Raw genomic sequence first — 72,089 nt, forward strand, 5'->3', positions numbered from 1 at the left:
AATTAAAAAAAAAACTCCAATTTAAAGTTTATAACTTTAAAGAGGCATTTTTATATAAAATTACCCAAATTCAGCTACTTATAAATCAAAAGCTAAAAACGAAAGCTGATGCTGTTGTTTGGCCACCTCCAAGTCCCTCGCAGAACCGAATCAACTATGGCTGAGGATTACCTGCACAGTTAAGAGGAGAGGGTGAGTTTACAAAAACTCAGTGTGTAATCCCTTATCAAACAGTCGGCATACAGAACAGAATCAGTCTAGGTCAGGGCCCTTTAATAGTAACAATACAGTGTGGGCCTTAGCCCAACACAGAAACAGTGTGGGCCTAAGTCCGATATAGTATCAGTATGGTGCAAGTATGCAAACCCATCCCAATCCAGCCAACACACCACCTGTACCAACCCAACACACCATGTGGGGATAGAGTCGACCTACCCAACCCTCACACCAATATCTAAGCATAGCTGCCAGTAGTAATAATGCAGCAACGCTGCCAGTAGTCAGAATGGCTAAGAGCCGTAAATAGGATAGCTATAAGATATAAACAGAATGGCTGCAAGCCATAAGTACAGTAATTTGATTGGCACAATGCCATTAGTAGCAGTGATATGATCGGCACACGGCTATCAGTAACGGTAACATGATCGGCACAAAGCCATCAGTAGCAATGATATGATTGGCGCACATCCATCAGTAATAGTGAAATGATCGGTACATAGCCATTGGTAACGGTAATATGATCGGCACAAAGCCATCAGTAGCAGTACTATGATTGGCACAAAGCCATCAGTAGCATTGCAGCAAAGCTGCCAACAACAGTATCGTAGCAAAGCTGCCAGTAATAGTATATGTGGCCAAGCCACCAATAATAGTGATTGTGGTAGAGCTACCAGTACAATACTTCCTCCATAACAGTATCCCAACCCCATGCAGTATGTCGTGTATGCAGAATGCCATGCTCAGAATCAGTCATTCAAATCACAGAAAAATCAGTTATACCAAACACAAACAAATTAGTCATTTAATCACAGACAAAATAATCATTTGACCTCAAAGGGCAAAAATAGTCATTTACCCACCAGGGTATTATGGTCATTTTACCCTACAAGGGTATTACAGTCATTTTACCATATAGGGGTATTAGGATCATTTTACCCTACAGGAGCATTACTGTCATTTTACCCTATAGGGGCGTTACGATCATTTTACCTTACATGGGCATTACGGTCATTTTACCTGTACAAGGGTATTACGATCATTATACCCTACAAGGGCATTACAGTCATTTTACCCTACAGGGGTATTGCGATCATTTTACCCTATAGGGGCATTACAGTCATTTTACCTTATAGGGGTATTACGATCATTTTACCCTACAGAGGTATTACAATCATTTTATCCTAGGGGGTATTATGGTTATTTTACCCTATGGGGGTATTTCGGTATTCTACCCTACGAGGGTATTTCGATAATTTTACCCTATGGGGGCATTTCAATCATTTTACCCATCGAGGGTATTTCGGTCATTTTACCCATCAATGGTATTTCGATCAGTTTACCTATCGAGGGTATTTTGGCCATTTTAGCCTTCGGGGGTATTTCGGTCTAAATATCGACCTCTCGAAAGGTCCGCAGTCGCCTCGAGCGACTCAGGTAACCTAATTGGTCATAACAGTGTAAATGAGCCCAAGGCCCATTACTCAGCCCAAGTGGGCCCACATGCTCGTGTGGCCTATTCAGCCTAGATTTCACCACGGCTATGAGATCTGCATAGCCCAGTCTAGTATTTGTCACAAATAATGGGTTTCATCTATGTGGGGCCCACAAGCCAATTGAGCCCACACAGCCCAACGTGGCCCATTACGGCCTAAGCCCATGAAAATGCTCATGGAGGCATCCACATTTTATCGCCCATGATTCGAAGGTTTTGGCTTTCCACACGAGCGATCGCACGCTCGTGTGGTCTCAAACGTCGTATTTCAGCCTCACCGATCTCTCCCATTTAGAACAAATAACAAATGAGATGTGATTTATAGCTCTCCACGACAACAACCTCCCCAAATCCTAATATTCTCTCTTCAAAATCTCTCCAAATATCCCTCTTTGATATCCTCCATAACAACCTCCAAGTCCCATTCAAACTCTCACCCAACAGAGTTCGAAACCACCTCAAACTCCTGTCGCCTCATGCTAGCAAAATAAATATCCTTTTTTGTTTGCAATGGGATTTGAACCCAAGCCCCTCCCCCCAGTAGCTCAACATGCCACTTTCCTCCTTGTCACAAGCTCTTTTGTGTCACATTTTGTCTTCAATTAACTAAATGGTCTAAAGGCAAAAGTCCAGGTTCTTTTAAAAGAAAAACCAAAATAAATTGCAAGAGCCAAAACTTGAACCCAGGCTCCCTTGTAACCTTAATGACACCACAACCACTAGACCACATGCTTCCTTATGACATTTTTTAACATAATAATTTAAAAGGCCTACATCCAAGCATCCAGGGTTTTATCCACTTAAAACCAAAATTTTTGCTAAAGCCCAGGTTTGAACCCAAGACTTTTCCAACTCCTCTCAAGACCCTTAACCACTAAAGCAAACATACTTTTCTACACAGTTTCCAAATCGTTCCCTTGCTCAAGGCCCAATACTTTTAGGCCCAAATTCTGGGGCGTTACACCCAACCACTTTTCGCCACCCTATCCACCATGTTGACCACCACCACCACCATATCATATCTTGCTTCATTACTCACCCAAATGTAGCATGGTCATGTAAACAAAAAAAAACCCCAAGATTTAAAAGAAAAAGGGTTTCCCCTCTTTCACATAATCAATTTATTTTAAAAAAAAGGTTTTTTTCTTTTTAAATTTTTAGGTTTCTATTTTTAAATTTTTGGTTTTTTGGGTGTCTGTTTGACAATGACCAAGGAAGTTGATGGAAATGGGTCGAGTTTAGTTGCTAAACGGACATTTGATTTTTATTCAATGACCAAGGAAGTTGATAGGAATGGTGAATATCAGAAAAAAGAGATGGGAATTAGGTATTTGGAATAGAAGTCAGACAAGAAAGGACTTAGTTTTGATGAAATAAGGAGTAAAGAAATGAAAAAGAAAAAAGAGAGCGAAATGAGTCGAAAATTGAGATATCTTCATGTTACCTGAAAGAAGAACAACGAAGTTACAAATAAATACTCTTCAAATCTTTCCTTGAAATTAGGAGTTAATGTTTTTTGGTCTCCTTCTTAGACTGTCTGATTGCCTTGGTTCAGAGGCATGGTGTTTTTCATAGTATTGGTGCCAAACCCACAGTTCGAATTTTGAAGGAGACCACTGGAGGCTCTGGTTCTATAAGATGTGTTTCCTTTTATGTGTTTTATTTTCTCTTAATGATTTTTCTCTGCTTTTTTTTCTTGTCTCTTAATGATTTGGGTTGTAGGGGCTTTTGGTGTGGTTATTCAAGGGTACACAGTGGTGTTGATGGGTTTATGTTTAGGTTGGTTTATGGTGGTTGTTATCAGAAACGAAAATCGAGGCTCAAGGATGGATTTTAAGGTTTTCAAAGAAACAATAAGGAAGAAGAAATTGTGGAAAGAAGAAACAATGTGGAAGAAGATCGGAGACGACGATAATGATGGTGAGCGATGGAAAGAAACTGTGGGGAAGAAGAAACTGTGGAAATTAGAAATTATATACATTTAATAATTTTATATTTCAAAAAAATAACATAATAATTTTATATTTCAAAAAAATAATTTTAATAATTTTAAAATTTTTTACTGACGTGGCATATAAGACAAAATAGTGTCACGTCAGTATTTAATTACATTTGGACTGCCACATCAGCGGTTAATGTTGATTGTTAGTCAACTAATGGCCACGTCAACATATATATTAAAAATAGACCAATTTGACAACAAAAAGGTTAAGGGTTAAAGTGCTACAAAAAATATAAAAGGCCAATGTGACCAAACAGCCAAACGTTAGGGGTTATCCTTGGCATTATGGCTTTTTAAAGAACTTCTATTTTCTGTTTTTTTATTCATTTATTTTATTTCTACTTTTTAATATTACTTTTATTTGAGTTTAGTTGTTTTTCCACAGCAGGTGTAGATACCATGAAGTGACAGAATCGAAAAATCGAATAAGCTAGGAACTGGGCTCAATGTCCCGACATTGCATCCTGATATTGTGATATTCATAATAGAATGCCATATCACAATATTGAAGGGCCAAGTTCATCTGAAGTTCTTGATTCAGACATTTTTTCCATTATCAACACTTCTTTTTTTTCTTATTAATTTTCCCCTTTTATCTTATATTTCATATTTCATGTCATATTATTTTATTATAGGTACTTTTTCATCTGTTTGGAACACACGGAGTTTGAGACTATCACGAAAAAAAGGAATCGACCCTTTAGGGAAGTTTCTTTTTTATGCTTATGTTTTTTTTTACATCAGGGATAATGTATGTTCTAAAGTGTGGGGGAAGGGACCCACTAACTTCCATTCACTAAGCTCCATCCAATAAGTAGTTGTTCTACACCTTCTACCATACAAAAGTTCAAATGGAAACATTTTCAAAGTAGCATGCAAATTGTTATTATATGCACACTCAACCAAAGGAACATGCCTTTCCCAATTCAATCCAAAATCAATTATAAATCTTCTCAACATATCTTCCAAAACCTGAATAACTCTTTCAAACTTACCATTAGCTTGAGGATGAATGAAGTACTAAATTGTAGCTTAGTTCCCAAAGATCTCTGTAACTGATTCCAAAACCTTAAGGTAAACCTTGGATCTCTATCAGACACTATGGAAGAAGGAATTCCATAAAGGCAAACTATCTTAGCAATATAAAGTTCAGCTAACTTTTCCATTGAATAAGTAGTATTCACAGATAGAAAATGAGCTAAATTAGTACGTCGATTACTATTACCCATAAAGAATTCTTCTTAGAAGGACTGTGAGGCAAACCTGATACGAAATCCATAGTAATCTTATCTCATTTCCATTATGGAATTTTTAAAGGATACAACTTACCTGAAGGAACCTGATGTTTAGTTTTGACTCTCCAACAAGCTAAAAAAGTTGAAACATGCTCTGCAATTTCTCTTTTTATATCAAGCCACCAATATGAGCTTTTTAGATCTTTATAAATTTTGATTCTTCCAAGATGAACTGAAAAGGGCTTCTGATGAGCTTCTCATAACATCTCATCTATTAACCCATTCCCAACTGGTACAAACATTGTATTCATGAATCTTAACTCACCATCATTTTTTAGACTGAATTTTGCTGCTTTGCCAGATATCATTCTCTATTTAAACACTTCACATTAAACATCTTTCACCTCCTCTTCTAATATCTAAGAAAGAAAGGTTGGCTTTACCACTAACTCTATTAGCAAAGATCTATTATCAGACATACTCATTTTTTCTTGAAGAGACAATAAGGTTGCCACAGTTTTTCTACTCAAAGCATCTGCTGCTACATTTGCCTTCCTTGGATGGTATTCAATGGTCAAATCATACTCTTTCAATAGCTCTAACCATCTTCTTTGGCGTAAATTCAGATCCTTCTAAGTCATCAAGTACTTTAAACTTTTGTGATCAGACAATATATGACACTTCTCTCCGTACAAATAATGTCTCCAGATCTTTAATGCTAACACCACTACTATCAATTTCAAATCATGAGTTGGGTAGTTTCTCTCATGAGGTTTAAGCTAACATGATGAATAAGCTCTAACATTTCCTTTCTACAAGAGCACAAATCCTAACCCTCTCAAAAATGCATCAGTGAAAATTGTTTACTCTATCCCAGACTCTGGTTGTGCAAACACTAGAGCTTCAGTCAAAATTGTCTTTAATTTTCTCAAAACTCTGTTGACATTCATCAATCCACTCAAGCTTTTCTTTTTTTCAATAATCGAGTCAAAGGTGATGCTATCATAGAAAAACCCTTCACAAATCTTCTGTAATAACCAACTAACCCAAGAAAACTACAAATTTTAGATACATTTTTGGGTGCATTCCATTCAAGAACTGTCTTTACCTTGGCGGGGTCAACTTTAATACCATCAGCAAAAATAACATGCCCCAGAAAATATACATTTCGAATCCAAAACTTGCGTTTACTGAACTTAGCATACAATTGATTATCATATAGAGTTCTCAACACAATTCTCAACTGTTTCTTATTATCAGTCTCATTCTTAGAGTAAACTACTATGTCACCAATAAAAACCACTACGAACTTATCTAAATACGGCTAACATACACTATTCATCAAATCCATAAATATAGCGGGCACATTTGTCAACCCAAAAGGCATTACCAAAAATTCATAGTGACCATATATTGATCGAAAAGTTGTTTTAGGAACATCATCACCCTTAATCTTTACTTGGTAATATCAAAACATCAAATCAATTTTGGAGAAAATAGTAGCCCCACTTAACTGATCAAATAAATCTTCAATCATTGGTAGATGATACTTATTCTTTATTGTGACTTTATTCAACTAGTGGTAACCTATACATTGGCGCATAGTTCCATCTTTCTTCTTCACAAATAGAATTGGTGCACCCCACAGTGACACACTTGGTCTAATAAAACCCTTATTCAACAGATTTTGCAACTTCTCTTTTAACTCTTTAAGCTCCAATGGTACCACCATGTATGGAATACAACAAATAGGTATTGCTCCAGTTCAATTGAAAACTCTACCTCTCTTTTAGGAGGCATTCCAAGAAGTTCCCCAAGAAACACATCTACAAATTCTCTTATTGTAGGGACTTGGCTAACTTTTTTTCTTGATTTAGATGAATCCATGATATAAGCCAAATAACCATCTACACCCTGAATAATTAGTTTTTTGGTGGACAATGAAGTAATTATCCTATTCGCCAATCCAGTTTGTAAACCAAGCATCATCACTTTTTTACCCTCAGTATTTCTCAAGCATACAGTTTTAGTTCAACAATCAACCATAGCATTTTGTCTTGTCAACTAATCTAACCCCAAGACTACATCAAGGTCATGAAAAATTAACAACAAATCTGCTAGAAACATATGCTTGCCAAAAACTAATAGATAATTTTTAATCAACTTATTCACCATAGTACTCTAACCCAAGGGACTTGTTACTCGCACATTCGTTTCAGAGTATCCTACCTCAAGATTAAGACCCTCTATAACCTTAGTATAGATATACAATGAGTAGACCATGGATCAATCAAAGCATAAATATTGTTTCCAAGAAAAAAAATTACCAGTTATTACTTCAGGCATTTCAGCATCCTCCTTAGCTTCATCACATAAGCTCTTGCTGATACTCCAAAACTTGGCTTACTAAAATTTTTCCTCTATGTTCCTTGTACTGAACCAGATTTCGTTGCCATTCCAAATCTACTCTCATGCTGAATCTTTTGAGGACTTTTGACTGATTGTTCAGTGCTTACTTCAATCTTAGATGGGCAACCCTTAACCATATAATCTCTAGACTCATATCCAAAACATGCCCCTAAATGCTTCTTACATTCACCACCACGATTCCTACCACAATATTCACAATCACTTTTCACCATTCTACAATCACCAGAACATGTCATATAAGCAATTGGTCTATTGAATCCTTCACGTTTGAAACTTATGATCTGTGAATCTTTTCTCAAAGCTAAAAAGGTTTGATCTTTAGGCTTCTTAAAACCCGCTGGTGATGGAAGACTTGACCTACCTTTCTTCATTCTTTCCCATTCAAAAATCATTACTTTTATCTCTAATGGTCGATTCCATCTTATGGGCTTTTACTGTCATTGCTGTAAGAGTTTTACATTCAGCCTTTGCTACCAATGCATGAATTTTATCCCTTAGTCCCCATTCGAATTTATCACACATTTCTTTTTCAGATTGAAACATATTTTTTGCATAGCGACTAAGTTTGAGAAATTCCCTCTCATATTCCATAATTTTCATTCTCCTTTGCCTCAAATACAGAAAATCCTTATTCATCTATTCAACATACATCTAATTAACATATCTTTCTCTAAACTTTTCCAGAAGAAGTCTCAACCAATTATTAGCTCAGGAGTCACACTAACCAAGGTTTCCCACCATTGGTAAGTTTTTTCTTATAACAATGATATAGCACATCGAAGACTATCCTCAAAAGTATATTTCAGTTATTTGTTACCGTACACAAACAAGATAACCACTGCTTAACCACAGTGGGACCATCACCTTTAACACCAAGGAACTTATTGGCACCTTTTTTCTAGATTTCTCTTGCAAGGTCAACCTTAGGTGGAGTTATAATAGGTACTAAAGGTGCAGGGTGTGCTAGACAAACCACCTCAGACTGTGGTTACGGTAGTTATTATTGTTAAGGCTTTTGATTGTTTCCCATAAACTGATCGAATAAGTGTGTCATCATAGTGAAAAACACATTCCTAAATATATTCTCTACAATTCCCATATTATTATTAGTAGTAGCTTGTTCTTGCGTAGGCATATGACTTTCCATTTCCTCACTCATGTCTTCTCTAGAACCATTAGACATTTTCTTATTGTACTACAAAAGAAATTTTAACTCGATTTAAAACACTAAAGACTAAACCAGCGGCGTACTATGCATTATTGGGTGTGACATAGCCATCAATTTTCCAAGAATCAGCTAAACATTGGCTTTAATACCAACTTGTAACATGGTAAACCCGATCACTTAGAAGTATCCAAGTAAGACGTGTCACTACAAAGAAATCATCCAACTTCACAACTGAATCTGGCGTAAACTTTTTAAAACTTTAATGTTTAAAATAAACCTTTAATAAAATATGGAAAATAGAGTATAAGCCAAATGGCGTATAGAATTTCAGTAAGGTATTTTATAAACCCAAAATAATATATTTTAAAATCATTCCATAAACTTTAATGAAACTTCATTAAATCATAATTCTTCAACATGAGTCTTAAGTACAATTTCTTTCAAAATACAATCAAACATCACCCTCATCATCATGCATAATACAAATAAACAGCCACAATAGTTGATGCCCTCTCGCATAGTCCTTCAGAAAGACTTCCCTCAATAGTAGGCCTAAGAAGGAAAAAGGAAACGAGGTAAGTTCAAAAGAACTTAGTGAGTTCCAGAAGAAAGTGTACCAATAGTTACTAATACTTTAAGCAGGTCCTTTCAAAGATTCAAACACAATCACACAATTCACCGGATAGCAAATACTATACACAGACAGACTATATGCCGATTTACTTTTACTTTGGCATATACAATACACCCATATGACTATTCAGACAAACCTTCTTCATGTTAGCCACATACCCAGATCCACAGTCAAATTCACATCATTCATTCCATTAATTTTCCCTTGGTTTGTATCTTTGTCGTGATTTGCCAATCTAGTATGCAACATACATTTGCCCTACCAAAGGATACACAACCATTTTCATGTATCGCGATATGCCAGTTTAATGTACATTCCACCGAAGGTAGCACCATGAATATATTTCTTTAACATCATTTCCAGGAAACAGTCCATACCATTCTTGTTAAAAGAAGAAGGTTGTGGCTTAAGCATTAAGAATGGTTCTTACACTTTAACACTGACATAACAGACTCAAACTGACAACTCTTAAACACCCTTTTTCATATACGTATTACACCTTTACAGAGTATGAGTACTTACCTTACACGAAATATAAAATAAGAATATTATACATATGGAAGTAAGAAGGAACTCACCAGAAATACAACAAATTCTATATGGCATGACCTTTGCCTTTGTCACTCGGATCTTCTATAACGTCTTAAGCTAAAATATGAATAATTAAGCTTAATAGATCGTTACACTATTAAATCCAATCATGAATGCAAAAAGCATTAACACATAAACCAGAATCAAGAAGTTTCCTTCCTTACATAAAAATCTAACACTTATGCATGCAGAACTAACAATACGTATATAACTATGAAAATAACCTAGGGTTCATCAATATTTACAAGGGAGTTAAAAACTAACGTGAGAGTTGGCTGAGTACAGCGAACCCAACTTCAAAAAGATTTTTGGCCTTAATCTTTTTAAACAGAGTGCAGAGAAAATCAAGAAGAAGATGAATACAAAGAAAACTCAAAGTTTACCAGTAAAGACACCGATACCCTTACATACTCAAGCATAGAGACACGGTTTAGTGGAAGAAACAAATTATTCCACTAACACCCTTGATTCTCGTGATTAAGTGCGCTTATCATAATTTATGTATTATCAACTACAGTATCATAGTTCCATTCTAGCTAGTTCTTACTAGACTAACTAAAAAGTCTTTCTAAAATAATAAACAAATCTATTAAACTATGAATTTAATGACTTCACCAAAACATCTGGGGTGGCGTATACCCAACAAAAGAATCTACCAATCCACATATCCTGCCAAAACGTAAAATTCACCCACCGGCTTTTTATAATTTCAGTAGAAGTTAGCCACGATGTGCTGGATGCAGTAAATGGATCTTCATGGCACACAAGAACGTCTAATGATGGTAATTAATTCTTTCCCTCTATCAAAGATGATGCAAATATCATCGTTACTAATAACATACCTCTGCAGGTTCGTAAAGAAGAATTCTCATGACTCCATGTTCTCATTATTTAATATGGTAAACGCTATAGGGAGCACGTGCTTGTTCCCGCCTTGAGTAACTGCAAGAAGTAGGATTTGTGTATATTTTTTGTATAATTAGGTCCCATCTACTTGTAAAACCGGCTTACAGTAAGGAAATGTGCGCATGCATGGATCAAAAGTCTAGAACATCTGTTGGAAAAAAAAAATTTCGATTGCAGTTGGTCATTCGGGCCGTAATAAGGTCGTGTCTGCAACTCAATGACAGTCTCCGGTACGTACTCCGGCATAGCAGCTATCCATCATTGTAGCTCATTGTACAACACATCAAAATCTTTGTACAATTGCTCCATTTCCATCTATTTAGCTATCCATGCCTTCTGGTATGATACTCGATACTGGAATTGTGATTGCATTACGGTAATTAGTACTGGAACTTTAATGGTTGGCATGTCCTTCACCATTAGCATGATGCACATACAGATAGTTTTGGAATCAAGTTTTCGATAATCTTCTGTCATACATATTGAATTGCATATGTGAGTCCCAACAAATTTTCGTATCTCCCACATCTGTGACTTCTAGATAAATGCGGCTCGTACCTGCCAATTGCAGCCTTCCACTTACCTCCAACACTCCTCAATATATAATGTCAATTTAGACACGGTGACTTTGTAGCCCACTGATATATTCATGTTATACCGCTTAATGGAAAATACGCACTCTTCCTTACTTTCTAATCTCTGACCCACGAAAAACTCCTCAAGATCATCATCTACGGTCAGCCAATGAGCAGGTAATATTTTAGGGTACTCCAAAAACTCGGTTGCGTGCGCCGCATCAGGGTATATCTGCGACATGTGTGCCCCAGGATTATTGTGTATCACAATACAACGAATCTAGTTCTCGACTGAAGACGCGTTAACGTTTCCATTGTCATTCACGCCTTCGTCGTCAATATCATCCGGGACCTTGTCCACATTGAGATCATTATCACTATCAACCTCATGATCAGAAGGATCACTACTATTGTATACATCACCAACAACCACATCAGTCTTATGTGCAATATTAATATCGATGTCGATCCAGCGTACAATTGATTGACTATCAATGTACGATATTGGAACCACCATACATGGCTCTTGAGCTCCATGTTCTTCACCTAATGGAGTGAGATCTTCAGTTGGCTCCACACCAGCTAACTCAGCAAATAATTGAATCGGTGCATTTTGGTTGCTCCAATTCCCACAATAAAGAGCGACCATTGTCTCCACGTATTCATCATCTACAAGTTCCATTTCGGTGAATTTTATGAGATCTGTCGAAACTGGAAACTTGTAGAAAAGTTTCAAGATCCTTCTCCCACAACGTCTATCAATTTTTGCACTAATCATTTCATTCATATCATCAAATGAGACATTTCTATTAAATATCATTACAATTTGTTGGCGACATTCAAATATACAGCAAAAAAAAATACTTACATAAAAATTTTAATGAATAAAAAGTGACCAAAATTATAACAATATGCAAAAATTTTCATTCATAAGCTCAGACTTTTTCAGTTCTCATTTCATACATGTACAACCATATTTACTCATTTTTTTCACATTCTCTACTCTCTAACATTTATTCTTACATTTAACCACTTAAACTCATTTCTAACAAAATAATTTATTCTCATCATAATCCATTCTATTTAAAAAAAACAAAAATACATTATCATTCTTTTTCTTCTCTTTTTCTTTCTTTCTTTCTTCTCCATATCTTATTCCTTCTCTTCTGCTAATTTTTTAAAAACTCTCCTTCTAATCTCATCTTCACAGGACGATTAAATAGGTCAAAAATTGACCACTGGTGCCGCCTATCAGATAGGCATCACTCCTATTATACCATTTTAGTATTTGTACACGGGCCTTGTACCAGACTCAAAAAAATTATACAAAGTGGTGTCGCCTATGTACATGGCACCACTATTAAAATATTAATTTTTTTAAAAAAAATTAATGATGCCGCCTATGAGAAAGGAACCATCCCTCTAAACATGTAAATTTCATAAATAATTATTCTGAGAGTAAATAATATTTTATATATATTATTAAGGTAAATTAGCCGAAGTTGGGATATTGTAGTTTATGGGGTGGGTGGGGGTGATTTGAGACAAAGATTATACAGGTTGTGTCGTGGATGAGGATTTGAGCTCACGTGAAAGACAGCCATCTGCTACTTTTACAATTACCAATGCCAATTGCAGGGAGCAATAACGGTGGTCATATCCAAAACTGTAATCCCACTCACTTATTAATTATTAAAGCAATCGATCGGCGTTAATCGTTTCAACATATTATATTCGTTTGATAGGCAGCCACGAAAGAAACAGGGAAAGGGTGACGGGGATGGTGCTGATTGTTGCTGGGACATGTGGGAGTGGTGGGCAGGCAGTGGCGCTGCAGCACCAGGTGGAGGCGCAGGCCGCTGGTGAGGGTGGAGTACAGTAGCCATGGCATCTATGCCGTCAACAGCCACGATCAATGTGAAGCTTTCTTTCGGTCCAAATGGCAAAAGAGAGAGAAATAAAAATCATGTCCTAACTGCAAATCCGATCTTTAAATGTACAATCTACTGCTATGTAATGAATAACATAATTATTTAGAACTTGAGTTTAACATTCTCTTTAATATGATATTTATGTGTGTGTTTTTAATGTAATATTTGAATTTGATAAAAGTTATATATTTTTATATTTAAAAGTAATGATGTTTATTTTTATCATTTAATTTAGATTTTAGGGTTAATTTTATGAAAATTCATAATAATTTAATAATGTTAGTAATTAACTTTCATCCAATCAATCATAAAACTCGAAAAAACACAATTTTTAGATTCCATTTAACAAATTAAACAAATTCATGATTAACACTAAATTTATTATTTAACAAAAATCATAAAATTTAATCCTAATAATATTATAAATTAACTTTTATCAAATCAACTCTAAAACTTGAATTAAACACTAAAAATTAATGTCATTAACTTTGGGTATCAAAATGTAGAACTTTTACCAAATATATGTACCACATTAAACAAAACATGCATGTACCACATTACAAAAAGTTTCTCAAATTGAGGTACCAAATGATATATTAAACCATGAATGAATAAGGGTTAAAATATGTTTCAAATTCTTATAATTTTGTATACCAAGAATTCGGTTCTCTTTTATTTTTAAGAATTTTGTCCTCGATTTTGGATTTAAAATATAAATCCAATTTTTATCGTGATTAAAGTTATTTTGTTAAATTCAAATGCATTACTTTGGTTACATAGCTAAAAAGTTTTTTTTAATTTTAAAAGTCACACTTGCGAATTCAAAGAAAAATTTCAATAGTGTTAATAATTAAAATAAAAATATAAAATATAAAAAAATAAAGAGACTAATATCCTAAATATATAAATAAAATAATTAAATTTCAAATGTAGAAAGACTACAAAAGTTAAAGCATATAATAAATTTAAACTAATGAATTCAATCCTTTTAAACTTGCGACCAATTGTTGATTAAATCATTTAGTTTTTCACACTGTTACCATATGATAATCTTCATTCATATACATATTAAATCGTTGTCAACTATGATACCATCTTTAATGGTTTCATCCTCATTCGACTTAAAATAATCTCCATCATTGAATTGAAGGAAGTAAACCTAAGCCATTAAATATGCTAACTCAACTTTATTTATACCCCTATTTAGTTAATTGGTGACAAATACCTAAAATCTATCTTTTATATTGGAAAGTGAATTTTTTATATGTAAACTCAATCATTGAATATATATAAAATATAATCATGGGAGGGGACCTTAACCATGGACTTACCTTTCCCTTTTTTTTTCTTTTCAATCGGTGCCCTATTTTTCTTCTTTGTTTCTTTCCTTCTCAAATAGTTCTTTTTTTTGCAAACTTGTAATCAAATTGTTTGTCTCTTTGTTTATTTACCTATACCAATATATTTAATTTTTACACATCAATACTCTAATATCATATACTTTTCATTTCACATCTATTATTATTTATTATTTATTATTTCATAAAATTTTAAGAATATTATAATAAATGCTTAATGATAAATTTAGCTACTAACGTATGCATGTTTTGTTAAAATGGCCGTAATTATATTTTTAGTCTTTTTGTCATCAATTTTTGTTCTTTTTTCAATCTGCTTTTTCTAATAGATTTAATGAATAACTTCAATTTTTCAATTTTTCTTTTCTTTCAAAAGGTTTCAATCTTTCAGTTTGTTTATTGAGAAATTTTTCTCTGAATTAATTCTTTTTAGATAATTACGTTTATTTTCTTTAAATTAAGATTTATCTTTTAATTTAATGTATTATTTTCACATGTAATTATCTTATTGGGTTATCTAAGCAATAAATTACATCTCATTGAAAATATTTCGCATATAAAACTCCACATCATCCCCATTAAGTTTTTAATGGTACTTTCATTAAATCTGTTAGAAAAGGCATATTGAAAAAAGAACAAAAGTTTATGCCCAAAAATGCTCAAAATACAATTAGGATCATTTTGACAAAACATGCAAATGTTAGTCGCCAAATTTGTCATTAAACCTATAATAAATTAAAATAAACTATTAAAGCCGGTTTTTATTTTCTTTTCAAATGAAATGATAATTGAAATTGTTTTAATTGAATAAATTAATGTAAAATTAACTATGTATAAGTAATTTTAAGAGTATTAATTAATTTATAAATGTAATTGAGTGAATTATATAATTGATGTAAAATCATTATTGAATCGGTTAATATATGAATATAATGATAGTGTGAAGGTGTACAAGTAATTTTAAGAATATTTAATTCAAGGTTGTTGGAATTAGATCAGACCGGCCAATTAGATTGAGAATTGTTGGGGCTTTGGTTCGAGAGAATGGTTAGAACAGTTCGGGTATGAATCAAGTTAAAAAACCAATTGAATCGATGGTTGAATCAGTTTTCTCTAATTTCAAACATATTTTTATTTTTTTTAATTTTCATGAATTTTTAATAATTAATTTAATTAAACCAAGCGAACCGATTGAACCGAAAACTAGTGACCAGGTTGATTTGACCATCGATTTTGAAAACTTTTGTATTTATCAATTGTACATTTCTCTAATTATGAATGAAATTTTTTAAATTTCTCTAAATACAAATTGAATCAAATAACTAAATTGATTAAATTATAGAACCAATCAATTATTTATTTGTTTATTTAAATTGGTCTATGTAGAAATAAAAACAAATAAACACGTACACACGTCTCTAATTACAAACATAATCAATTAAATTATCCATTTTTCAATTAATTATTGATGTAATTGTATAGATTTATGTACAAATGTAAGCCCAGTAACTCTTATGTTTCTAATGAGGTCCTAATTTGGGGTTTAGGGGAATTTAAGAACCGAAGTGAAAAGGGTATATTTTAGGGATAAAACAATGCATTAAGCCTAAACAAAATACTTGGCACATAGCTAAGTAGGTTCAGGTTTACTGATTGAAATACACTTTGATCTAATCAATACTCTTAATATTATTTATATATAATTCATTCAGTTAGATCAATGCAATGATTGCAGGATTAATGTTATAATTCATTTGATTTATTATCAATTAGAGGAATGTAGAATTGGTTAATACTCTTAAAATTATTTTTACACCATGATATCATTACAATCCTATATAATCTGATCCAATCGAATTAAAGATTATAAGATTAATTGTATAATTCATTGGGTTAGGTTCATAATTAGGAAAAGGGTATGTACATAATGTCACTATACTAGTACATAAACAATTCAATTGGATTAATGTATCTACAACTAATTATATAATTTATTCGATTATTTTCGTATAGTTAATAATTGTATGATTAACAGTATCCATACATAATTCTATTCAGTTGGATCAATGATTATATGATTAATAGTAAATTTAATTCGATTACGTTCATACTTAGGTAAATACAAATGCATGTAATGTCATTTCACTTGTATAAAAACAATTTAATAGGATCATTAAATGTAAGATTAATTATAATTCAATTAAGTTCGTATAATTCATGATTGTATGATTAATAGTACAGGTGGCAATCGGACAAGTTTGAGTGAGTTCAAGTTGGGTTGTTTCGGGTTCATGTTATTTTGAGTTTAGTCTTGAGTTCAGTTTATTTTATATTCGATGTAATTATATATAAACTATTATAAAATAAAGAGAGGTGGAGAGAATAAAGAACAAAGAAAATATGAAAGCAATAGAGGATGTTCTTTATTGATCAAAAGGGGTGATTACAATACTTCATCAGAGTCTCTATTTATAGGCATAAGAAGTATAAAAGAAGTAGAGATCTAATTCTAATAACTATTAGAATTTAAAGTACATTAAAACTTTATATTGATCATGATGGACATCCACTTAATAAGATATTTATAACACTCCCCCTTGGATGTCCATTGGTAGAGAATGTGTCCCGTTAAAACCTTATTAATAAAAACCCTGTGGGATAAAAATCTAATGAAGGAAAAAGAGTACACAATCTATAATACGCATAATATGCTGCCTCATTAAAAACCTTACCAAGAAAACCCAATGGGACAAAACCTTGGTTAAGGGAAAAAGAGTGCAACGTGTATTTACTCCCCCTCATGAAAACATCACATATTTTCTCATATTCTACGTATTCAATCTTGAATACTAGTTTTTCAAATGACTATTTTAATGTATTTACTAAGCATTCATATTACTAGTCTTTTAAAAGTCATGAGTGAGGGAAATTTGGGGAAATATATTTTGATCTCTTCAGGAGATTCAACAATAATCATAACAAGCTTTAATTGTGATTCTTTTATAAAAACACAAATAGGTATTTTGGATCATTTTATAATCCTCCTTCAACTACTATTCAAGAAGTCAAATTTACCACATATGTTCAAATGATTTCAATTCATATAAATGAATAATTTCGAGAATTTCAATATGCTTCTAGCATCCTAAATCCTTCAAGGATTTTAATATAAACTTTATCAGTATAGTGATTCATAAAAGATTATAACAATAACCATTAAACGCAAGTTAAATCTTTTATGAATTGTCAATTTAATAATATATCTAAAGGTTATTACATTCACCACAACAAAATATTATATATTTTCATATCAATGCCAGGACTTAGCGAAAAACTTCATATTTTTATTCCGCTTTTGCAAAACTACTTCAATTGCAACCTCGCTGGCTTTATACCTTTAGATATTTGGACTACTGGTCCAAAAAATCCACGAATTTAATTGAACTTGAGTTGCGTCTTCCTATTTTGATCAATTTATTCCATATCTATACTTCTCAATAGATTTATTCAAGATCCTCCTTTTATTTCATTATTTCAATAATAATATTGCATGCAAAATCTTTGTCGACCACTTTTATTATTCGGTTTCATATTTTCTAGAATTGACATAACTTATCGAGATCTCTTATTTTTCATTATTTTAAAATTCAGTATCAGGTACCTGAATCTCTTCTGGAGTTTTACTTATTAGTTATGTCTTGAGTCTCTTTTGGAGCACACGCCTCCACTATATGACCTTCTAAAAGAATTTTCATCTTTGGAACCGTTCAATCTATTATTTATTCTAACTTATTGTCCTACTGGGACTTTGTTTCAAATTAAAATATTAGATGATATATAACACTTGGTTATTCTCATTAAGTCTATAAATACATCTAACAGTTACCTTATAATGAGTTATCCTTATTGAACTTCTGATTCAAATTACTCTCCCCCTAGCTCATTACAAGTTATTATTTCTCTCTCCCCTAATGTCGAAAAAACTATCAAATCAAAATTGTAATCACAAATCATGTCATAATTGAATCTTGAATACATTCAAAACATCTAATAACATAAAGAAGCTTGTAATTAATATATATTCTCAACTTTCTTTGAGGATTCACTCATCTTTGTGCGTTGTGGTGGAGCAATTGGAACATATAAGCACATACAAAAATTCAAAGATGAGAAAATTTTAGCTCTTGATCAAAAACCAATTGTAATGGGGAGTATCTATAACTTATTGGCTTGATGCGTACAACACATAAATCAACATAATCTCCTGTTGAAATAGGAAGTTTAGTCCTCATAAGTAATTGTTTAAACATTAATTAGAGGTATTTAATCCATAATTTCTCTAGACCATTATACGCAAACTTTTATAAAAGTTTTTCAAACTTAATCAATAAAAGATTAAGATATAAACTTATCAGTATTAGCAAGATGAATTATCTTAATTGCATGATCTGAAATTAGTTATTTAAACAAGCAATCTTGCAAACGACAGATTGCAAACTGATAACACATATATGATTATTTTGTAGATGCATCTACCAAAATCATATAATATCAAAATCATTCACATGGTGGATGAATGGGTCCATATTCATTTCAGAAATGCAAGACAGTAAATCTCAACTTTAACTAGTGAGTTTCTAATAATCAATTTTCATTGAAAACAAATAACAAATGAGAATTTTTTTAATTAAAGAATCTTCTAGGTCTTTAATAAATTTCCATATAAATTCTCAATTAATTTTTGCATCATATTTAATCCAATATGGTCTAATTGGTCACGCTAAGTAGTAAACGCATTTGTATCAAGAAACTTTTGGTTTACTTTAACATGCATTTCAATTGTACTAAATTGTAACAAATTGATAATTTTACTATCATTCCTTTTACTTTGTATCCACATATAAGTACTATTGTGACATTTACTACTGGAGATGTCTAAATCAATGTGAAGTCTATAATGCCACTAAGTCAATATAATTTTCAAATAATTATATGTAATATTCACTTCAGAAATATGCCAAAATCTTCAAATATTAAAAATAATATTTTTCTTCATTCACAATCTCAATATGAGATCCATTATAAATATCTTTTAAAACCAGTGGATTAACCATAACAAGATAATATTACATTAACTTTTCTAGAGTTTTCGACTAATTTTGTACTACCAAATATTGGAATAATATTGATTTATATTTTATTTTGTGTTCACTTCGGGGAATGCAATAGATTTACTAAGACGGACTTATAAACGTTCCAATAAATTTTTTATTTCATAATCACCATCGCAAAAACATGCGTGGATTTCAAATCAAAATCTATCTATTCATGTTGTCATGATTAGTCTCCAATCACATCCTCAATTATAACAACAATCATGATCTCTATATTTTCATTTTTCATAATTATTATATCTGCTACATTCACTTCAAGGAATGAAGCAAAACTAGTAGAAAGAATTTCATAGTTTTTCATTAGTAACATATTATTTTGCTTAGCCACTAGAAAGTATGAGATCGTTCGTCATTTTCACAATATTGTTCTGCAGGAGCACATTAGATATTTCAATCATATAGTGTAATGTATTCCTTTGGGGAATATATATAATACAAATACATGAGTATCTCATGTTATTTATATATATGGTTTTAATGTAAAACACATGAATGTTATATTCAACATATATCTTCTTGATCTGAAAAGTAATATTATATTTTACAAAATTTTGCATCACAAGGAGCTAAAATATAAGCTTTAAAGAGCTTTTTACAGTTTGATGCAATATTAGCTCTTCAGAGCATATAATCATTTTATTGTATAACCTTAATGAATGCTTAATTTATTTTAAATAAAATTTTATTTATTCATATAAAATAAAATGAATAAGTATAAATAAAACATATATTAAACGTAACAAATAATAAATTTATGTCACTAATAAATCATTGTGGTTAGATAATATATATTTTATATATCATACCACAACAAAATACAAAATATTATAATGTCAAATTAAAATAAATTTACAACTATAAAAGTTTAAACATAAATATTTTCTAACCTCCACCTCTTATGACATAATTTCATTTGAATTTTACAATGATATGAAATTATCACAGATAAGGTGAATATCCCAAAGGTCATGACAAGTAAGTATTTTTACTCATATTCTACAATAATCATATATCTTAATCAAAATCAAAATTAAACCAATCAATTCTATTAAAAATGAAAAAATATTTATCTCCACATAAAAATCCTAATAACTAAATACGTAAAGGGTTTTATAAATTCATAGAGATACGGATAGTGAATTATATAAATTGAACTTTTAATAGAAATCAAGTCAAATTTCAAAAGAAATTGATTAGATTGACTTACGTTACCATGGATGAGAAGTAGTGATTATGAACATCCTTTGTAATGAAGAAAATAGATCATCCCAAGCAAATATTAAAAACAAACTTTAAAAGTGAATCTTACTTCTCAATTTCATATAGATAACGGTAACAAATCTTTCACCATCCTTAAGAACATAAAGTAAAATAAGTTAATCAAAACAATAATAATGTATAATGAGAAAAGAATGAAAAATAATAATCAGATATGAAATATTAAATAAAAAAAACTTCCTGTAAAAACTTTGCATCTTGTCGTAAAAAAATATTGAAAATCATGAAGGACAAATTTGATCGTCGATAAAAGGAACTATCACTTTGAGCAAGATCGTGCTCATAACGTGTTATAAAATAAAGAGAGGTGGAGAGAATAAAGAACAAAGAAAATATGAAAGTAATAGAAGATGTACTTTATTGATCAAAAGGGGTAATTACAATGTTTTATCAAAGTCTCTATTTATAGACAAAAAAGTATAAAAGGAGTAGAGATCTAATTCTAATAACTATTAGAATTTAAAATACATTAAAACTTTATATTGATCATGATGGACATCCACTTAATAAGATCTTTATAACATAAACACAATTTACAATGTTTACATCTCAAATTCATTGCTTTCAAAATCGAGCTGGACTAATTGGATTGACAATCAACCAATACACTAGTCTGAAACAAGCAAAAAGCCAATTGACTGTGAATCGATTACAAAATACAAACACTAAAGTCAAATATACATTCCATTTGGCCAAATCTGAGTGATCCCTATACGTCTAAGTATGGTTCAAAGCTCAAAGCAATTTAATATTTTTTTTAAACAATTTCATTGTAAGTTTTTATCATATTTCCTCTTTTTGAGCCTAAAACTACTCATAGCCTCTCGCCAATTCATAAATAGGAGTATAATACGCTTTAACGTATTTAAACTCATGTTCTCTTGTACTGATAACAATACCCATACCAATCGAACTAAGTCTCAGTCGACAATGTTTAATATTATTAAAATTATGGTAATAGGTTATTTTAAGTTTGAAGTTTATAAATGGATATTTTAAATTTACTTTTAATATCCAATGGCTGAAGCTTTATGTCACGTGGAAGATCCCGCCACTAAAGATCATAATGTATTCTACACCAATTAAATCTTATTTTTATCAACTACCTATTAAACAAGATTTTTTTTTTTTTTTACCATAATTTTGTTCTTTTTGGCTACATCAATAAACCACTTGAAACTTTTAATTGTCTTTTGCACAAATACATCATTGGACATTTTGTCTCTAGTCCATAAAGTAAGACCTGAAAGAAAAAACCTTTCACTTGACAAGTTACAAATTTACTTGTAAATAACAAACAAACTCTGATGAACGCAAATGTTGGTTCATAATCATACAATTTAGACGAAAGGGTAACTGCGAATATTACCAAATATCAAAGGCAATTTTCTCTAGCGAAGACAATGCCTAACATATACATGATGCAGCAAGCCGCCATGTTTACTGGCAACGTTGAACAAAATCTAATTATCTAATAACACTTTAGACCAGAGGCGGGTACTGCTTTGCTTGCAAGCGGACCCTTCTCTTATATTCATCAGCATCGTGCAAAAGAAAGAGAAAGTATATATGATTAAATGATTATGATTTTACTTTAATTGAAGCTCCTCGAAAAGGGAGGAATACAGAGTGCCATGCCTAGAAACTTTATTGCATTTAGCAACCAATAACCATCTTAAATAGAATAAGGTTTAATGAGTTAGATCGATTTAAAAATGATATCAGGAACGTTATAATCATTCAGTTCATAATCAAGATTATCCAGTCAATGCAAAATCAACTCAAGAAACATACATGTATCAAGATGTTGTACCCTTCAGCTTGAGCAGGATCGGTAGTATTTGGTGCATTCAGCAAGTCCTGGATTCCCACAAGAATCTGTTTCACGGTTATGGCAGGTCTCCAGCCCTATGGAAACAAAAATGGCCTTAAACCTCCAAGATGGAGCGATGGAATCACTCTGATCCAAGTATGTAAAACAACAATCAAGAGGAGAAAATACTTACACTATCCTCATTAAGGATCGAAAGGCAAATAGTACCAGATGGGTAAACGTTTGGGTGGAAAAAAACCTTGTGGAAATTTACACTCTGGAGGCTTGCTATGATAATCTTCACTGAAGTACAGTGTAAGTGGGAAGTAACCACCCTCCCAATTAGTTTGTAACATAGATCAGACATCGAGTTAAGCCAATTGAACTTTTAAAAGAAACACAGCTATAATTGTATCTAACATGCACACATTCTTTCACTATTCTTTTCTCTTTATTCTATACTAACACAAATTCTCATGAGACTGTTTAATCAAATATTTAACTTCTTCAAAAAATTTGTTTAAAATCAAATTTCAAAGATGTAAAATTTGTTTAAAATCAAAATATTGACACAAGCTTTCATTACTCGTTCTTTCACTTCAAACAACTGAAGCAAATTCAGGGATGCAATATTATGTCAAGATCAAAATCAATAGCAACACAAAGTTGCAAAGCAGACCTAAAATTTGCAGCCCAAACTTGTAAGCTTTCAATCTGCAACATATAAATAGCCAGATAACCTCAGGATTTATAATCCTATAAGTAGCCATGCTACTTATTGAAATTGCAAATGCCTTAAGAACCAGGCAGTGAGCAACTCAATTCGAAAAGCTTTCTCCTAGTCATATCTAGAGGTACATGAACAATTTTTAGTTATCAACAGTGGTGAAAATTTTCCAGAAAATAGTCCTCGCCAATAATGTATATAAGTCTCCATTAACATGGAACAAGAAGATGAATGAGGCCTAAGTTCAAAGACCACACCAAAGTTGATTACTATATAATTAACAAATGACAAGAACTTTAAACAATATTGGTGAACCGCTAATAAGAACAACCAAAAATGTAGACAAAATAGACTTCCATGAGTTATGACAGGTTATTAATGAGAAATTTGTGTGTTCATAAGCTCTGCAACTAAGATAGAAGATCTAAAGCTTCAACAACCACTAAACTCCCAAAACAAATCAGGAAACAACATTTTAAGATAGCAATAATGCCCAAACTGCTTTAGACATAGGGGAAGAAGCAAAGGAAGTGAAAATGAATGCAATTAATACTCAACTCACAGAAGCAGGTCTTTTGGCTAGCAGCTATACAATACCAAACAACTAATCTATAAACCATTAAAATAATGTTAACAACATCACGTTGTGATAATACATATAATAGCAATTAATAGGTAGTCTCGACTCCACAGTTCATAGGTCTCTGTTTTCAAGACTATTGATCAAATTATGTAAAGGTCACCATCATAAAATATCTACAACTATTTAACCTATCAACCTGACATAAAAGATTGTTTAGATACAAAAAAAAAAACACTTATAAAAGCCTCAAATCTATTTTTATTTCCTCTTTTATGTACAAAAAAGAATATATCAACTTCCAGTTTTTGTACATGCAGTTCGATATCTACTATTCTTCCCATCAATCATCATTTTCCTAAAACTTTCTAAAAAAAGTACGACAAATAATGCATCTATAGCACAACCTTCAAATAATCACGGTGAAAATAAACCCATCACTAAAATTTTTAGAACCATCAATATCTTTGCAGTCTATGTTTTACAAGCTTAAATCGCATAAGATTAGGTTTCAATTAGATCAATTCATCTCCATCTCTAATATTATCTCAAAATGACTGCCTAATTTAACCAAAATGAAACAATCTAAAACAAAATCATAAATTTAAAAGAACAACACAGTGTCCAATTGCCAACAAGTGAAAATAATAGACAAACCCGCCCGATTTATTGAACCAATAATAGAAAAAAATTAGAGGAACTAAATAGAAAATTTAACTTACCAGGAATAATGACTCAGGTTTCGCAACAAATTCCTGAAATTTCAAAAGAAAAAGGAAATAAAAGAACATCAAAGAAAATAAAAATAATAAAAATTTTTAAACCAAAAAGGAAAAAGAAAGAAGAGAACGGACATGAGGATGGTTTTTCCTCTATGCTTTTCATTCCTTGGCAAGTCGACCACGCGCTATTCCTCCCGACGTATCTTCTCTTACTTCCTCCTACACCTGATCATTGATAATTGATAATTGGTTGGTACACTCAACCCGGCCCAAAAACACTAGGAGAGTTTTGATAAAAATATAAGTTAAAAAAATATATTTTAGCAAACAAATAAGACCCACTTTAAAAATAGGTCAGATTTCGAGTAAGTTTTTTCTTTGAGTTCGACTTGATTTGAATTTGTAAAAAAAATATTGTTGTTTTCTATTATTTTGTTGCCATTTTATTATTATATTGTTATTATTTTATTGTTATTATTTGGATATTATATAACTTGTTAAGTTGTACTTATAATAGTATTATTTAAGTATAAAGATTTTTTTAATTTATTTTTAATTTGTTGGGAAACATTTATTTTAATATTTTTAGTGTATTTGATGTATTATATATTTTAAATTTATTTTTATATAAAAAATAATATAAAATAATTAATACGGGCAGGCCGGGTTGAGCTCGGGTTTTATCTTTTTTATTCGGGATGGGCTTATCAAACAAGCCTAAAATTTTGTTATAGCCCAACCCAACCCATGTTCACCTCTACTCCTTCCCTCATTCTCTTTCTTAAATAATTAATTTTTTATAATAATGAATAATAGCTTAGAGGTGCTCCTGGGCTCAGTCAGGTTTGAGTCAGACTCATATAAGGTATATAAATCAATTTTTTAAGTTCGGGTGGCCTAAAAAATAGGCTTATTTTTTTCAAGCCCAATCTGATTTGAAAACATGCATGGATGGGATGAAATTTATTAAATTTCATTCATCGAATGTGTGAATTTTCAAGTTTGGAAAATCAATCAACTTGCGATGACTTTTTGGGTAAGATCCAGATATATTTGGGTTGAGATGTCTTATAGGGTTCAAAGATCTATTTCTTAGTTTTGAAATACACTTTGAATCACTTGATTTCGAGTTTAGGAGCTCAAGTTATGACCGTTTTAGTGAAGACTGCACAAGTAGAATCTCTAGACGAGATTATTACGGAAATTACAAGTTTCGGGCTTTTAATTCGAGTTTAAATCTTATTAGGTTCGATCTTTAGGCTTATGTTTTTATTTTATATGAGTGCAGTATAGTATTTATTAGGTATTATTATTTTATTGTTTATTTATTCCGAATTTTGAAGAATTTTTAAGTATTTTGAGAGTTTTATGTTTTTAGTTCAAAACTAATTGTTTAGATTAATTAGATATCTTTTATGATTTTAAAAATAATTAGCATTATTATATTATAAACTTTTCATCTAGTCAAAACTAAAATAATAAAAAATATTAGATGCAGTGGTAAGACAGATTATAAGAGAAAATGAAGTTTAAACCTTAAAATAATATTATTGAAAAGATAGTTACGAATCTTGAATATAAATCATAAAACTAATATGAAAAATATTAAAAAAATTAAAAAATTAAAAATATAGAGCAAGGAATAAAGAAAATGCAGCATGATTTGCTTGTTAACGGCGGAACCAATCCAAAAAAACCCACATAATATTTTTTACAGTTATTATGCAAATATGAAATAATCCGGATGCACTGTAAATGGGAATCTTTGAGTAGGTGAATTGTCAGCTTCAATGGTAACTAATTAATTAAGAAATGGCATTATATTTAAAAAGGTTACGTGAGAACTAAACCTGAAATTGATCAAAGGCAAAACGACTTTTGGATTGTAATTAGTTATGGGGTCACTTACAATAATAGTTCCCCAATCCACCAACTCCCTTGCCTCCAACCACCCTGTTTTTCCCCTGCTTTTCATACCACATCATGTCTTGGAGCACCCCCTTTTCACCATAATAATCACTCACGTCAACTAACAATTTTAACATTTATGTTACAATATATTTTTATATAAAACTCGACTAAATAATTAATGAACTTATATATATATATATATATATAAATATCCGAGGTTAATGATAATGTGATTTATTGATAAAATATTGGATTTTCAATCTCAGTAATCAGGAATCAACCGATGGTAATATAAAAACATGCAAGCCCAAGAAAAGTTATAATAACAGACACTTGTTGAATGTATTATTATTATTATTATTAAGTTTCAACAACCGCACAATGTTTGCATAGAAAGAAAACCAACCAACTTTTTAAAAAATGAGAAAAAAAATACTTAATTTGTTTTCCATGTGGTTTAATTTGGATTCTAGAACATTATTAGGTTGTGTGTAATATCAGTTCATGTTGGCTAATCTCTTACATTGCTTCAACCTGATGTATATCCATCCTTAAATCAAACCCCATTTTTCTCTCAATCTTCTCATCAGAAGACCAAAATCTTCTGATTCATTTCAATAGAAGAGGGGGAAAAAGTGTTAAGAAGTAGAGCACTTGTTCTTTTTTTGTTTTTGACAGAGAATCCAGAATAAAATGAAGACCAGTAACAGCAATACTAAGCTAATTCTCCTCCATCCTTATATCCAAAAACAAGGAAGCTCAAACAGATTATGGCTTCTTGCTTTTGTCTCCTTCTTCACCATAGCTTTCCTTCTAACTCTTATATACACCAGAGAGTCGATTACTACTAAAACTACTGCCCCAAGCACAACAGTCACCGGCCCTGCAGGCTCCGCCATTGGTGGTCCGCCGTTGCCAACCACCGTGGTCAACACCCTCCTCCACTATTCTTCAAAATCCAACGATAGTTACCACATGACATACTCAGAGCTCAAGCCAATCTCCGATGTGCTGAGGAAATGTTCTTCCCCTTGCAACTTCCTTGTTTTCGGTCTAACACAAGAAACCCTTCTCTGGAAGTCCTTGAACCACAACGGACGCACAGTTTTCATCGACGAAAACCGGTATTACGCCGCTTATTACGAAGAGTTACATCCCGAAATCGATGCCTACGATGTACAATACACGACCAAGATTAGTGAAACCAGGGAGCTAATAGCATCGGCTAAAGAACAGATTCGGAACGAGTGCAGGCCGGTCCAAAACCTGTTGTTCTCAGAGTGCAAGCTTGGGATCAATGATTTGCCGAACCATGTTTACGAAGTGGATTGGGATTTAATATTGATTGATGGACCAAGAGGTGATGGACCCGACGGACCTGGAAGAATGCAACCCATCTTCACTTCGGGGGTGCTAGCGAGAAGCAAAAAAGGGGGCAATCCAAAGACTCACATATTCGTTCATGATTATTACAGAGATGTGGAGAAGATGTCTGGGGATGACTTTTTGTGCAAGGAAAACCTGGTGGAATACAATGACACGCTTGCACATTTCGTGATTGAAAGAATGGAGGAAAACAGCTTTCAGTACTGTCGCAACAACAATAATAATATTACATCCACAAAAGCTTCCTCATCTTCCTAGTTAAAACTACTTATCCAACTTCATAAAAAACATACAGTCCAAAGGGGTCAGTCAAGATATGGTACTGAAGAAAAAGAAAAAGGAGAATATGGATTATTTATCATGATTTCATTGGAATTTTGTGTTAGATCGATCGACCCTTTTTTGTTGAGGGGGTGTGTGTGTAAGAAATAACCCTTTTTCTTTACAATGAAAAGAAATTTAAGTTCCTTGAATCGGAAGTTTCAGCACTTCAAATTTGTCATTAAGTTCTTACCCGAACTCTCTTCTTCTCCCCTTTGTTTAATTTTGTGCTTTAATGGCAAAGAAACTGATGAAAACCATGGAGTGTTTGTTTTAGGTTTCTACATGGCTTGGAGTTGTAGAAGTTTCAAGTAAAAAAAAAAAAACACCAAAGTTTTTCATAAAAAGGTAAAATTACGAGAATACTGAATTTACTTATTAAATTGTGCGGATTTAATTCTCTATTTTTATTTACTCAATTATTTCTCTACTTTTAAATTTACAGTTTTTTAGCTTTTAATCTAACATTTTCCGTCAAACCCATTAGATTTAATTACGTGGCCTCTTCTAACTTTACACAATCTTTTTTTTTATGAAGAAAGAAGGTAATCCACTGCCTTTAAATTAAGTAGTTCTTACATGTGATTCACCAAATTTATCTTCTAATAAAAGTTTTCTAACAGAAAAGTTAGGGAACTCAAGAAGAGTGAGTTCAACATCAATATTTGAGCCTAATTGAGCTAGCCAATCTACCACCTTATTACCCTCCCTTGGAACAAACTAAAATTTAACTTCTTCTAATTGCCTCTTAGCTTCCATAATTTGTCGTGTAAGTGTCATCAAATTAGTACTCACAAAATTTCCCAATATCATCTCAATAGCATCCAAGCAGCCACTCTCAACAATAATCTTACTGTAGTTTTGTAGGCGAGCCACTTCAAGACCAATTAAAATAACCCGTAATTCTGACTTTAGAGCAGAGCCTCTGCCAATATATTTCCTGAAGCCTTCCAACCAATTCCCAGTAGAATCTCTCACCACACCACCAACCATCAGATAGTGTCCATTCATATTAAAAGACCCATCAACATTAACCTTAACCCATCCACTATTCAGCAGATGCCATTTCAACCTGACACCTTGGTTAACTCCTAATGAACCATAACCCATTAGTGATTTACAGATATTAGAGACAAACAATTCTTCCCTACATACAATCTCATCAGGCAAGTTTGAAACTTGTTGAAAAATAAATTTATTCCTATTCATCCACAATAGTCAACATAAGACAGCAAAGAGTCCCGCATGGGCATCATTTCCCCCAAAACTGCCATTCAAGTTGGTAATTACCCAATCCAAAATATCTAAATTAAAGAAGTGAGACAAGTAATTTGGGGGTATTACCTTTTCCCATACCTTAGCTACAACAGATCAATCACGCAGGTTATGAATGATTGTTTCTTGAATATCCCCACACATGGTGCAATCCTTTAAGGGAGACATATTCCTTCTATTCCTTTCAAATTTTGTTAAGAGTTTCTAGTGTATAACTACCCAGAGAAAATGATTGATTCTTGGTGGTAGATTAGTCTTCCAAATTCCACTCCAAATATTATCCCCTACCTGGTCATCCGTCTGTACTAAACTGTTGCATACCGCTTTGATGGAGAATTTCCAAATTCTATGACTTTGCCACAGACAAATGTCTCTCCCGACCATTTCACAAGGAGGAGGGCATACATATAGTCCAGGACATCTTTACCAACATACTACTGAAGTGATGACCAGTTTCACTGACCATCCGCTTTAACCATATCGGCTACCTTGATTTTTTTCTCTCTATTCGAGTTGGCTAACATGTGCTTTCGAATCGCTCCCAATTCAGGAACCCAAATATCGTCAAAAAAATCCACATCTTTCCCATCGCCTATGCTCCAAGAAATGTTTTACCTAAATTGTTCCCAAATATTTGATAAAGAGTGCCAAACATAAGAACAACAAGGCTGATAAATAGATTTGGGGCATCGATCCATTATCTTATATTTCTGTCGCAACAAGCGTACCTAAAAAGCATCCAGATTGGTCGTAAATTGAAAAGCTACCTTCATAAGAAAAGACCGATTTTAGGGGGGGTCATTTTCCTGAAACCAAGACCCCCATAGTTCATAGGTTGGCAACATGTGTCCCAATTAACTAAATGCACTTTCCTGGCATCTCTTGTGGTGCCCCAAACAAAGCTCCTAATAATTTGTTCAATCTTGTCACAAACACCTACAGGAATCATGGTCGATTGCATAAAGTAACTTGGGATGGCAAAAATACTGACTTGGCCAAAGTAATTCTATCAGCCATAGAAAGGAGTTTAGCGTCAAACCCATTAAGCCTCTTCTGCACCTTATCTATAATAAATTGGAACGTACTCTTAGTGACTCTCTTATGGAACAAAAGCATTCCAAAATAGATCGCCAAGTCATCCACTTCCTGAAAACCCAACTCCTTACTAAGCATCTCCCTAACCAATTTATCAATGTTGGCTGAAAAATGAATTTTTTTTTCTGCATTCATTTTGTGACCTGAATACAAGCAGGATTGGTGAAGGACCAATTCCATGGCTACAACAATTTTCTTACTTGCTTCTCCAAACAATACTAAGTCATTCGCGAAAAAAAAGATATGATAGAGGAGGCTCTCCCCTTTCAAGCTGAACAGGTTTCTAGGTAGATTCAGTAACAACCAACTTAATAGCCTCACCAAGCTTCTCTGTAGTTAACAAAAATAAATAAGGAGAAATAAGATCCCCTTGCCTTACTCCTCTTAAGTGGAGAAATTCTTCTGTGAAACACTCATTCCACAAAATTTGCATGGACATAGACGTAACACATCGCATAATGACATGAACTAATGTCTCGGGAATTTGGGTATCTAAAAGTGTATATTCAATAAACTCCCATCTTAATCTATCATAAGCCTTCTCCATGTCAATTTTGATTGCCATCCATCTTTTCTTCCCTTTTTTGTGCCGTATCGAATGAATAACCTCTTGAGCAATAATTACGTTATCCATAATATTCCTTCTCAAACAAAGCTAGTCTGATTAGCTGTAATAAGAGACAACATGATAGGTTTGAGATAGTTCACAATTACCTTTGTTTGGACCTTGTAAGGCATTGTATATAAGCTTATGGGTCAGAACTGAGAGATTGACTCTGGATAACTTACTTTGGGTATTAGTAGAATCAATGTTTTGTTAAGAAAAGATTCAATATTACCTCATTCAAACACCCTTTTAACCATCCACACCAGTGACTCACCTACAATATTCCATTGGCTTTGATAAGATTGGGCATCAAGTCCATCCACCCTCGGTGCTTTAAGCAGTGCCATCTCAAATAAAGCATCATGAACTTCTTGATGCGAAGGAATTCACCCAATGGAATTCAATAAATCTTGTTCAAGAATGGAGAACATGTTCTGAATAGGAAACCGACCCATACTAGACGCATCTTTCGTAACCTTTTAAAGAAAAGAATAGTTTCAACTTTCAACACTTCCTCGTCATAGCACCACTCTCCATTAGACGATCTTAGAGCTTTGATCTCATTAAAATGCCTCATTGAGTTAGCCTTACAATAGAAGTATTTGGTGTTTTGGTCTCCAAGAGTTAACCACTCACTCCGCGCCTTTTGTCGCCAAAGTCTTTCTTCCAAGTCCATAATTCATTCAAGTTCTACTCGCAATGATTTCTCAAGATTAAGAAGATTTTTAGATTAAAACATCTTCAGTGCTCTTTGGATGCCATCAAGTTGGTTCGTCATTTTTCTTTTTCTCTTCAAAATGTGCCCGAAAACATCCCTATTCTATGTTATCCCTGTTACCATAAACTTCTCAACCAAATCTTCTAACTAGCTCTCACTATTTCAATTCCCATTAACCATATAACTAAAATTACTATGAGACAACCAACCACTTGAGAACCGGAAAAGACGAGGGGAATTTGTTTTTACCTTGCTACCAAATGAAATCGAGAGTGGGCAATAATTAGATTTGATTCTCAGCATATGGAAAACAACAATATTTGGGAACATTAGCTCCCAACAAGAATTGCATAAGGATTTATTAAGGCGTTCAAATATATTCCCTTTATTCCAAGTGAATTTGGGACCTTTAGATTCGGGATCCTTCAACTCACAGACTAAACATACCTGTTGGAAAGCTGGATAACAACAACCCTATTCGAGCCACTTTTTTTTCTCATCCTCATCAAGCAAAGCATTAAAATCCCAGTAATCAACCAAGGGAGATTATTATTTTGAGCAATGCAGCTTAGGCCATACCATAAATCCTTCCTCAAATTTCTACGGGGACTCCCATAAACACCTATAAAGAACACCAAATCTATAACATCATCAAATTTAATTTTCATGCGAATAAACTGCATATGATTAACCATAACTTCGACACAGATATTATCTTTACATAGAACCCAAATTCCACCTGAATATCCCACAGCTTCCACTTGATGCGAATATGGCACACCAATACTTTTAATTGCTCTATCAGTTTTTAATCCACTAATTCGGGTTTCCATCAAAACCACAACACAAGGATCTACTTCACGTAAATACTCCATATTTCTACCAAAATTAGGGTGCCTAGCACCTTGGTAATTTTATAAAAAAATTCTTGACATTATAAAAATCAAAATAAAAACGGCCAAACCTTTGAGGGCACCATCACTCATCTGACGAATCGTCCATGAGTATCGCGTCGCTTTCACCCCATGGACCACTCTCGATGGTCGACCTTGAATTTGTCCATTGTCAGCTTGGTCCAACACCACCAGTTCTGTGTTCCCCTCTCACGTATTCACAACTTTACCCTTCACTTTCAGACGATCCACCATTCCTTAGATAACCTGTCAACCAGGATCCATGCCAGCTAGGACATCAAGATTATCCCCATCTCCTCTAGACTTAGAGCTCAAAGTATTATTACTCCTATTTTCCTTCAAAAAAGAAAAGAGTGTAGAATGAGGAATAATATTTTTGATGCCCAGTTCATTTCCCATAACAGGAGAAGAACCAATTAGATCATTTGAGTTTTAGTTTTCTTTGAAATTATGAACTGAGTGAAATTTTCGATCCAATATTCCTTGGTTACCATTGGTACCAAATGTAGGTAGCCTAGACCCCACTTTCAACCCAATCTTGAGAGTTCTAGAACTCATCCCAGTCTTCTCAATTCCACCCTCTGATTCTCTAGTCTAGGCCCACCCACAGCCTACTTATTAGCCTACCTTTTAACATCTACAACCCATTTTTTATAGCCTTTATCTTTAGTATTCTTCCTTTTATTACCCCCATCAAATTTTCTTTCATTCATAATCTTTGTAACAGATGCAGTGAGCTTTTCTTAACCCTCACCCAATAATTCAGCAGGTAAATTAACTATTTGTTCCTTCTATTTCCCGCAATTAAAAATACCTACACCATTCTCATCGAGATCCAAAAAGATTGTTTCCTTTTCCACACTCTTGTCCATCATCGTTTCTCTAATTTTTTCTACAACTCTGACAATTCACAATCATCCACTCACCGAACCTTTCATTTTTAACCCGTTCTTAAATTGATCCTGTGTTTTCATGTTGGTCCAATCTAACAAGATCCTTAGCTTCACCCGATAGTTTCTCAATATTCTCCATTATCTTTGATTGATCTCCATTATCTTTGATTGAGAACAATCTTCTTTCAAGAGCCCAAAGGTGCCACAGCCAAAACAAATTGTTAGAAGATATTCATACTCCACTCTATGGATCCTGCTAGTGATTCTTATTTTGGAAATGAACGGCTTGCTTAAGTCGATTTGAACTACAAATCTGGCAAACTGACCCCCTACTCCTTTATCCGTCATTAAATCAATTTTGATTACATTCCCCACCATTTCATCGATGGCTTGGAGAATACTTCTCTTGTACAATGATCTTGATAAACCCTGTATACGAACCCATACAACAACACTATGAGGGAACAATTGTAATGGAGAAAATTACTTTGTCCAAGGTTGAACCATTAGATACTGTTCATAAATCACCCATGGACCATTCGAAAGAATGTTACTATATTCCACAAAAGATTCAAACTTAGCTAGAAAATAGTCATTTTCAATATCCATAAGTTGGAATCACATAGATGGTTTCCATAACGAAACTTTGTTCCATAAGACATTGTATCCTATCTTCCCCCTCAATGTTTGATGACCACATTTTTTTACACGCTCTCCTCAGTTATTGAATAGGTTATATTAGAAAAACCAATTAATGGAACTCCATCAATATTTTCATTTCTTATATCACCATCCATTAAATCAATATCATCATTTGCCCACTTATTATTCAGAGAATTATTCAACGAATTCAAATTCATCACTGCATCTCTAAACGAGAAAGGTTTAGAACCCATTGGCTTCGTCTACTCCTTCCCTCCTTCGTCATCAGGAGGGTCCTCTTCTTTTTTCCTTACTTTTTTGACCGTCTAACCAGGAAGACCCCTCGTATCCTCGCTCATACCGCTTTAGAATATTTTGAAATATTTTTATTTTTAGTAGTGGTAACTTTACACAATCTTTGATTTCAATTTTTTAAGTAATGGCAGTAAGGTTTCACTTAGTTTTCACGTTCTTTGTTTTATTTTTTTCGAAACTTTTGCTCCTTTTTAAGTGTTAAGATTAAATTTTGAGTTTTACATTAAACTTTTAACTATTTTAAATCCAACATGTAATTACGTAGTGATAAAAAAATTTGTGTAACTACATCTAATGGAATTAATGAAAAATGTTAGACTAGGGACTAAATAAATGCAACTCGAAAGGTAACAAAATAATTTTAAACAAATAAAAATAAAGAGACCAATTTCACACAATTCAATAAGTACTATATTTAGAAATTTATCTAACAAACAAAATTTAAACAAGGATTGCAAGCAAAAAGAAGGGACTAGAAATAACATTTCCTAAAAGCCAACAGGTGGAACAAAGAATCGGACTTTGACCATATGAACAAGATTAATAAGTAAATAGTATGAGTACTAAAATCAATAGCGGAGCTTTCACTCCAATCGTTCTCCACAAGTTAAATGATTCCATTAGGTGGATCCACAAAGAACTTGGTTTCCAGTGTATCTAAGAGTAGCAAATTGGCCATTAAATTAGTTGATCTATTAGCAACTCTACTAATGTGTCGGACTGTGACCATCCAAGGCTTGAAGCAAATTCAACTGAGATGAAGTACTAAGGCATCTTCAGTATCATTACTCTACTACCTCTATATCAAATTCTTAAAAGACAATCAGTCTGTTTCCATTTCCACTTTCCTAAAGCCCAATGACAATGCCAACTCCAATCCTTCGATTATTGCCTAGACCTCAGCTTCAGGAATGGAACAGAAGCTTGACCTCCCACCAAGTCCTTGAATCCACTGTCCATCATGATCCCCAAACGGACCCCTAACTATAGCTCTCTCCCTGTCATCTAAGACAACAGCATCAACATTAAGCTTAATCCAACCAGTTCCTGGCCATGTCCATCAAGCAGTCCATTAACTCTATGTAACTTGAATATAATATATGAGGAAATATATTTAATTTTTTATTCAAAAAATTCATAATGACTAATTAATTAAATAACAATTCAAAGAAATTAAATTTATTCTCAAGTCATTTTTTGTACTTAGCGAGAGGTTAGTGGTACATGCGATCTATTTGTCTTCATTGTTTTCATTCATTTCATATTATTGGTTCTTACATGCAATTCGTTTCTGGTTATCTCGAGCTAGTAAAGGGACCGATTGGGCATATATAATCAGGGCTTAAATAATTTGTAATTAAGTTTTAGTTTTACGCCTACTAATTACAACATTATTTAGTCACGAAGTTGTTGCACTAAAGTATCATGACCGAACTCTCCCTTATTATATATCATTATAAAAACTACTTAATAAGTGCTTGTCTAATGACCTTGTCATAAGTGTGTTGCCCTCATAGAAATGTCCTTAATCTCTTTGGGATAAATTCGTTCTCCCAGTATGATCCTATTTTTTCTCATGGTAACCATTACATCTTCCTTCATAAAAAGTCAATGAGAGGATATCATTTTCCTTTTATTGGGCTATGAGTTCCAAAATTGTTGAATGATGCTATATACTACAGAAATCATATACCCGATGTACTAGCTTTTGGTTCATTATCTATTTGAACTCGTGTTTTTAGTTACATCAAAGGATATGAGTCATGCATACATAGCCCATCATCCACTCAGGATTAAAGTATGTTGCACTATGAACGTTACAAGTGAATAAATCCACAAACGAATCTAAGATCTATTCTACTTAGGTCATATCCGGTGTGTTATCAATCTAGTCAGACACAACTATGTCTCTATCTTCTAGGAGTTATCCACTCTGATACCCAAGACAATATATCTCCCTAATTGGGCTTGATAGATGACATATTAGTCATTCAATCGATTTGCTTAATGTCGATTAGACTAAGGATGTGTTTAGATTATCTACTAATATAAGTCGTCTTTTCGTATTATGATACAACTATGTGATGCTACTTAGTATTACTTAAACGTTAGATAATCAGTAAGTCAATATTTGTTCTCATTTTTCTTTGCATGCAAAATTCCTTCAGGACAATATACAAAGATATTAATGAAATTTATGGATATATATTAAACCATTTGTTCAAAAAATACAAGTACATATAGACAAAAATACTACATTAAGGGCACTAGATCCCAAAACTCTGAGGTTTAATTAAGGCTTTGCTCATTCCTTGCCAATTTACAATATAATTATAATTAATGTAAATGCAATTTAAATTCTCATTTCATACTCTTCATAAGTCAACTTCCTTGAGCTAGTTTAGTCGCATGATTCATTAATAATTTTGTTTCTAATTTCTTATAGTCCTATGATTAAATATCAACTTATAGATTATGAGGGCATTAAAGATAGCCATTTAATTCTGTAGAATTTGCATCATAATTCATATTTAGCCCACCTTTCTCACATTTTATATTTTCATTCTTTTTATAGCATTTAGCCAAGTCATGTTTAGCCCCTAGAATTCATTTCATAATTCATGTTTGATTCAATCTTCTCATATATTGTGCTTTCAGTTTTCTAATGATACATAGCCCCTAGTAAACACTAGTAGAAGGAGACTCGGATTCATGGGAATCCTCCACCACACTAGAAAGCACATAAGTGCTAACCTAAAGGCATCATATAAAATCCTTCCTAACACACCAAAAGGTTCATAAAAATATAACTACACCACACCAAGATGCAATTAAGTGCATGGCCTGAAGGTGATGTAAAGCACAATAAGAAAAAAACCTCCACCACATCAAATGTAATACCCCATATCAGGCTCGATCACCGAGCTTGAGCTACGAGATGCTACGATCATCAATTTAATAAATTCAAAACATTATGGAACATATCATCATTTAAATACATAAATAATAAACATTTAAGTGCATAATCACATTCATTTTTGGGTCATACATGAGCTTATAAAAGCTCTCTTGTTAACCCAAGCTTGAATTAAGACCAAACTACAAGGTTTTAAAAATTCAAGTACGATGTTGCAACCTCAAATCCTCCACGTCGTGACGTCTCCAACACAATAAGTCACAACATGACTTTAAGTATATTGACGTCACATCATCACTCACTATCAGCACCACATTGCGACATTGGAAAATTGTGGTCATGATGTGAACCTTACTTTTGCTAAAAATGTCATTTTGAATCCCAATTCAAGATGTGCCAAACAACCTATATCATTTACACAACTCAGTACACATAAAAACATCCCAAACTCATAACACTTCATACAAAACAAATCATTTAACCATTTCTAATAACAAACAATTCAACATGAGTTCAACCTATTGCAATTATATTCATTTCAATATATTTAATCAAATGCCAAATGAACCTAGGTCAAAACATATTATGTAACAGCTCATTTTTCAGTGCTACCGAAAATAATGGTCTTGAAACCTCGTTTTTCAATGATTTAATATTTACGAGTATATTATAGCATTATATTGATTTTTTCAGTAATTTTACCAAACGATTAGTAATTAAGGTACAAGAACTAAATCATAAAAATCGTAAAAGTTTATCGTTCTTGATTTTTATTAGTTAAAAGGTTTAAATAGTAATTGTTCAGGGGTTTAAATGGAAATTAAACTACTTTAAATTATGGTGGACGATCATGTGTTTATAATTTAGTAAGTTATATATTAATTTATTAATTAAATAATTCATATATTTAAATAGTAAAATAAAACCAAAGTTATTATTTTCTTGTTTCTTCAACCTTTCACCATCTAAAAAAAATTGAGAAAGCTTGGAAGTCGTTGAAAAAGCTTCAAAACGTTCAGCCGTTGCATATATGTCCAAAGTGAGCCTGTTTTTCGTAAATTTTATGTTTTTGAGATATTTGTAGCTTGATGTAGCTAGCCCTGGGATTAAATTGTGATACTGTTAAATTTTTCTAATGTTACCATTGATATTTTTGAAGCTTTGGGTGTTTCAATGTTAGCTTCTAAGCTTAGAAATGAAAAATGGACTAAATTGTAAAGTTTAAATGCTATTTTAGAGTATAGGGACTAAAATGAAATAATTAAAAATTAGCATAAAATTTCTATAATTATAGATATTAGAGGTCTATAGAAGAATGTGATCAAAATCGGATTGGAAAAAGGGCTTAAATGTGAAAGAAATGATAGTTTCAGGTTTAAGGACTAAATTGAATAAAATGTGAAACTTTAGAGAAATTATGAAAAATGAAATTAAATTGTCATATAAATTGAATAAGATGTTATAAGGTAATTGAAATTGATAAATTAAAATGAATTATTGTATAGGTCAAGATTTGAATCAATCGGTAGATAATCGAGGATACAAATCCAAAAAATCATGGCCATGTCTTCAATGAAAATAAACCAACAATTTGAATCTCTATTGGGATTGTAAAACTACCCGGATGTTTTAACTTCGGAGGTATCTTCTTTGCAATTAGAGGCATCGATGTTAATTTTCTCACCTTTTTTTTCATTTTCCTATGTCGTTTCATGATTTCCTTTAAATATTTGGCATATTTCAGAATTGTCTATAAGCTCTAATAGCGGCAAATTGACATTGAGGGATTTAAATAAATTAAGAAAATTTATAAAATCTATATTGTCCCTCTTTTTTTATCCCTTAATCTCATCAGGATGGGACTTTTGTTGTGCTTGGGTTTGACATTACTGGATCAGACACTGATCCGGCTACCTCATCGATCGGCTCATGGTGCTCAGCTTCTTTTCCTCCTCCGTGGGTTCGTCGACATCTTCCAAAATTTCTTTCTGTTTATGGATGGGTATGATTGGTGGCTTTATTGCCTTGCCTAATTGCAACGCGATTTCCCTTGCATGCTCATTTCTATCTCTCTAAGGGTTGTTCTCCATGTTACTTGGGAGACTTTGACCATTTTGTTTTTGGAACATTGTCATCAATTGACTCATTTGGTCACAAAGGGTATCCATTCGGGACTCAAGTCGTCCATAAGTAGCTTGGAATTGTTGAATGTCCATCTTCATAGTTTGCATCTTTCCCTTTAGTCGGTCGAATCTTTAACCACATGTAGCATGGTCATTCCCCACGACTGTTTGTTGCAATGGTGGAGGTTGGTAAGGAGGGTTCGATTTGTTTTGTACTTGATTTGCACCTCATTTATTACCTCCCTAATTGAGGTTAGAATGATCCCTCCAACCTTCTGAATAGGGATTTTCACCCCTATTATTTACATAGCTCGCTTTGACGAGTGTATCCAAATGGTTAAACTTTTCTAAAATTTTTCGGAACTGATCATCGTCGTTTTCTTAGTTTACTGTTTTCACCGTTAGAGGCTTAAATTTGAACATGAATCTCTCATTAGGCCATATGTACGAATTCATGATCATGTCTTCAATGATTTTGTAGGCTCGTTTGTACGTGTGGAACATAAGAGATCCGCTAGATGGTCCATCTAAGCTAGATTTTATGTGGTCGTTAACACTGTTGTAGAAAATTTGTATTTGGAATCACGCTTGTAGTCCATGGTGTGGGCATTTTCTTAACATTGTCTTGAAATGCTCACACGCCTCATATAGGGACTCACCTTTGAACTATATAAAATTGGCGATTTCTCGCCTTAATTGAATGGTTTAGTTAATCGGGAAAAATTTATGGAGAAAATTTTCCGCTAAGTCATTTCATGTTGTAATGGAAACCTACTCTAATGAATCCAACCAATTAGTCGCATTATCGCATAAAGAAAATGAGAATAATCTAAATTTTGATTCGGGTCTTCAACCATGTTCTCTTTAAAATGCAGTGCATTTTGGATCATTTGGATTACCTCAAAATTATTAGCGTTAATCACCAGCCATTTTATGCTTCCTCGCATCACGTCTAATGTAGGTACGGCGTACTTATGCAACATCATTTGTTCCATTAGGACTTCTTATAGTATATATCTTTGTTGGTCTCTTGGTTATTCAAATAATGGATTTTCTTAGGGTAAATTTATAACTGCAAGTGGATCAGTATTCATCGCTTGACAATTGTTCCTGTGTAATTGCTCCGGATCTAGGTGTGGTTCGATTGGAGTGTCGAAGCTTCGGGTGAAACGCAACTTGAAAGGAAAATAAAACCAAAAATAAAAAAAGTTCAAAATTATATATATAGGTCTTAACTATAATACCCTCAACCTGACCCGAGTCACCGGGCTCAGATTTCAAGTGTTACCACATGTAGCACTTAAGAAAATTTTCTAACAATTGATAGACACTTATTACTTAAAAAAATTTTAGCTATCATTTCATTTGTAGACTAGATATAAAAAAAACAAAGGAAAGTATTTTAGAAATAAAATATTACTCAAACCAATTACAGCTCATTACAATACAAACATTTACTAAAGACTAACTCTTAGAGTATGATACTACAATACACCACTTTTCCATTGTATGCATAATAACCCACTTCATCGCTACCTTGATGTACTCCTGGCGTAGTCCCTCCTAGCACATTTTCTTACTTCATCACTTGAAATAATAACAAACACTGTAAGTTCAAGAGAACTTAGTGAGAGTTAATACATAACACCTTGATAGATTCTTTTATAATATTTGAAGAACATCTGTATGCCAGCTACCCTTCATAACCACTTACTTCTATTTGGGTAGATACTATCACAGATTTGGGTTTACACTTACACGCCAACTGCTATACTTTTAATCGTACCAATTCTCTCTTAACTACCTGACTAACTAACTTAAGATCCTTCCAAATATTAGCTTAATCTTTTCTTTTTCTTAGAACCTTAAAGGTACTTTTCAAAGAATATCTCTTCAAAGACTACTTTATACAGAACATCTCTTCACCCTTACACTTAATCCATAATAGTTATTCATAGATACTATTCACTGGCGGATACATACACAGTTGGTAGATACTCACGCATATTTGAATACCCTCAGTTTACTAATAAAATCATATTCTTGTTCAATGCCCTACAAGCTCACACTGATAATGAACTATACAAATCCTTCAGATGAATTTCACACAGCTTTATTATAAATCCCCAGATTTTTAGGATAACAATAACTCAAATTCCATATGATTTCAGAAAAAGATATGATACAACTCAAATTTGACACTACATGGTATAGACAAACTTAGACTAATGAATACTTATCTCATTCATAACTACGAACACGCCCAAATCTCAAACTAACAGGTTATCACGATGGATACCCTTTCTGAACATATAGACCCACACTTCTTTTCAAGAAACTCCCTTAAGGCTTATTCAATTACATCACAAATTTTATTCAACCAACTTAACTTCATTCATATCATAACCTTATCATAGTAGTATCTATCTATAACAGCCTGATTTAGACCCTAGTCGAAATAGTGGTTTTGAGACCACAAATTCGAGTCAAAAATATTTTAATATTATTTTTGGTATTTACAGTATGTGAATTAATATGAGTAAAAATTTCGTGTGAAAATTTTATCGTTTGTGTGCTCAATTTGCAAAAAAGACTTAATCGCGTAAAATGTAAAAGTGACTAGCTAATTGTTAAAGTACTATATTGCTATGGCTTTCATTATGTGGGGCCTTATGTTGAAATTATACCATTGAAATTATGGATGGACACAAAAGCCTAAGGTTAGTGTATTTTAAATGAAATTATAAAGGTTAGTTTTGTAAATTAATTAATTATGATAGTATAATAAAACATAAAATAAAATGACCATGCATTTTTAGTTCATCTTTGCCGAAATTGAAGAAAGAAAAGCTAGGGCTCATATGTTTTGATATTCGGCTACTTCCAAGCCTGATTAAAGGTCCGTTTTATTTTGTTTTTGATAATTTCTATGTTTTTGAGATCGTTGCTTTCTGTTTTATCAAGCCCATGCTTAAATTTCAACTTTGAGGCTATTGCGGGCCATTCTAGACGTGATCAAGATAGACCACCTGTGAGCTCGAAAGCTACCTTAGTAGCTAGTGTTAGTAACATCCGATCGAACCAACCTGAGTGTAAATATTGCGGTAAACAACATCCCAACAATTGTAGATTGAATGATCAGACTTGTTTTAAATGTGGATCGATGGATCACTTCATTTGTGAATGCCCTGTGTTAGCTGAGCAAAACATAGTGCAGAATACGAGATCGAGTAACATGTCAGCTTGAGGTAGACCACCAAGAAACACAGGTAATTTGAGTGGAAGCCAGTGGGGAACTAAAGACACATCTATTAGATCTGAGGCTCGCGGGCCTACCAGAGCTTATGCTATCCGCGCTCGTGAAGAAGCTTCGTCTCCAGATGTGATTACCAGTACTTTCATTCTCTATGATACTAGTGTTATTGCATTGATAGATCCTGGATCAGCTCATTCTTATGTATGTGAGACTTTAGTATCCAGTAAGACTTTTCCTGTAGAGTCTACTGAATTTATGATTAGAGTATCGAACCCCTTGGGCTAGTGTGTCTTGGTTGATAAAGTATGTAAGAATTGCCCGTTGATGATTCGAGATTCATGTTTTCTAGCTGATTTTATGTTGTTTTCATTCAATGAATTTGATATAATTCTGGGCATGGAATGGTTAACATTGCATGATGCTATTGTGAACTGCAAACGGAAGACTATTGATTTGCGATGCCAAAATGATGAAATAATTCAGATTTAGTCTAATGATCTCAATGGTTTATCGGCAATGATTTCTTCGATGCTAGCTCAGAAATATGTGAGAAGGGGTTGTGAAGCTTACTTTGCCTATGTACTCGATTCTAAAGTGACCGAAAAGAAGATTGAATCAGTATCAGTTGTGTGCGAGTATCTAGATGTGTTTCCTGAAGAATTATTGGATTTGCCACCGATCCAAGAGGTAGAGTGTGGCATTGAGTTAGTACCGGGGACAACTTCGATTTTGATAGCTCCGTACAGAATGGCACCGACCAAATTAAAAGAATTGAAAGCTTAGTTGCAAGAATTGATGGATAGAGGTTTCGCACAACCGAGTTTTTCTTTCTAAGGTGCACCGGTTTTGTTTGTGAAAAAGAAGGATGGAACTATAAGAATGTGCATCAACTACCGATAACTCAATAAAGTGACTATAAAGAATAAGTATCCTTTACCACGGATTGATGATTTGTTATATTAGTTGAAAAGGGCTACTGTGTTTTCAAATATATATTTGAGATCGTTTTATTATCAGTTGCGAGTTAAAGACTCCGATGAGCCGAAAACTACTTTCCGAACGAGGTACGGACACTATGAGTTTCCGATTATGCCTTTCGGACTTACTAATGTACCTGCTGCTTTTATGGATTTAATGAATCAGATCTTCATACAGTATTTGGACCGATTTGTAGTTGTGTTTATAGATGATATCTTGATTTATTCCCCTGACGAATCTGAGCATGCCAAACATCTAAGATTAGTACTACAGACTTTGCGTGATAAGCAGTTATAGCGAAGTTCAGTAAATGTGAGTTCTGGTTACGAGAAGTTAGTTTTCTGGGACATGTTGTATCAGCATCGGGTATTTAGGTTGATCCAACCAAGATTTCAGCAATATTAGATTGGAAGCCTCTGAGAAATGTATCCGAAGTCTGAAGCTTTTTGGGACTCGCCGATTATTACAAACGATTCGTAAAAGGTTTCTCTATGATTGCAACCCCGATGGTGAGACTACTTTAGAAAGATATTAAGTTCGAGTGGTCAGAAAAGTTCCATAAAAGTTTTGATCAGTTGAAAGCTTTATTAACCGAAGCTCCGGTGCTAGTTCAGCCAAAATCGGGTAAAGAATTTGGCATTTATAATGATGCATCTTTGAATGGTTTGGGCTATGTTTTAATGCAAGAATACAAAGTCATAGCTTGTGCCTCGAGATAATTAAAGCCGCACGAAAAGAATTATCCGATGCACGATTTTGAATTGGCAGCTATTGTGTTTACATTGAAAATTTGGTGTCACTATCTGTTCGATGAGAAATGTCATGTCTATTCTGATCACAAAAGCTTAAAATATTTGATGACTAAGAATGATATCAATTTGCAACAGCGAAGATGGTTAGAGTTGTTAAAAGATTACGAGCTAGTGATTGACTACCATTCGGGGAAAGCTAATCTTGTTGCTGATGCTTTGAGTCAGAAATTATTGTTTGCCTTACGTGCGATGAATACTCAATTGACCCTATCCGATGATGGTACAATTGTAGCTGAATTGAAAGCGAGACCGTTATTTGTACAACAGATTTGTGAAGCTCAAAAAGTCGATAATGAATTGTTAGCAAAACTAGCTCAATGTTATTTGAATACTGATTCAAAGTTCTGAGCTGATGCTGAGGATTGTTTGAGGTTTAGAGGCCAAATATGTGTTCCGAGAAATTCAGAATTTATTCAGATTATTTTAAATAAAGCTCATAGCAGTAGGTTATCTTTTCACCCGGCTAGTACAAAAATGTATTATGATCTGAAATAGCTTTACTGATGGCCTGGTATGAAACGAGATATCTTTGAATTTGTTTCGAAATGTCTAATTTTTCAGCAAGTTAAAGCTGAACATCAAGTACCATCTGGGTTATTGCAGCTGATTATGATTCCCGAGTGGAAATGGGACAGAATCACGATGGATTTTGTATCGGGTTTGCTTTTGTCACCGAGTAAGAAAGATTCAATTTGGGTAGTTGTCGATAGATTGACTAAATCAGCTCATTTCATTCCAGTACATATAGATTATTCACTTGATAAGCTTGCTGAATTGTACATTTCTCAGGTTGTAAAATTGCACAGAGTACCTATATCTATTGTTTCGGGCAAAGATCCGAGATTCACATCGCGGTTTCGGAAGAAACTGCAAGATGCATTAGGTACAAAATTACACTTTAGCACGGCTTTTCACCCATAGACGGATGGTCAATCCAAGTGGATTATTCAGATACTCAAAGATATGTTGAGATATTGCATTCTTGAGTTTGAAGGTGTGTGGGAATGATACTTGCCACTGATTGAATTTGCGTATAATAATAGCTTTCAATCGAGTATCAAAATGGCACCTTACAAGGATTTGTACGGTCGCAAATGTCGAACACCTTTGTATTGGACTGAGCTCAGTGAGAATAAGATACACGAGGTCGATTTGATCAAAGAGACTGAACAGAAAGTGAAAGTGATTAGTGATAGTTTGAAAGCAGCGCCAAATCATCAGAAATCATATGCAGATTTGAAACGAGAAGATATTAAGCTTCAGATCGGGGATAAAGTGATTTTGAAAGTATCTCCATGGAAGAAAATGCTTCGATTTGGTTGTAATGGCAAACTGAGTCCGAGATTCATTGGATCGTATGAGATTATTGAATATATCGGGCCGGTTGCTTAGAGATTGTTGTTACCACCTGAGTTAGAAAAGATACACGATGTGTTTCACGTATCGATGCTTCGACGATACAGATCTGATCCCTCGCATGTAATTTCTCCGTCAGAGATAGAAATTCAGTCTGATATGACTTATGAAGAAAAACCGATTCGTATCTTAGCTCACGAGATTAAAGAACTGAAAAATAAGAAAATTTTGTTAGTAAAAGTACTGTGGCATCGACTCGGTGTTGAAAAGGCTAGGTGGGAGCTCGAAGATTCTATGAGACAGCAATATCCAAATATGTTCAACGGTATGATTTTTGGGGATGAAAATCCTTAAGGGAGGAAAGTTGTAACAACCTGGTTTAGACCCTAATCGGAACAGTGATTTTGGGACCACAAATCTGAGTCAAAAAAATATTTTAATATTATTTTTGGGGTTTACAGTATGTGAATTAATATGTGTAAAAATATCGTGTGAAAATTTTATCGTTTGTATGCTCAATTTGCAAAAAAGACTTAATCGCGTAAAATGCAAAAGTGACTTGCTAATTGTTAAAATATTATATTGCTATGCTTTCATTATGTGGGGCCTTATGTTGAAACTATACCATTGAAATTATGGATGGACATAAAAGCCTAAGGTTAGTGGATTTTAAATGAAATTATAAAGGTTAGTTTTGTAAATTAATTAATTATGATAGTATAATAAAACATAAAATAAAATGGCCATGCATTTTTAGTTCATCTTTGTCGAAATTGAAGAAAGAAAAGCTAGTGCTCATATGTTTTTGCTTTCTGTTTTATCAAGCCCATGCTTAAATTTCAGAATTTGATGATGAATTTGAGTTATGCAATTGTTGATTTTGTAAGCTTTGTGATGTTAAAAGGTGAAATATGAAAGCTTGATGATAGATAAATATATTTTGTATTGGGATTTTTGATGTATTTGCTAATTATGGACTAAATTGTGAAAATGAGAAATTGAGAGGTTAAAATGTGAAATAAATGAAATATATGGGCTGCTAGGGACCTTAGAAAGATTCGGCTAAGGCATGGTTTTGATGAATTTTGTGTATTTGGTGTTTTTTTTATTCAGGACTAAAATGTCAAAAATGTGAAATTTTGGGGCTAAAGTGTAAATGCCCTAATTATGTGTTTATGGATTGAATTAAATGAGATGTATTATTAAATAGCCAAATTTGAATTTATTTAGATCAGGAAAAGTGGAAATTAGATTTGGATCTTGAAAAGTCGAAGGTTGTCGAATAGTCGTTCCGGTTCGTTCGTGTCCATACGAGGTAAGTTCATAAATAAATAAATGTCGTTAAATTTGAATGCATATGTATTATAAATGCTGAATTTTTATACGCTTGGGAGAATTGTTTGCGAGTTTGATTCGATTGAATTACGACATCCGAAAATCCGTACGAACCATAGGAATAGTTAGGATACATATGTCATGGCATAGGATTCTGATATATGATTTCGTGTAAGACCACATCTGGGACGTTGGCATCGATTTGAGATTTACGTGTAAGACCATTTCTGGGACATTGGCATCGTATATGATTTCATGTAAGACCCTGTCTGGGACAGTGGCATCGTTATTTGATTACATGTAATACCACGTCTGGGAAGTTGGCATTGTACGAGCTTTTCAAGCTATCCATGTATCTTTTTTGATTCTGAATGGTTCAACAGGAAAACACTTGGCAAGACTAAATGTGAGTTTGATTTAAACGATTACGGTATGTATTAAGTTTATACGAACTTTGAAAGAAAGGTAAGTGTTGATGATTAAAGTGATCATGTGAGCTTTATGAGAAATGGGATTATATATATGTGTATGGAATTAATTAGATTTGGTTGTTTCAAATTGAATTATGAATGCTTTTGTGTTAATTTATTTGCTTATGGCTTACTAAGCTTTCCAAGCTTACTTTGTGTGTTTATTCGTTGTTTATAGATTTTGAAAGCTAGCTCGAGCTCGGGATCGTCGAGGAACGCATCACACTATCGATATCTATTTTGGTATTTTGAAAGAAAACTTGTATTTATGACATATGACATGTATAGTATAGCTTGTTATGGTTGGATTTGAATTGTGTATATATATAGCCATGCGAAAATGGCTTGATCATGATGTTAATGCTTGTGTGTATTCGGTCATGACATAAGTTTAAGTTGGAAGTACATTTTATGATATATATATATATGCTTGTGGTGTTTGGTTTTATATTTCGGCTTAGTAATGAGGTAAAAGATGAATGCATCTTTGATATATGATATGTGAAATATAGGTTAAGTGATGGCATGTCTTTATTTGTATTTGGCTATTTAGGTACTTTTGGTGAATGCCATTAATGAATATGTTTCATGATTGTTATGGGTTGATTGTTTTGGTACGAATCCAAATGGTGAAATTGGTATGACTTTTGTGGCTAACTCGGATAGCCAAATAGATAAAGAGATGAATGGTTTTGTATAGGTATTTTGAATTGATTATAGAGTGTGCGAATTTGGTATGCTATGAATTGTTCTTTGTGTTCATAAATGTTTAATGTGGCTATGGTGAGATGCGTGTGAGTCGGTTATTTGGTAATAATTGTTAATGTTTTTATAATTATGTCCATAAAGCTGTGTGGATAGCTTGACTTAGATTAATAACCTAATTTGTATAATATGTGAATTGGTATATTTATTAAATAGTTAAAGGAATGGGTTTTGCTACTGTTTGGTATTTGTGTTTAGAAATGGCATTTGCTTTAAAATGATATACGCAAGTTATCATAGCACATAAAGTATATTGGGTTGTGTTCTAAAGTTAACAAAAGTTTTATATGTGAAGTAATATTAGGCCGTGATTTATGATTTGTCTTGTTTGAAATGCGCATGTGTAATAGCTTATTGAAAGAGGTGTTTAATATTGAGCCAATAAGATAGATGTATACAATTGAGTGATTCGATGTATATGTTAGGTATATGACAATGTATTGTAATAAGTTTATTTATAACTTGATTATTCGAATACCATGATTTTAGGTCTTATGGTTCGACTATTAAATTTTATAAGACATTTGTAATATGATTTGATATATGTGGTTGGTTCCAATATAGGAATAAATAAAGGATACTGATACAATTAAATTTCGAAGCATAGTTTGTTTATGTGATATTATTATTAAAGTCTGTTAGATTTTTAATTAGCTTTATGCTGTATTTATATACAAATTTGACTTGTATGATTATGTGAATGTTCGAAACTGTGTTAGGTCCGGTAATGCCTCTTAACCCATTCCAGCGACAGATACGGGTTAGGGGTGTTACACTATCACCAAGCAATCGAAATTTATTTAGAACTTACCATAAGGGAGAATAATCATTTTTACCGGACAGACTTTATAGAGTACGCCACAAGGGCCAAACAGAGTACGCTATAAAGGCAACATACGAAATATGCCACAAAGGCAACATACAAAGTAACGTGTTTATTATCTCGACGAACTTTTACAGAAGGTGTTATGGGTTTCTCCCTCATGGAATTACAAATACATTTCATGTATCATGATCTGCCAATTTGATCTACACATCACCGAAGGCTACACCATGAACATACATACAGTCATATCTTGCCATGTGTCTTCAGCACATGGATTTACACACTTTCATGTATCATGATCTGCCAGTCCAATCTTCATTCTACTAGAGGCTACACCATGAGTGTTTTCATAGCATACGATACCATAGGTCTCAACTTCATGGTCTTACACTTGTTTTAATATCGTGATCTTCTAGTCTAGTTAGCAATATAATTTTCCTGCAAGAGGCATCACAGAAGGACATTTACATGGCATTCACTTACCCGAACTATTCACGTATCTGAGTGATTCATACTTTTTTGATATCAAACTATACCTGCATACTTACTCATCACATTCTATTCCAACAAAACTTCATACATATTATCATAACACTTATATCATTATTATTATACTTCTAACACTTATCAATTGCTAGAGATATCATCGCCATTCAGATATACTTCTATTTGTACAGTTGCTAACTCTTGAAAAGATTTATATTTCATGCCTTTAGACCTAGCTAATTACTTGTACTTAGGTACATTTAGTTGCATTTTAGAATATTTCATTAGTATTTTTATCATTACATTAGGAGCTTGGATTGTGTTTAAATGTTAAGTACTTTTAATTGCATGTGGAAGGGTTGTGTTTGGTGATTTGGCAGGTGCAGGATTTGGAGAAAGAAATAAATGAGTGAAGGTTTGGCGGGGCAACAGGTTGGACAATTTGCCAACTTGTATGTCGTGGAAATTTGAGGAAGATGATCGATTCAACACTCAACGCATACCAGTCTTAGCTCAACTCTACTTGTACCATAAAATTTTGGCTAAAAAAAAAAAGGAGAAGATATCATGGACTGTTGGATTTACCTTAGGGAAAAAGCTTATAAAAAGTCAAAAGAGGAAACCCTAAAGTGTGTGGATATCTAGAGGCAAAAAAGAGAGGGTAGCGACTGAGTAGAGACGGAAAGAGGAAGACGAAGGCAATCCCTTTCAGCCACCACAGGACAGGATGCATTGTGAACTGGAAAAGCGAAAGTTTTCTTCTCGAAGTTCTTCTATATTTCTTACTTTGTCCCTCCGTGAATTGATTTAACTAAAACGATGTTAGATGATATTTTGGTTTTGAATTTTACTTGCCAACCCATGAGCTAAATCACATAGGGTTGGGATTACATGATGAAACCTTTATTTTCTTTAATGGTTGAAGCATAGATCTTAATTAATTTACTATTTTATTCAATTGTTTTTATTTCTAAATTGTATACGTGCAATCCCTAAACATAGATGACTTTGAAGCATGCTCATAAACTAATCTAATTCTGAAAAGGTTGGATTAGTTGGACTAAAATTGAATGATATGAGCAAGTATTCGACTGATACTTGTAGTAGACTCTCGAAATAGAGCAACATTCATATGAAAAGAAAATAAAACAGTGCAAGATACCATGCTAAAGGCTTATAGACATATATCACTTTAAGGCAAGGTAACTTGAGGTTTTTCTTCTCGAAAGAAGCAGACCACTTTAGAACTCTTCTGAGCAATAGATTGAGTATGATTTTGCTGAGGCATTATTGATAAAAAGGGTAGATTATTAGTAATCTCGACCTTTCAAATCAACATCATATATCCTCTACCCTTTGCTGTAGCATTTTGCCATAACATATTTAGTTGTTTACTTGTTTGTTACATATTATTCACGTAGTTATTCTAATAATTACCATTGCATTTTTACTCTTGCTTTGCCTTAGCATTTTCCAGTATTAGTCAGTACACATTTAGCACACATTATTATTCCTTTAAATTACCACTGCATACTTATCTTTGTTTTGTCATAGCATTAATCATAATTCGTTATAATAACTTGATCACTTTTATACCTTATCCGATCCTTGTGGAGATGATCTTAATTATCACTTTATTACTTGATTCAACGTGTATACTTGCACAATTCACATATCATATTCATATGCGACAAGTTTTTGACGTCGTTGTCGGGGATCGGTGATTTGGTGAAATTTGGTTTTGTTATTTTACTTAGTTCCATTAGTTGTAGCTAACTTAGTTGTATTTAATTTTTACAGGTTTGTCATTAGTGTATGAGAAGAGGCATTCCTGCTAATGAAGAATATCCTTTTAACCTAGAGATCGAAAAAACTTTATAAAGAAGGCAAAAAGAGCTGCAAAATATGGCTAGGGAGGGAAATGACCCTGGTCTTAATGATAACCCACTTAGTCGCAATAATAATCCTCTAATGGATCGTGTGATAGATGATCATCATAGACCAATTTGAGAGCATGTTATTCCAATTTTGGATTATCTGAATCCAGGGATAGTCAGACCACAAATAGAAGCTCAGCAGTTTTAGCTGAAATTGGTAATGTTTCAAATGTTGCAAACAGTACAATAGTTTGATGGATTACCTACTGAAGATCCAAGAGTGCATTTAAGACTTTTGCTAGAGGTCTGTAACTTGTTTAGACAACAGGGTGTTCTTAAAGACGCTTTGCGGCTTAAACTATTTCCACATTTTTTGAGAGATTGTGCGAGAGTATGGCTGAATGCTCTGTCGTTGGGAATAGTGACATCTTGGAATGATCTTTGTTAGAGATTGTTGCTACGGTATAATCCACCAAATATGAATGCTAAGCTTAGAAATGACATCACATCTTTTCGAAAATTAGAGGATGTAATACTATATGAAGCTTGGGAATAATTTAAAGAGTTAATTCAGAAATGTCTGATGCATGGATTTCAACACTGGACTTAGATGGAGATGTTTTACAATGGATTGAATGCACATACAAGAATGGTAGTTGATGCTTCTGCCAATGGTACCTTGTTAGATAAATCTTACAATGAAGCATATGAAATTTTAGAACGGACTGCCAACAATGATTATCAATATCCTACCACAAGAGTTTGGACGGGTAAGAAAGCTGCTAGTACCATAGAGCTTGATGCAATCACTTCATTAACTGCTCAAGTATCATCTTTAAGTAATATGATTAAGACACTGAAGAGACCAATTGTAGTTCAGGAGATGAAAGAAGTCGAACCAACACATGTTTATTGTGGCGAAGACCATGAGCTTGACGAATGCCTATCAAATCCAGCATCCGTGTGCTACATGGGTAATTTCAACCAGAACAATAACCCCCATTCCAACACGTATAATCCAGGGTGGAACCAACATCTGAATTTTAGTTGGAATAATCAAGGTGCGGAGAATTTTAACAATGCGACAAGACAAAACACCATCAGTGCACCGCCTGGTTATACTCAACCTATATCGAGGCAAAATGTCCAACAAGGTTAGACATCGACTTCATCATCATCATCATCATCTATTGAAGCCTTGTTGAAATAATATATGGCCAAGGATAATGCCGTAATTCAGAGTTAAGTTGCATCCCTCCAAGCTCTTTAGAATCAAGTGGGGAAAATAACGAATGTTTTAAATTCGATACCATAAGGAGCATTTTCAAGTGATACCAAGAATTCAAGAATAAAAGGGAAGGAACAATGCAAGGCTATCATTCTTAGAAGTGGACCTCTGTTTGATGACATTGCTCAAGATGCCATGGTAGGAGAGGATAACTCGAATAACAACCATGTGAAGATCCTAGAGCCATCTGAAAAGTACACTGCAGCTGAAAAGGCTATGTAAAAGATTGTTCCAGAAGAATCAGATCGTGTTGCCAACAAAAAGTCACAGTAAAAAAATATATAAACAACCTGAAGGATGACCACCTCTACCTTTTCCTCAGCGATTCCAAAATTCTAAACAGAATGTTCAGTTTAAAATATTTTTGGATGTCTTGAAGCAACTACATATCAACACACCGTTAGTAGAAGCTTTGGAGCAAATGCCCAATTATGTGAAATTTATGAAAGATATACTGTTAAAGAAGCACAGATTGGGAGAATTTGAAACTGTTGCTCTCACTGAAGGGTGCACAGTGATATTGATGAATAAGTTACCTCTAAAGTTGAAGGACCTAGGGAGTTTCACTATCCCATGTTCAATTAGAAATCATTATGTTGGTAAGGCATTATGTGATTTAGGAGTGAATATAAATCTAATGCCTATATCTATTTTCAGGAAGTTGGGAATTGGGAAAGTAAGACCTACTACAGTTACGTTGCAACTAGTTGATTGATGCTACGCATATTCGGTAGGTAAAATTGAAGACGTGCTAGTAAGAGTAGATAAATTTATTTTCCCTGCAGATTTCCTTATTTTAGAATGTGAAGCTGCCAAAGATGTGCCAATTATTCTTGGAAGACCATTTCTTGCTACAGACAGGATTTTAATTGAAGTGCAGGAAGGTGAACTAAATATGAGGGTAAATGATCAACAAGTTACTTTTAATGTATTTGATGCTTTGAAATGTGCAGATCAGAATAAAGAATGTCATACCAATGGTTTGCTAGAAACAGTGGTGGGAGAAGAGTTTGCAAGGCGTTTGCCACAGCAAAATCTTCTATCTCCAACAGTTTGTTGAGCAGCAAGGGCTCAACTCACTCAGTCAATTGCAGAAGCAACTCAATTTCTTTAAGACTCAGCAACTCCAAATTGTTGAGAAATTGGAAAGAGCGTAAAAAAATATTTTCTATCTTTCTTTTCTTTAATTACTTTACTTTAATTTCGTTTTTATTTTTTTATATTTAATTACTTAACGTTATTTTCATTTCTGATTGATCATCTTATTAATAAGATCACGAAGTCTGATAAAGAAAGGGAGGATATGCACCCAATGAAAAGGAAAGTGTGTTATAAGATCAGTGCACGCAAATCCACCCGTAGAAAAGAATGAAGTAACCATACTTCACTCCAAGTCAAGGAAGTTTTCTTCCTTTCCTTGCATCATGCAATCCATTTGTTTTGCCATGTCATTTTTCTATTCATATATATCTTCTCGCATTCATGTTTTATATGTATACATGTGTTGAGGACAATGCATCCCTAAGGTTTGGGAGTGTATTGTGCATTTAGGCTGCATTTTATATTTAGTATGTATGATCATTTTAGCATAGTCATTCTACTGATTTTTAAATTGTAACATTATCAAGTACTAGGTAATTCAGTGTATGCTCCATTGTGATTATCAAGTCAAAGAATTTTGTGACATGCTAAATCCCCTAATAATACCAAAAAAAGAAAGAAAAAGAAAAGAGAAAGAAAAATAGGAAAAAGAAAGAAAGAGAAAGGAAAAAAAAAGAAAGAAAAAAATAACTTAAGTTTAGGTAACAAATGAACTAAGTAAATTAATAAATGTGTGTCATGGCCAAAAAACAGACATGAGTATTTAGGAAATTTTGTTTTTAGGGAGAAATTTTATGCACTGCCTTTGTTGAGCAAACATTTTAAACTTGAACACGTTTTAGTGAAAGAAGATTATTGAGAATGGATGAATATATTGTTCTTTGAATAGACTGGCAGTACAAGATGGTTATGTGTGCTGGAAAAAGTTTTGAATTCATGCATATTTTGCTTGAGGATAAGCAATAACTTAGGTTTGGGGGTGTGCCAACTCTTGAAAAAAGTTATATGTCATGCATTTAGACTTAGCTAATTGCTTGTACTTGGGTGCATTTAGTTGCATTTTAGGACATTTCAATAGTATTTTTATCATTGCATTAGGAGCTTGGACTGTGTTCAAATGTTAAGCACTTTTAATTGCATGTGGAAGGGTTATGTTTGGTGGTTTGACAGGTGCAAGATGTGGAGAAAGAAATAAATGAGTGAAGGTTTGTCTGGGCAAAAGGTTGGACAGCTTGCCAACTTGTATGTCGTGGCAATTCCAAGAAGATGACCGATTCAACACTCAATGAATACCAATCTCAGTCCAACTCTACTTGTACCAAAAAAATCTGCCAGAAAAAAGAGAAGATATCATGGGTTGTTGGATTTTCCAGGGAAAAATCTTATAAAAATTCAAAGAAGGAAACCCTAAAGTGTGAGGATATCCTGAGGAAAAAATAGAGGGTAGCAGCTGAGTAGAGACGGAAAGAGGAAGACGAAGACAATCCCTCTCAGCCACCACAGGACACTTTGCCGCTGAAGTGTGAACTAGACAAGCGAAAGCTATCTTCCCGAAGTTCTTTTGTATTTCTTACTTTGTTCTTCCGTGAATTGATTTCAGTGAAACAATGTTGGATGATATTTTGGTTTTGAATTTTACTTGCCAACCCATGAACTAAATCTCATAGGGTTGGGATTACATGATGAAACATTTATTTTCTTTAGCGGTTGAAGCATAGATCTTAATTAATTTACTATTTTATTCAACTGTTTTTATTTCTAAATTGTATGTGTACAATCCCTAGACATAGATAACTGTGCAGCATGCCTAGAAACTAATCTAATTCTAAAAAGGTTGAATTAGTTGGATTGAAGCTGAATTAGATAAGCAAGTACTCGACTAGTACTTGTAATAAACTCTAGACATATAGCAGCGTTCATATGGAAAGAACACAAAACAGTGTAGATACCATGCTAAAGGCCTATAGACATATATCGATTAAGGCAAGGTAACTTGAGGTTTTTGCTCTCGAAAGAAGCAGATCACTTTAGAACTTTGCTAAGCAGTAGATTGAGTATGATTTTGCTGAGGCATTATTGATAAAAATGATAGATTCTTAGTAATCCCGACCTTCCAAATCAACATCATATATCCTCTATCATTTGCCCTAGCATCTTGCCATAACATATTTATTTGTTTACTTGTTCGTTACATATTATTCACATAGTTATTCTCGTAATTGCCATTGCATTTTTACTTTTAATTTGCCTTAACATTTTCCAGAATTAGTATACATTTAGCACACATTATTATTCCTTTAAATTACCACTGCATACTTATCTTTGTTTTGCCATAGCATTAATCATAATTCGTTATAATAACTTGACCACTTTTATACCTAATTCGATCTTTGTGGAGATGATCTTACTTATTACTTTATTACTTGATCCGACCTGTATACTTGCACAATTCGCATATCATATTCACATGTGAAAATAGTACACATGTAAGAGTCGAGATAGAGACTCACCTTGTAACTCACGTACTAAAGTTTGAAGCTCCAGACTCAGGAATCCTTCTCGAATCAGCAACGACAATTGCTTAAAGTACATGGGATTACTAGATTAAAACTCATTATATACAAAAAATTTACTTATCATTTCAATCACTGACAACCTCATGCATAGTTTTGTACTTAAAGCTTTATTGTTCACATCTCACATACAAACTTACTCTTTTAAAACACCTAACATGCAAAGCTGTAATACTTATCCGGAGATGGAATGATCACTGATTAAACCAAGAAACTTAGCTTCCAGCTTAAGGAGGAAAAGATGCTATTGGACTAAAGAAAAATAATCAGAGAGGAGCATATTTAAAAGAGAATAACCTTTTTACAGAACCCTTCTCACATATAAATATGACTCATCCTACTTAGTGGAATTTAACAAGTGTCACATATTTCAGAATTTTTCTTTCTTAATGGCCTACAGATTTTGAGAGAAACATATATGAGAATCATGCATTCTAGATATCACACCAGTCTATCCAGTTGGTTCCTAACCAAATCACTTTACAATCTAACCAACACAGTACTTCAGACAAACAAGGCGCACTATACCTTTGGCTTTAACTCATACCATAATTACCTTTCCACTTAACAAAATATTTCTCTTTAGATAACAGAATAATAAGAAATAAAATCTTCACTTACTTACACGGGGATTACTATACTCTCACATAAATGCACTGGAAGAAATAATTGGGCGTATCACACTTCACCAAATAGATTACTTTACTAGAATACGCCTAAATCTTGGACACTAACGTTCCTACACATCTTATTAATTGTAAAAAAATATTTTCACGATTTATGGTCAAAACTTCCCCTGTAATAGTGCCAACAACTTGACCGTATATAAACGAGTTATCGTTTATAGTAAAATATAACACCAAAAATATAAAAGATTAAAACGACGGTGTCCAAAAGTGCACGAGTCAAATTGTAATATAGTTTCTACAACGAAATACTTGAAAATATTTCGAGGATCGTACCCAAGGGAGGATGGAATAAATTAGGAAAACTTTTTTACAATAATAAGTCTAAACAATACTAATTAATTCCTATATTATGATAAACAATAAAATAGATAAATGGGATAAAAATAAATAAATAAAATAAACAAACAAACAACTTAAAATCAATAAATCAATCAGAAAGATTAACTCACTTTAGGGTTTGTAACTAACTTTGGATTAGGGTTTTAGGGTGGATTAAACAATTATTACCCACCGACCTCTAATTAACTGATCAATTGGTTGATACTCACTTATCTCCTGCCCTCACTTTCTGAACTAGAATAAATTATGATTTACTCAATTCGACATATCTCCCAACCTCGCCTATCCTATAATAACTTCCTAGGCTTGTCAATCGTAATGGTTTAAGCACATATAATTCATACCAACTAACCCCTCTCAAGAAACCTTAAATCCTTTGTTAATCGCATCCTCATCCACTCGTTAATCTCCCCTAAAGGATTCAGCCACTCATGTTATTCATAATCTCAACTCCAATTGAATTAATAATGTGAAGAACACGACCGGTTCGGAAGAGAAAATATATTTGAATAATCGTGAATTGAATATCGAATGGGGGAAAGGAGTAGCAAATTGATTAATTGGAATGGAGAATTAAATATAATGTAAGAAAAAGTAAACTTAAATACTTTAATTAAATAAATAAACTCTTGAATCAAAACTAATCTCAAGAGAAAAAACAAAAGAGTTATGAAAAGCCAAAAGAAAAATAACTTAATCCTACGCTAAACTACCAGGGTTTTTTAAGCCATCTAGGACGACTTAGTTACAGCAAACCTCGAATATCTTATTTATAGACGTGTTGGCAATCCAAATTAGGTCTACGACATGTCCTAGGTCTTCGTATAAGGTTGATGGTACGGAAAAAAATATCCCCAAAATACTTGGGCAGGACATTGACTTGTGTCGTGCCACACCATGTCTGTTGTGCGACACGACATACAATTCCAGCCTAATTTCATTTGTTTTGTGCTTTGACATCCTGGGAAGCTTGTGCATCGCTCGTCCCTTACTTCCACATCAATCAAGCCTCTATATCTTCATCCTATACACTCAATTCAACATATTAGTACTACTTGGGGTCTGTGTTAGCCTATTAAGTCACAACACTTACAAAATGTGTTAAAAGCACTTATTTTATTAATATTTAGTCCTGTCCTAAATACCGAAAATGTAATATTAAATCCTAAATTACATAGAAAACAAGCTCCTTAAGTGCAAAATTGACTCGATTTAACTACTACATTTGATGGCAGGTCAAATAACTCCAGAAAGCATTTAGCCGCAATAGTATTAATAAGAACCATATCAAGGCGTTCTTGCAAAATAACTCACTACAAAGCGCCGCTAAAAGTATTTGCAGCGCTTTTAGAAGCACCGCCAAAAACGCCGCTAATGACAGCGTCGCTAACTTTAGCAGCGTTTTTAGAAGTAAACGCCGCTAAAGACCATGACTTTTAGTGGCGTTTTTAAAAAACACCACTAATTTTGGCAGATTTGTAAAAAAAAATTTTCTATATTTTCAACCTTCCTGTAAAAACAAATCAGAAGAAACCAAATCTAAACCAACCGAAAGCAATAAATCTATATAATATTTACAATTAAACGAATAATATATAATAAATATCAATAAATAAAATTTGTATTATTCTTACAAAAATGTTAAAAGTTAAAATGATAAATAAAAGTCAAAATGATAAAAATATTTACACGATAGTCTAAGACGGCGGCTGTTGCGATTGCTGAAACATCTTCATCATATTCTAAAGCTGCTGCTGGAGTTCATCGTACTTTCTACACTGCTCTGCTTCTCTCGCTGCCACATCTGCTTTAAGCTGCAGCTGGAGTTCTTCATACTTTCGTTGAACCTCAGCTTCTCTCGATGCTTCCTCCGCTTGAAGTTGTGTAATTTGCTCAACTGTTGTCGCTTGCATCTGAGCGATCTGGTCTCTTAACCTCTGAACTTCAGCTTGAGCCTGACTCCTCGGAGGCATGTATTGTTGCGAGCTGGATCCAAAATATTGGGATGGGTTAACAAAAGATCCTTGAAATCGAACCCGACCATACCTTTTAGGACCCAAAACTTGGTGATAATCCGATTATCAATGTCGTCAATATGAATGAACTATCTTTGGAAGGAATCGCTTCGTACTCCGCCTTTTTCTCCTTTAGTTTTTCCTAATAAATAAATCACATAGTTAGGAACGCAATATATATTAAAAAAACAAATGCAACATAAGTTAACAATATTTGCATTACAAGAAATGAAATAAACCATTAGAAAATAAACACTATAAATAATTAAAACAAGTCAAATTGTATTAAGCAAACTATCATAATTTCTGCAGCTTCAGGAGTCATAGGGTTTCCATCTTTCTTCCTATGTGTAATGTCAAAAAGTTGAAGGCATCCAACTTTTTGACCGGATGACAGTTCCTACAATACAATAGTAAAAATATTATTTGATAGAAAGTAATAAATATCTGACAGTATTAAAAATTTCAAAATACCTCGGCCTGAGCTACATAAGCAAAACTTTTCGAACCAGCTGTGTGAGTGAATTTTTGTTTCTGCCTACTTCTTTTTCTAACTCGTGCACGATCCTATATTATGAAATTATTAGTACGTTAATTAGTAAATACTATAAACCAAAATAATTACAAGATTTTTGTAGAAACACATACCTCTCCTTTCTTCGAAGTCCAAAATCTAATGACCTCTTCCCACTGGTACCTCAGCATTCTCGGCGGGACATTTTGTAATTTCTCGTCGAGTATTGTTTTTGTAATAAAATAGTCTTTCTTTAAAGTGCTCTTATGGTCTCTCCATCTTTTTCCCAATGCCTTCTTTACATAAGCATCGGAGACCTCTAAAGCAAATCTCGCCTACAAAAAACACAAGTTAAGAAAATAAATATAAATGAAACTTAAACCCAAGTATTATAAATGACATTAACGTTTTGTTACCTTAATGTTATCTAGAGCTTGGTTCTTGTTACTCTCGGGCATTTTATGCCATGACTCGTAGTAAATTGGCAACATATTTACATTCCGTGCTAGAATGCCCAAGTATCCTGCTAAAAGGAGAGCTTCTGATCCAACAGGCTGACCAAAGCTATTACTGCATTCTTTGACACGCTGATTGGATCTAGCTCAGATAAATCCCTCGAGAGCGTCGTCCTCGAACTCTCCGTCCCACCACTTTCAGCTAAAAAATGTTATATTGTAATATAAGAATTTTAAAAATAAATAAACAATAAGTCAACACACATGTAAATTAAATGTTAAATTACTTTCAACTTCTGTAGGTTCCTCAGGTGTAATCGGAATATTCAAAGATCCAATAGCAGTCTGTTGTTCAGTGCTGTTTGTTTCCGCCGAGTTTGGAGTACCTTGAACAATGCTTAGCCCTCGCACTTTTCTTCTAGGCATTTTATCTGCAATACAAATAAAATAGTTGGAAACTTAGTATACAATTACAACAATAATAGCACATATAAAATAGTTGAAATATATACTAAGACCAATATTTATATTATGATATTACATATAATTAAATAATCGTAAAAGCTTACTACATTATAATTCGTAAATATCTCCATCCGTATCCTGGCGAACCCATTGAAATTGTGTACTAGTACTAAGGATGTTGTCATTTAAGTTTTGTTCTGGAAAGGGCAAAGTTTGTGTTCTGTCGTCAATGCCATCTCTACTTCCACTGCCCATGTCAAACAAGTCTCTAGGGATGTTACGGAGTACAACGTACCAACCCTCATCAGTTGGATCTTTTGAGTAAAAAACTTGTTTGACTTGAGAAGAAAATACATACGGCTCATCAATCAATTTTTGTCCTGTCTGAATCAGTCGAGCAAAGTTCACCATTGTGAAACCAAATTGATCTTACTTAATTCCACGAGCAGTATTAACATCGGCCCAATCACCTCGAAATAAGACAACTTTCCATTTGTCGTAGTAATCCAACTCAATTATGTCAGTAAGAAGTCCAAAATATTCCACATTTCCCTCGATAGGATTATTGTCCCTAGCACTAGCATAACTTGTAATTAAGGAATTAACAACTATTCCATAATTTTGCGTTCTCCTCAATCTCTCGCGATATTTTGTATGAAATCTGAATCTATTGATGAGGAATGCACTATATCTTTTAACCACTCGATTTGGACCTTGGGAAAGCCATTTAACTTCGTCGGTGACGTTCTTCCCACTCCAAACCTATTAAATGGAAAGTAAACTGAGTAATTAAAAATGTTATGAGAAAACATTATTATTTGTCGATTAAAGCTCCAATTGCATACCGTTTGGCTTAACCATTCATGAAAAGATTCTGTGAACAACTTATTGATATCTCAATGTTGTGTTCTTCGGGAGCACGAACGAGATCTCAATATTTGTTTGTACTCACTATGTTAAAAATATGTTCAGTTTGTTGGAATATAAACAATTTTTAATTGATGAATATTTATCAAATTTCTAGAACTTACTTGCGTAAAGGTTCCATTGATTCGTGGTGAAACAGAACATATTAATGTGCTTGTACCCACGATAAATCATCTAATTCTGCAATTTCAACTTTGCCGATTAGTTCTCCAAAACTTTGGAACAAATAAGTATCGGTGAAGTTATGATCCGTGAGTCCAGCATTTCTATTTGGTCTGTTCAACCTTGTTTCAACATCTTCCAAATATCTTAAACAGAAGGTCATACATTCCTCTGCCAAGTAGCCTTCAGCAATCGACCCTTCTGGATAACGCTTGTTGTGGCAGCAAGACTTTAATTTGGATAGAAACCTAAACACGATATACAACATTATCAAAAGTTGTAACTAAATGCATATAGGTGAATGAAGGAAAATTTTAAAAATTGTAATTAACACCTTTCTATGGGATACATCCATCGATAGAAAACGGGTCCGCCAAGAATTGCTTCATGCGGGAGATGGATTATCAAGTTAAGCATAATAGTGAAGAAGGAAGGTTGGTAGATTTTTTCCATGTTGCATAAAGTCAAAGCGGCTCGATCCTGTACCTTCTGAAGTTCTTGAACATCCAAAACTTTGCCACAAATGGCTTTCATTATATTGGATGGTTCAATTATACAAGACATCACCTTCTTCGAAATACAACATCGTAGAGCAACTAGCAGTAAATCTTGCATCAAGATGTGATAGTCATGTGATTTTAGTGAATATAGTCTTCGATCTTTAACACTAACACATCGAGATATATTTGATGCATACGCATCTGGAACCTTTATATCCTTCAACACCATACAAAACACTTCTTTCTCCGTCTTCGACATTGAGAAAATAGAAGGCGGCAACCGATATTTCCCATTCGGAAGTAGATTTGGATGAAGATCAGGTCGAATTCCCATGTGGACTAAATCAAGTCGACTCTGAAGATTGTCTTTTGATTTTCCGTCTATATTCAAAATTGTACCAACAATGTTCTCACAGACATTTTTCTCAATATGCATAACATCAAGATTGTGTCGTAAAAGGTGATGCTCCCAATAAGGGAACTCAAAAAAAATACTTCTTTTTTTCCACAAGTCCGCCTCATTAGGATCATCCTTTTCATCGGAGTCATCATCAGCTTCATCATTTGATCTTCTATTTCTTTGCGTGTTTGCCGGTTTGTTCATCTTCCCATAATTGAAATTCATATCTTCCAACATTAACAAGATTTCAAATCCACTTGTCTGGGAAGGAGCAACTCTGAACTCTTCAGTACCGTCAAATGCTGAACTCTGAAATCTAAATCTATGATTTTTCGGTAACCACCGACGATGCCCCATGTAAGAGAAATTCTTCCCATTGTATAACCATTGCGAACATGTTTGTGCAGCACAATAAGGACACGTATAACGAGCCTTGGTACTCTAACTGGATAAATTGGAATAAGCGGGGAAGTCATTAATGGTCCACATCAAAGCTGCACGTAAATTAAAGTTCTCCTTTCTCAGCACATCGTATGTCTCGACACCAGCCCATAATTGTTTTAACTCTTCAATAAGTGGTTGTAAATAAATGTCGATATCATTCTCGTGCCCTTTCTCTCCAGGGATAATCATAGATAAGATAAGGGAAGATTGCTTCATGCAAATCCACGGAGGCAGATTGTAAGGAACAAGTACTACTGGCCAAGTACTGTACGCAGTACTTATGATCTTGTTAGGATTAAATCCATCAGATGCTAGGCCAAGCCTCACACTCCTAGGATCACTTGCAAAGCTTGGAAATTTATTGTCAAATGATTTCCAAGCTAAAGAATCTGCCGAATGCCTTAATAATCGATCATCGGTTCGTCTATCATGGTGCCACATCATTGACTCCGCTGTCTTCGGCGACATGAAAAGCCTTTGAAGCCTTGGTATCAGCAGAAAATACCGTAAAATCTTGACCGGCTTCTTTCTTGGCTGTGCATCATTTTCACCGTCGTTCCCATCTTCTGTGTTTCTATTTATCCAGCGTGATTGGTCGCATACATGACAGCACTGTTGGTTTTTCCGATCGCCCAAATACAACATACAGTCATTCGGGCAACTATGGATTTTGTTGTACCCAAGACCTAAATCTTTTATCATTTTCTTCATATCTTTGCATGATTGAGGGATTTCTGCAAACGGAAACATATCTCTCAAAAACTCTAACAGCATTGTCAAAGAGTTCCCGGTCCACCCTCCCAAAAATTTTAATTGGAAAAGACGAATACAGAAAGACATTTTTGAGAATTTTGATCCCTCATATAATTCTTTGTTCATCTCATTAAGTAGCGCGTAGAACTTCGTCGCTTCTCCATTCAGCTCTTCATGAGGTACACTTGTTCCCGATTTGGTAAAAGCATTTACACCAACATTACAATCATCAGATGCCACAAAGTCGGCTGGGTACGACTGAAAACCATGACTGCGCATATTAAATGCATCCCGCAACATACCTTCCATGTCATCCCCTCCAACGGACTGATGGTAAGCAGGACCAGGATAAGATACGTCCATCGTTGAATAAGAAGTACTAGGCGGGCATTCTCCATGAAAAAGCCATTTTTTATAACCCCGAACAAACCCATCAACAATTAGATGCTCGTATACAACTTCACGATAATGCCAGTTTATATTCACACACTTGTTACACGGGCAAAGAATCATGTTCTCTTGGCTTGCATGTTGAAATGCAAAATTTAGAAAACTCTGAACTCCATTTCAATAACTGTTGCTTACCCTTGACAAATTCATCCAAGACCGGTCCATTTCTTAATTCTTGAAGTCTGATTTTCACCAGAAAATACAAGGGTACGTAAGTTGTTCACTTATATTTAAAATTAAATGAGTTATGTAAGTAATGATATGATATATATTTATGTATTAAGTAAATTATGTAAGTTATGTATTACATAAGTTATTTATGTATTATGTAAGCTATGTAAGTTATGTAAGTGTTGTATTATGTAAGTTATATAAGTTATGTAGGCTATGTATTATGCAAGTTATTTAAGTTGTGTAAGTCTTTGTATTATGTAAGTTATTTATTATATAAGTTTTATGTAAAACATGTAAGTTGTATTTTATGAAAGTTATATAAGTTATGTAGGCTATGTATTATGCAAGTTATTTAAGTTGTGTAAGTGTTGTATTAGGTAAGTTATGTATTATGTAAGATATGTAAGTTGTATTTTATGTAAGTTCAGTATTATGTATGTTATGTAAGTTGTGTAGAATGTAAGCTATGTAAGTTATGTAAGTTATGTAAGTGGTGTATTATGTAAGTTATGTAAGTTATTATGTAAGTTATGCAAGCTTATATATAAGTTATGTATTATGTTATTATGTATTATGTAATTTATTATGTTATTATATATAAGTTATGTAAGTTATTATATTATTATATATAAGTTATGTAAGTTATGTAAGTGGTGTATTATGTAAGTTATGTAAGTTATGTAAGTTATTATGTAAGTTATGCAAGCTTATATATAAGCTTACATATAATTATTTAGAAAACTTATAAAATTAATACTAATAAATTTAGAACACTTATTTAGAAAACTTATAAATTTAATACTAATAAATTTAGAAAACTTATTTAGAAAACTTATAAATTTAGAAAACTTATATAGATATTAAAACAATATTTATAATTATTTAGAAAACTTATAAATTTTATAGTAATAAGTTTTAAATATAGGTTATATACCCATACCATATATGGGGTGATATATTAAAAATATTGGTTTTAATAGATATTAAATTATCATTTACAATTACTTTTTAAATTTAAAATGTTATTATTACAAAAATTGAAATATAGGTTATATATCCATATTAATATATGTAATATATAAAAATAATATAAATTTTAATATTTACGATATAATATTTCTGTCCAAAATTTATTGCGTTTTTGGCACGAATGATTGCGTTTTTTGCACGAACGTAGCAAACCATATTCCTTTCTAAGTTGCTGCTGGAAAATATTAACATGCTAGAGAGACTATGAAAATTCTGTGTTCATTTTCTAAGCATTGCAAACTATTACCAATTAATTAAAATATTTCATTTCAAATAAATAAAACCTAACACATCAGGTACATGTTGTGATTATGAATCAGATTACAAACCATAAATCGAAAGTTTCGAAACCGAATTCATAGTTTACAAACCGCAAAATGAAAGTGGAACCCAACATTATATTTTAACACACATTATTAAATTAAGAAATAGTGATAACTTGTAACTGAGAAAAACATATGAAAATAGACAAACACCAGTTAAGTAGTAAAATCATATTAGAGGTTGGATTTAATCCATATGAAAATTAAGATTAAAAAATGTCATAATCACTCAAAACAATACTTCAAAATTAAGCGTTTCATGGTGGCCAAATGTTTTTTTAAACATGTTAAATCAACACAATGGGATACAATATAATACAAACATATTATGAATGCATTAAAATTTAAAACAAGAATAGGTACTAATTGGTAACACCGATTCTAGAACACATTGACCCATTTTCATTCGGCTAAATAAATTTTAGTTTCTTTACTAATGTATCACTCGATATTATCTCATTTCATCACTTATATATATATATATATATATATATATATATATATGTATAAGAAGGTAAATGACAGTTCCCAATCCAATCTACTTTATATAATCCCACATGACAATAAGAAAATGGATGAAAGACAATTTTAACAAACAAACAAAGAGTATATATATCGAACTTAAAAATCATACTAACACTACACCAAAACAGGCTTTTAGCGGCGTTTTTAGCGGCGTTTGTATAAAAAACACCGCTAAAGATCGAGCATTAGCGGCGCTTTTTGGAAAACGCCGCTAAAGATCGAGTATTAGCGGCGATTTACGGAAAACGCCGCTAAAAACAAGCATTAGCGGCATTTTCCAGAAAGCGCCGCAAAAAACCTTAGCCGACGACGCCATTTTGTGAGCTTTCAGGGCTTTAGCGGCGTTTTTGAGAAAGCGCCGCTAATGCTCAGTGCTTTAGCGGCATTTTTGGAGAAGCGCCGGTAATGCTCAGGGCTTTAGCGCCGCTTTTGAGAAAGCGCTGGTAATGCTCAGTGCTTTAGCGGCGTTTTTGTTAAAAGCGCCGCTAATGCTCAGGGCTTTTAGCGGCGTTTTTTATAAAGCGCCGCAAATGTTCTATTTTTAGCGCGTTTTCTAAAAAGCACCGCTAATGCTCAATGATTTAAAATAATTTAAAATATTTGTTAAAAATGGAAAAATTAAAATACTATTATTTAAAATAATTTTAAAGTTTTTTGGATACAATACTAATTTTTAATTTATATATTAAATAATTTCTTATATAATCGTAAAAGAGATAGTATTAATTTTAAAATATTGAATTAATTATCACTATAGTTTAGGGTTTTTGGTTTAGGGTATATGGTTTAGAGTTTAAGATTTAGGTGTTACCATTTTAAGGTTTATGGATTATGGGTTTAGGGGTTATGGTTTATGGTTTATGGTTTATGGTTTATGGTTTAAAGGTTGGGGTTTAAGGTTTAGAGGTTATGTGTTAAGGGTTTATGGGTTTAGGGTTTAGATTAACTAGTGTTTTCTAATTTATATATTAATTAATTTCTTATATAATTGTAAAAGAGATAATATTAATTTGGTTTTTCAAAATCGATATAAGCTATATCTAATGATATCCCCATCTTATCCCATCCTGGTTCAGTATTTTTAGTGCTCGGTTTAGTTTTTTTATCCAGTTTAGTTTTTTGCGTGTTTTGCCTTACCTCCGCCGTGATCAAATAATTATATATGGATTTAGGGATTATGGATTATGGATTAAGGGTAGGGATTTAAGGTTTAAGTGTTAAGAGTTAGGGGTTAAGAGTTAGGGATTTAGGGTTTATTATTTAGGGATTCAAAGGTCGGGTTAGGGTTTAGGGTTTAGATTAATTAATTTTTTTAATTTATATATTAAATATGTTCTTATATAATTGTAAAAGAGATAATAATAAATTTAATATATTAAAATTATGAGTATAGTTTATATTATTTAAGAGATATATAATAGATAGACTTTATGTATATTGAATGGCTAATTTAGGGTTTAAGGTTTATTTGAGATTTATTCAATGATACAATTTTATACAATCAATTAATGCTTTTATATTTAAAAATATTTAATCTAAACCATTTGATATATTTGATATGGATATATAGTTAATTATTTAATTTGGATAGGACCAAATTATATGAAAAAAATCTGAAAATAAAAATGAGATAAAATGATATGGATATATAGGTAATTATTTAATTTGGATAATTCTAACTTAATAATTAATTACAGTCATTTTAACATTTGTTTTCTTATTAAAATATATAATATTATTTTGAGAGTACTTAATTTTTTTATTTTATAAAAAATTAAATTATAAAATAGCATAACAAAACAGCATCGTTTTGTTCAAAATAAAATAAAAAAAATTCCACTGGCGCCGTTTTTATAAAATCCCTTCTTTTTTCCCCCTTCTTTCCCCAAAATTTCAAATGAAATCCCACCTGAAATCTTTCTTCTTTTTTCCCCGTTTTATTTTTCCCAAACCATTTCTCCTTTATTTTTTGCCCCAAATTTCCCCAAATCGACAGCCCTCTGCATCTCTGTTGGTCCCGCCCATTTTCGCAGCCTCGACTTCGGTGAACGAAATGACTACCTCAAAGGCGTCGTCACCGATGTTATCCATGACCCAAGTCGCGGTGCGCCCTTAGCTCGCGTCGTGTTCCGTCATCCATTCCGTTACAAGAAGCAGAAGGAACTGTTTGTCATCTTTTATTTCTCTTTTAGTTAGATTGATGTCGATGTGAATGAGGGGGATTTGATTGTTACTAGCTTTTTGAGATCGAAGTTGAAATCAATGTTGTGAACTTTTGTGGTTTGATAGGTGAAGTACTGTTCAGAGAACAACAAGCGTCTGATTCACTTCTCTACTTGTGAAGTGTATGGAAAAACTATTGGAAGCTTTCTTCCTAAAGATTCTCCTCTCCGTCAGGTAACCTTTCACTTTCCTTTTTTAATAACTTAATTATCTCTTGAAAAAGGATTTTACATCTATGCTTTGCTTTTAACAGGGTAACATGTATGGTTTTGTATAGATCTTTCGGTGGCCTTTTTATGTGAAAGATTCAATGTTTATTTTTTGATTTATATGTTTAATATTTTAGTAGGAAAAAAAATTTGGAGTTGGTGTTGAGCTGAAATGTCAAGCTATTTTAAATGACTGAATCTTGAAATTGGATGATCAGCAGACGTTGGTCAATGCCCTCTAAAAAAATGGAGGCTCGTTGGTGGGAGTTTATGTGGTTGTTTGGATCAATGTAATAGCAGCTTACTGTGATAGTTGAATGGTTAATGAGGTCTTACTTAGTCTATCAAGTTGTACCTATGAGTCGTTTATAACAAGTTATGCTAATTTTATTTGCTGGTCAGCCCCTTTATGCGTAACAGTGTCAAGCCTTGCGAGATCTTTATTCCTGCAATGATTATTGATATGTTCTTCTCAAGTTTTTAAATTTTGTTGACTATGATTTATTTTCTTTCTTTTTCAGTCATGTTTATAACACCAACTATAAGAAGCTATCTTATTTTGGTTTTAGTTGTGCTTGTACTGAAGTAAGAGACCTATATAAAAAAAAGGAGACTTTTGGAAAAGCTCTTTTATTAATTTGTTTGCTTCATGAGGCTGAAGGGTTCAAACTATGCCATTTTTTAAAAGAATTTTGTTTATCAAGCAATCTGCTTTTTAGACGGATTTTATGTGTATGGCTAAATCTGTGGTGATGCTGAGAATGATTTATTATGCTTTTTTTTGTTTTTTTCTCCTTTAAATTTTTAAGTTTCCTTTAGCGTTATTGTTCCTTTTCCCCTCCCATATTTATAGATGTTATTAATATGTTCATTCTCTGATTTATGTGATATAGGATCCTGCCTACTATGTTCTTAAGGAAGATACTTCCCCCTGCATTTTTGGTTCAATTGAGAAGCAGAGGTGGTCCTATGCATGTGCTAAGCAGTTGATTGAGAGGCTCATTTATGGTTAGCCCTTGTACTCAGCAATATTACTTCTAATTGTACTGCAACACATCTATATGCCCATTTCTTACCTGTAATCATGTTGCATATGCTTTGGCATTTTAAATCGTGAATCATGATTAATGAAAATGAGATGGATAGCTGATGCCTTTCCTTATTTTCAGGTTTGACAAGGAACTGAACAAGTAAGTTGCTATTAAAGTTATTGATTTAGAAGAATCGTAAATGGATACCTTTGTTATATTTTCCTTGATTTATTCCTCATTAAAGTGTCTTGTAGCAGGTGTTTGCTATGAGCAGCAAAGTATGAATGAATGTGATTATCAACTTTACAAATATACATAGTAAAGTTTAAAGTATGAATCGAATTGCTATGAGCAGCAAATTTAGGGATAAAACAACGTCACACCAAATTGCTATGAGCAGCAAAGAAAATTTTTTTAATTGCAGAAAACCAACTTCCCTTCTTTCCCATACTGCCAGAAAATTTAGGGACCGCACGACTTGTGGTTGATTTCGATAGGTGGTGGACTGGTGAGGAATCTGTGAATGTTCTCTTAGAAGCCGCAGGCCAAGGTAAAGCCTTCCCTTTCCAGATTCGGAACTTAATTTATTTATTTTTATTATTTTAGATTTTTTATATTTATAATTTTTTTCCTTATCCTAAAAAAATGTTTTTTTCTTGAAAATCACAAATTAATTTTATTAATTTAAGACAATCTAATAAGTTTATATTTGAATTTTTTAGACAACCGTATTTTCTTTTTCTATTTCCCACACTTGGGTATGATAATGGTAGCAGTGAAGTAGAGGTTCTCACACCGAAAAAGGTGAATAAAATCACAAGTTTCCCTCTCATTATCATTTCCCTAAAACGAAATCATTTTGACTTCTTTTATGCAAGACTTTCGTGATACAATCCCATGTATCATTCATACATACCTACGTGTATATATATATTAGATTATATACATGCACGACATGAATGAAATTGATATAATAATTAAATATGGTAATACTTGAGTTATTAAAAACTATAATATTTTGAGTTTGAGTCCTATAAATATATTTTGAGTAGACAAAATGTTGACCCATATGTTTTAGATTTTATATGAAAATATAAAATTATCTTAATATCTATCACTTCATAAAAATAAAATTAACTTGATAAAATTTTAAATATTAGTATAGATATAAATATTCGTCGGTGAAAAAAAAAGCACAACCTACAAACGAAAAAAAAATGCTACTATGTATAATTTAGGGATAAAACAACGTCACACTAAATTGCTATGAGCAGCAAAGAAAATTTTTTTAATTGCAGAAAACCAACTTCCCTTCTTTCCCATACTGCCAGTATTACCGTGCCAGGGTAAAAAAAATTTAAAGTAGAATATAAAACCCCCCATGTAA

At 33.1% G+C, this 72,089-nt stretch overlaps 2 protein-coding genes, 1 long non-coding RNA gene and 2 other non-coding genes across 8 annotated transcripts in view; 3 read left to right on the plus strand and 2 right to left on the minus strand.

Moving 5' to 3' along the window:
• Positions 1–22,561: 22,561 nt before the first annotated feature.
• Positions 22,562–25,110, minus strand: LOC105763381 (SUMO-conjugating enzyme SCE1-like). 3 transcript variants are annotated; one of them, XR_008192014.1, is made up of 4 exons: positions 24,968–25,110; positions 24,836–24,868; positions 23,000–23,109; positions 22,562–22,901 (listed from the first exon to the last, which is right to left on the minus strand). XR_008192014.1 is itself a non-coding variant. In XM_052625633.1 (4 exons), coding segments are annotated over exons 1-4 (309 nt in total). In that variant the 5' UTR covers positions 24,970–25,110; the 3' UTR covers positions 22,562–22,769. The 3 variants fall into 3 exon arrangements, 1 of the variants encoding a protein (XP_052481593.1); XM_052625633.1 differs by having other exon boundaries at positions 23,000–23,141; XR_008192013.1 differs by having other exon boundaries at positions 22,562–23,109.
• Positions 25,111–27,276: 2,166 nt separating this feature from the next.
• Positions 27,277–28,620, plus strand: LOC105763382 (protein IRX15-LIKE). The gene has a single exon (XM_012581618.2). The coding sequence runs from the start codon at positions 27,440–27,442 to the stop codon at positions 28,388–28,390; it is 951 nt and encodes a 316-aa protein (XP_012437072.1). The 5' UTR covers positions 27,277–27,439; the 3' UTR covers positions 28,391–28,620.
• An 11,924-nt stretch (positions 28,621–40,544) lies between these two features.
• On the plus strand, positions 40,545–40,650 carry LOC128035736 (small nucleolar RNA R71). Its single transcript, XR_008192286.1, has one exon. It is a non-coding gene; the product is annotated as a small nucleolar RNA R71 (small nucleolar RNA).
• An 11,950-nt stretch (positions 40,651–52,600) lies between these two features.
• Positions 52,601–52,707, minus strand: LOC128035751 (small nucleolar RNA R71). Its single transcript, XR_008192301.1, has one exon. It is a non-coding gene; the product is annotated as a small nucleolar RNA R71 (small nucleolar RNA).
• Positions 52,708–69,120: 16,413 nt separating this feature from the next.
• Positions 69,121–72,089, plus strand: part of LOC105763384 (uncharacterized) — a 4,445-nt gene continuing 1,476 nt past the window's right edge. The window contains exons 1-5 of one of the 2 annotated variants that reach the window (XR_008191711.1): positions 69,121–69,636; positions 70,565–70,679; positions 70,841–70,861; positions 71,160–71,252; positions 71,425–71,506. This is a non-coding gene — a long non-coding RNA (uncharacterized LOC105763384). The remainder of the gene's footprint in view (positions 69,637–70,564; positions 70,680–70,840; positions 70,862–71,159; positions 71,253–71,424; positions 71,507–72,089) is intronic. The other variant, XR_008191710.1, reaches the window with a different exon arrangement.

This window comes from Gossypium raimondii, chromosome 12, assembly GCF_025698545.1.
Source record: "Gossypium raimondii isolate GPD5lz chromosome 12, ASM2569854v1, whole genome shotgun sequence".
In the NCBI taxonomy this organism is placed as follows: domain Eukaryota; kingdom Viridiplantae; phylum Streptophyta; class Magnoliopsida; order Malvales; family Malvaceae; genus Gossypium; species Gossypium raimondii.

Coding starts and splice junctions, on each gene's coding strand:
- LOC105763381 (XM_052625633.1), bottom strand. Junction 23,142..24,835: donor AACCTGAGTCATTATTCCTG/GTAAGTTAAATT, acceptor ACTAATTGGGAG/GGTGGTTACTTCCCACTTAC. Junction 22,902..22,999: donor CGATCCTTAATGAGGATAGT/GTAAGTATTTTC, acceptor TTGTTTCCATAG/GGCTGGAGACCTGCCATAAC.
- LOC105763382 (XM_012581618.2), top strand. CDS start 27,440: ATGAAGACCAGTAACAGCAATACTAAGCTAATTCTCCTCCATCCTTAT.